We start from the raw sequence: 66,976 nt of genomic DNA, 5'->3' as shown, positions 1-66,976 counted from the left end.
ACTTTGATCACTGTCAGATTCTCTGCTGTCAATTTACTCTTTTTTCTTTCTTCCCATGCTGTGCTGTTTGGAATCAGGTCACTATATACCACCCACACTTAAGGCGTGGGGACTTATTTTCCCCGTCCTGAAGGGTGGACCATCTTACGTAAATTACTTGGAGCTCTTCAGCACAAGAGATTTATTTCTCCTGTCTTATCTGTCTGTCTGTCTACCCATACATCCATCTACTGATTTACTCAATCATTTATTTGATATATTTGATTTGATAAATATTGTATTTGAATATATCCATATTCCAGAAAGGACTCATGGATATTTATTTTATTCTTTAAGTTATAACTCAATACAACTTTATATTTTCATTCAAATTGTTCCAACTTTGGTCATTGAGCTTTTCCTGATTGGCTCCCCGGACTTTTTTCGTTTCTTTTTTTTTTTTTTTTTTAAGATTTAATTTATTTATTTGACAGAGAGAGAGAGAGATCACAAGTAGGCAGAGAGGCAGGCGGCGGGTGGGGTGGGGCAGGGAAGCAGGCTCCCCGCTGAGCAGAGAGCCCGATGTGGGACTCAATCCCAGGACCCTGAGATCATGACCTGAGCTGAAGGCAGAAGCTTAACCCACTGAGCCACCCCGGCACCCATCCCCAGACTTTTTGACATGAGAGAAAAACAAACTGAGGTGGGTCTTTTGCAGTCATGATCTCAAGTTCCTCCCATTCCTGTATGCTCACCCTTTGCAATGTGATTTTGCAGTTTTCCTCATCAAGACCGGAGTCCCTGGAATCTGGGCTGAGCTTCGTGACTTGTTTTGGTCAATGGGGAAAAGCGAAAGCTTGGAAAGAACTTGGCCTGGGGCTTGCTGCCCTAGGGGCTCTGATATCACCATGGGGGCAACCCTCCAGCCTGGGGAGATAGAGGGTGTGTGGCCCACTTACCTCCACTGCCCTTGCCCACAGCCCGCCACCAGCAATGGGAGGGAGACCTTTCACCACAGCTGATAGCAGATGGGAAATGAACTCAGACACAAGCTGTGAGCCCTGTCCAAACCGCCAGGCCGAGGAGTCAGGAACAAAGCCCAGGTTAGTTTAAGCCTGCACATGGTTGGCGGGGGGCACCCACACAAGCCACTTTCTTTCTAAGTCTATGTTGTTTGAGTTTTCTGTTATGTGATGTTGAACCTAATCCTACAGGGACACAAAATTGATTTCATGGGAGGTGGTGAAATTTGAATGAGTGAGACAGATCAGTACATAGAACTGCTTGGGTTGATTAATAATAATAAAATAACTAATTTTATAGTGTGTTATTATTTAATTTGTAGTTTTATCCCCAAATTTTAGTTTTTTAAGAACTGTGTTCAGATTTCTTCTTCCTTTTTCAAAATTTTTAAAAGATTTTATTTATTCATTTGACAGAGAGAGACACAGCAAGAGAGGGACCACAAGCGGGGGGAGCTTTGGAGGGAGCAGCACTCTTCCTGCCAAGCAGAGAGCCCGATGTGGGGCTCGATCCCAGGACCCTGGGATCATGATCTGAGCCAAAGGCAGATGCTTAACAACTGAACCATCCAAGTGCCCCTCTTCGTTTCTTTAAGTAGGCTCCATGCCCAATGTGGGGCTTGAACTCATGACCCTGAGATCAAGAGTCACGCGCTCTACTGACTGAGCCAGCCAGGCACCCCTCGTTGTTTGGGAACCTCAAGAAGCTGAGAGCCCATCTTTATGCATATACACAAACAGTGTTTTTCTGTCCATGCCTTCCAGCCTGAGACCACCAGGAGAGCTGGGAGTCGTACAAGCTGGGCTGATGACTCATTGCAGTGGGAGAGAACGCACACCCGAGGGGAACTCTGTGGCATCTCAGTGAGAGGCTGTTGGAAAAGGCTTATTATAGGATCTGGGCTTGTGTTGGATGATCTAGAGGAGAGTTTAAGGAAGTAGGTTTTCCTCTAGGTTGTGTGCTGTCAGGAAGTGGGAGTAGTTCCATGGATAGGCTCTTGATAAACCTGCTCTGCGCGGAAGGCGGACTGGAGCAGGGCTAAGGCTCCGAGTGAGTCCTGCAGTCCAGAGGCCGGGGCCCTGGACCAGCCAAGGTGGCTGCCTGTGCCATCATTTTGGTGACTTGGAAGTTGTTGAGTTTTGTCTTTGTTCAGCCAGGATTACAGAGCATCTTGCTTTTGTCTTGGCTCATCAGGCACAGAACACCTTGTCTTGGTTCGGTTCAGTAGGACATCTACTACCTGTGAGTATCGGGCTCTGCCGGTCACATCCAAGCCAGCTCCCTGATGCTGGGACTGCTCTCTCTTCCCCATTTGAAATCAATGCTGATTGATGGTAGGTCCGGGAGGATTCCTTCTCCCTAAAGATCTCCTGCGATTACTCACCTTGGAGCCACAGGCTCATTCCTGCTCAAATCGGGCAGGCATCTTTTTTTTTTTTTTTTTAAAGATTTTATTTATTTATTCGACAGAGAGAGAACACAAGTAGGTAGAGAGGCAGGCAGAGAAAGAGGAGGAAGCAGGCTCCCTGCTGGGCAGAGAGCCCAATGCGGGGCTCGATCCCAGGACCCCGGGATCATGACCTGAGCCGAAGGCAGAGGCTTTAACCCACTGAGCCACCCAGGCGCCCCCGGGCAGGCATCTTTAGGTACGTTTCTTGTGCCAAAAGTCTTTCCTTTCCCATTTACGTATTCTATTAACAACATCTTAATCTCACTTTCGGTATTAATTATACATAAATGGATTCTATTAGTAACAAGATATGGTGATACTAATATTTATCAAGCATTTGCTATGTACCAGGTGCTGTTCTAAGCATTTTATATGTCTTAACTCAAGGATTCTTAACTTGAGGTCCTTCTGGGGTCCATAAATGCCACTTATCTTCATTCACCTGTAATTAAATTCAGCATTTCCTTCAATATGAACGCAGGGCACAAGCCACAGAGTGTCAGCAGTGCCTGGAACTTGGCCACCATTAGAAACCATAGCTACTTGCGTATCCCACCACAGTAGTTAAGAGTATCTCCAAATATCGTTGGCACTCATCATTACTTTGCCATTACAGTACTTATGAATCTTAGACGATGAGAGCTTGTTATTTAAGTGTTCACCAAAAAACATGTATAATACCATATCACATATCACATACCATATCACAACTATGTTCTTTAAAACTATTTTGAGTACCATGTTTTTAATGAATATAATTTGTTTCCTTCAGAATTCAGTGTATTTTATTTCAAGCAGTTGAAAGCAGCTTTCTGAGAAGGGCTCCATGGTTTTACTTGACACCAAAGGGATCCACGGCAGGACACACAAGGAGAACCCTGTGCATTGATTCACTCCTCCAATGACCCCACAGACAGGTCTCATCATCAGCTCGTTAATGGAGGAAACATGAGGCACAGAGAAGGTGTGTAGTGTACCCAAGATCACACAGATATTGAGTGGTTGTGCTTATTAAATCTGCCGGCTCTTTTCACGGCCTATGGCCTGCTGTGGGGTTGTTCTCTGTATTATGCACGTGCATGTGATTATCCCGAGGCAGGTGTCAGGCACAAGGGCCTGTGGATCTCCATTTCTGCATGTGGGTGTGTGTAATGCGTATGTGTAGCAAAGGGAACCGTTCTGGGCCTTCTGATTCCTGGGATCACTTCGAGGAACCACATCCTCATATCATAACTTCATCCTCATATCCGGCTGAAGGGCTGGGCTGGGGAGAGCTCAGGGGCCAGGCTGGGCGTGAGGTGGGCAGCAGGTGAAGGGGGGGGTAGGAGGGCCAGCATTGCTTCAGGTTTTGGCGTCTGGCCTGAACCTACTCTTGTGACCTGGGACAGCTTGGGGACAGGGAATCTGGAGGAAAGAGGATGCAGGTCCCAGAGTGAGACCTTCTGCCCAGGGACATGTGAGTGGAGGACACCTTAGAGCATGGTTCTTGTACCAGACTGCCTGGTGGGGGTGCTGTGGGCAGCTGGAAGGGAAAGCCACCTTCAGGTAAGACCCCTGGGCTCTCAGCACTCCACTGCAGCACCCCTTCCCTTCAGAGCCCAGACGTGCGGGTTTTCCCAGGATCAAGCAGTTGTGTGACACTAGCTGGGTGTCCCACCACTTAAGTCCATTCTGACACCCTCCCTCCCTTCAGTTTCAAGTTCAAGTTGTCATCAGATTTGACAAATCGCTGAAACAGCTCCCAGAACTCAGGGAAACGGTTTACTTCCTAGATCACCTGCTGTCATAAAGGGATCCGACTTAGGAATGTGGAAGAGATGCGTGGGGCAAGGTAGGTGGGAAGGGCCCAGAGCTTCCGTGTCCCCTGGGGTGTGTTCCTCAGCCTGCTGCCCCACGTGCTCACCAAACCCGAAGCTCTCGAAGCCCAGCCTCTGGGGTTTGAGTGGAGGCTTTGTTACATAAGCACAATCGATGAAATCATTGGCCGAAGATTCTACCTTCAGTGCCTTGCTGCTGCCCACGGTCCCCGGGGTGCGGGTGGGGTGGGGCCCGAAAGTCTGAGGCTGGTTGGGTCCCCTGACAACCAGTCCCCAGCCATGGGGCTTTCCGAGAGACTCACCTCATGAACAAACACTCAGGTGAGGAAAAGGAAATTCCTTTCACCTTCAGGGCTGGGAGCGTTTTCAGGAACCAATGACAAATGACCAAACATGATGAAGGCTACTTTCCTGGATCTTATCACTCAGGGAATTCCAAGCATTTAGGAGCTGTGTGCCAGGAATGGAGATGAAGACCAAACCGGGATGTTTCTTATGACAGATCATAATGTGGCAGGAACCTAGGAAAGCCTGCTGCCCACACGGGGGCTTTGGTATCCCCAGCCTGAAGGCAATGAGTCCCCAGAAAGGTCTTTGGGTATGGGCCGTCCGAGTCACAGAGCGGAGGACTCCTCCTACCCTGTGGGCCTTGGGACGGGGGGGGGGGGGGGGGGGGGGGGGCGGTCACAAAGAAGAGTACCTTTGATCGCAACTCTGGTCGGTTGTGTTCCTCCCCAAGGTGAAGTGACAGCGGTAAACATAACACATGTATGTCCCATGGATTACTTGTGGTCATTATTTGCTAATCCTCATACCTGTGTCATGTTGGATCAATTATTACAGTTTTGTGAGATGCTTTACAAGGAGCGGGGGCAGCATGGAAAAATCACAGCGAGTCATTTTACTTCATTTTCTCGTTTAGAGAACAGGGACAGGGGTGCCTGGCTGGCTCAGTCGGTTAAGCGTCTGACTCTTGGTGTTGGCTCCAGTCATGATCTCAGAGTCCTGAGATCGAGCCCCACATTGCACTCTGTACTCAGTGAGGAATCTGCTTGTCCTTTTCCCTCTGTTCTGCCCCCCTGCCAAATACATAAATAAAATCTTTAAAGAACAGGGACAATTACGTGCTAAGCTGTGAGGACTAAATGAAATATTGCATTTTCTCAATTCTAAATGGTAGCCTCCCTGTCTGGTGGATGCTGTGTCTGAGGAACTTTGGACAGGAAGAGAAAACAGTAGCTTGCCTCTTATCTAGCGTTTAATTCAGTAACTTTTCTTGCTTTATTGAAGTAAAATTGACATGTGATAAACTGCCTGTATTTAAAGTGAATCATTTGAGAAGTTTTAACATATGTGTGCACCTGTGAAGCCACGCCCATGGTCAAGGTAATGAGCCTGTGCATCCCCCATAAATGCTTCCACATGAGTAATTTAGACGAAAGTGTCTTCTCAGAGCAGGAGCTCTGGAAGCTCTCATTTGTCTGAGTTTTTTTTTTTTTTTTAAGATTTATTTATTGGGGTGCCTGGGTGGCTCAGTCATTAAGTGTCTGCCTTTGGCTCAGGTCATGATCCCAGGGCCTTTGCATGTGCTGTCACCTCTGCCTGGAACCCTTTTTTTTTCCCTCTTCACCTAGCTCTTCTACATCCTATAAGGATGCCTTCCCCAGCTCGTTGCTGCCTTTGCTCCAATAGTACCATATGGTTCCCCTCTCACATTCATTGTACTCTAGGTGGTTTGGTTAATTTGTACTGAATTTCTGTCTCTTTCTACCCACCCCAGACTATAAGCACCTGAGGACAAGTGTCGGTCTGTCTTGTTCATGTCCATGTCCCCAGTGCCTAGCACAGCTGCAGGCACGTAGAAGTAAATACTGAATGAAGGAAGGGACCATCTTATTTGAATCTCATGACAACCCTGTGAAGCAAGCAGAGCTGGGCTGCTCACTCCCTTTTTACAGATGAGGAGAGTGGGGTCCAGAGAGAGAAGGGATTGGTCCAGTCTTCTCATTTGTGGACACAGCCAGACCTGGGCAGCTGTGGTCCTGACGCCTCTCCCAGACACCAATGGGCCGGTGGAGGCGGAGGGAAGAGACCTTGGCCAGCCAGGAAGTTTCCAGTCTCCCCAGATTAAAGTGGCCTGTCCCTCCCCTGCCCAGGCCACACGGGGCAGGTCCAGGAGGTCGACAAGGAAGAAAGCTAAGTCCTACTCGGAAAAGATTTGGGGGCAGTGAGCCTGTGGCCATGTGTTCTGAAGCCGGGACAGGGAAATCAGGAAGTCAGAAGCAGGAAGGAAGGTCCTGTCCCTGCCCCAGGGTGGGGGTGGGGTGGACGTCAGGCAGGGACAGCAGGACTTTATTTTCCTGTGTGAGCTTCAAGCACTGGCAGCTTGGCAACTGCTTATGCATTTATTTATTTTCCTTGAACCCTGGTCACTGGGAACACGAGACCCAGGTGAAGCAACCCCTATAGCCGGGGATCTGGGTCCCGACCCACCTCGGTAAATTCTTCCTGTGTGACTTTGGCAAAGTGACTTCACCTCTCTGGGTCTCAGTTTCCCCATTGGGAAAGGGAGAGATGATAACAGTACCTATCCCATAAGGTCATTAAGGGGCTTCCGTGGAGAGTCTAAGGGAAGCTCTTCCTGAGGCGGCTGGTACAGAGAAATAATTGGAGACAATTGGCAGAGCGCTTACTATGTACAGATTCTCTGCTGGGTGCCTGGCAATTTACTAAGCCCTCACGGGGGTTTTGGAGACTCTTAAGTTATCCTTGTAAAGAGCAGAAGTGGACTTGGACCCAGCTCTTGGCAGAGCCAGAGGGCTGAACCGATACATTGTGTTACCCACAGACAGTAGCCACCGCATGCCGGGCCCAGAATTCTGTGCCATGGGGACATGAAAGTCCAGTGGAAATGGACCATCCTCCAGGACAACTGATGGCCGCCTGGCACCCAGAAGGAATTCTTCAGGCCCAAAGCCTCTGAATTCCAGTGTAAGAACAGAGCAGAGGTGGAGCTGGAGAAAGACTCGAGCTGGGCAGTGAAGAGCTCTGATCGCAGGCTGAGCACTGGGTACTGGGGAGCCGCTGAAGGTTTCAGGCAGGGGAAGTGACATGACTGTAGGCCAGGAGGGAGCAAACCTGGAGAGGGAGCCCTTAGGGAGACTGCTGGGATATTCTGAGCCAAAGATGAGTCTGGAGTAAAGAGGGTAAGTGCTGGAGGGGAAGCTGTGCTGGACGGCCTGTTTCCCTTCCTGCCAGGTATGAAATGGCAACTTTGGCTGCAGCTGCCCTGGCTGGAGAGGGAAGCTCAGGTTGAGGATGGCAGAGCTGCCCACCAGCCATGGACTGCTTAGCTCCAGACTTTACAGAGAAGAAAAATACTTAACCTGCTGAGTTTTGGGGTCCTCTTGCTACAGCAGCTTAGCTTAGACCCTAAGTCACTGTGCAAGTATAGGCAAGGCACTGTATTTCTCTGAGCCTCTGTTTCCACATCTGTAAAATGGTGTAATACTAGAGCCCATTAGGATTCAGAGGTGGTGCATGTAAACTAGCACAGAGGAGGCAGACAGTGCCTCATGTTCCCACCCAAGCCCCCCAGTTGACCACGTGGAGGAGGCACTCCCAACCTCCCATTCAGTGCAAGGGTAAGTCCCTTACTTTCTTTTCCTCCTTCTGACTCCCCCACTGGCACCCAGCATGGGGCAGTGCACACAATAAGCCCTTTGACTCAGTTTTATACAATAACAGGATCTGGATGACTTTCAGACGGAGGTGCTCCCTCTCCTGTATTTTACAGAGAAACTGAGGTTTAGTGAGGGGCAGGAACTTGCTTCCAGTCCATAATGACTCAGGCAGAGTGGTGACCAGATTCAGTCCCTGGCAGGCGTTGGAATGGGGAGTGATCTCTGATATGTAGATGCTGGGCAGGCACACTGTCCCACCCCTTCCCCCTTGCTCACTGTGACTGCAGTCACACTGGCCCCCTTGTAGTTCCCCGTGATCACCTCAGGGCCTTTGCACCTGCTGTTCCTCCTAGTGAACCCACCCTTCCCTGGCTTCCTCACTATATAGTCCTCCAGTTAGGTACTACCTCTTCAGAAAGGACTTCCCCTGATCACCTGACATTGGACCTTCTGTAATCGGTCTCTACTTCCTGTTTGTTCTCTTTATTTGCAATATATTGTCAATTTAGTTTTACAAATTAAAGAAAAAATTGGATTGGGCCAGCCTCTCTCTCTAGCCTGTTAAGTTCTGTGAGTACAGGACTATCTTGTTGGTTCTGTCCCCATCACTTAGCTTGGCCTTGACCCAGACAGATCCTCAGCATATGTGAACGAATGCATGCATGCATGAATGACTGCACGAGACAATGTTCCAGGCCTGGATGTCCACCATCACCTGGAATCCACATGATTTCCCTGTGAACCAGCCCTCAGGCTCCCCAGTGTGCAGACAGGGAAAGGAAGGCTCTGAGTGTCCTCACGGGGCAGCGCAGGAATGTGTCGGGTGTTAAAGGCCATTGGACTTCCCTGAACTCAGGACACACGGGAACCTCTGTTGTGCAACCTCACGTTCATCTAACACAGGAAAGTAACACATTTATGCTGGGTGTGGCCTGGACCAGCCTCCACTCTCTGAAGCGCTGCCCTTCGGAAAATGCTGCTGCTGCTGCTGCTGCTGTTGCTAAGGCAATGTTGTTAGTTTTCAGAAGCATCTTTAAATGGAAGCCGTGAAGGCTTGCATGGACATCAAGGTGGAGGGAAATCTCGAAAATGGACTCAAATCCCCCCAGCCAGCACGACAGACCATCCTGATGCTGGCTGTTCCCCTACTCCCTGCAAAGGGCCACCTTTGACCTTGGCCACAGCTCTGGAGTGTGCACAGTGACTCTCTCCCTCAGTGTGGAAGCTGCTTTTGCTGGGGACATGCAGAGACCTTAGGAACAATGTGATCGAGTGCCAGTGGTAAAGGCAGACTGGTCTTGGAGAGCTTTCCAGAAATTTCCTTCAGTCCTTGAGATAAGGAGAGGGGGCCCTACTCCAGAACTTTTGTGGTTGGTGCCAAGATGTCCCAGAGAGGCCTGGACAAGCAAGGCAGCTCATAGATACAAGTGCACTGGAGGTGGTGATTGGCTGTGCCACCTTGGCTGAAAGCCTTTCCCTCTATGAGCTCTAATTTCTTCATCACTACAATGGGGAGACTGCTGGGCTGGTATAGGGAGAGGTGAAAAGGATTCTGCATAGGAACCTGCAGAGTCATGTATCCCAGAAGCCAGGTCCTACATGTAGGGGCCCAGAGGAGATCCAGCCAGGGCCAAGGCCACACCAGCCATGCCCCCACAGGGACATTGTGCCGCCCGGAGTTCTTCCACTGGTCTTGTCTGCAGCCGCTGTGGGTCAGCATCACTGTCAGGGGCTTACAGAGGTCAGGAGCTGCTCTGTCCTAATTGCACAGATGGGAAACATAGGCTCAGAGGGGGAGAGGGACTCCGTTTCAGGGACACAGCCAGGACAGCGAACCAGGGTCTGACATCCCTAGATAGGCCACAGCTGTGTCCTTGATAGTTTGGGGCAACCCTGGGATGAGCTGAAGCTTGGGGGTGAGGAGGATGGGAGAGGGTGCAAAGATGGAGAGAAGGGAAATGGGAGTCAGAGAGATGGAAGGAGGAAAGAGATGGAGAGAAGGGAAATGGGAGTCAGAGAGATGGAAGGAGGAAAAGTGATTGTCAGCCTGGAAATAGTGCCTGCGAACTGCTAGTCCATGTGACTTGGGTGGGATTGACCCCAGCCCTGTTCCAGGCATGATCAGGTGGCCCATGTCTGGTCAATCAGATGCCCAGTGATAAATGCAGAGATGGGCACAGGAGGACCAGTCCCAGCTGGAGAAAATCATGCCTTTGCCAGAATCACTGGGACAGGGGCACTCTCTGCCTTAGGGATGCTCACCTGGGAGGATGTGAGCCTAGGGCTGCTGGAGCCACCTGTCAGGAGAAAACCTGATTGAGAGTAAAGTCAACATGGTGGATGCAGGGCTGAGAGGTGAAGACAGGTATGAGTTGAGCCCCTGGATCTAACCGTGCCTGAACCCACCCCTGGACTTCCTGGTATGTGAGTCAATCCATTCCTTAGGACCAGTTCCTTTCTATCTCCTGTGCTGGAGAGTCCTGGCATGGAGGAGGAAGGGAGGTAAGAAGGAAGGATGAATATTTAACAACAGGCATCTGAGGATAACCCAAATCAGCTTCTCAGCCTTTTGTAGAAAATGAGCACAGACCAGGATTTGGGACTCAGCCCACCCAGAGGGGTCTGTCTCTGGGGCTCCCAGCTCTGTCTTCACCTCCTCTCCAGCACACACCTGGCCCATACACTCCACAGTGCAAACATAAATGCCACGTATTCAAAAACAAATGCTCACCTTACTTGGGTTTGGAAGAAGGGGGGCATGCACTTAGGGGTGAATTTCCTCACCCTACTTTCCTCTTTGGGCACTTAATTTTATTAGGCACCTGCTCGTGCCGAGCCCTGTTACAAAGCTGACATACGAAGTTTCATTGCCTCCTGCCACGGCCCAGCCAGGAGGGAGCGTCATTTCCATTTCACAGACAAGGCAACTGAGGCCTTGAGAGGCTGAGCCACGGGCCTCAAGTCCAGGAGCTGGAACAGGTCTGTCCAATTCCAGAGCCCCACCCACAGCACGACCGGGCACACAGTAGACGCTAAATAAAAGCCTGGCTAGCAAATGGTGTGCGAGGCCACGTGGGCCTTCTGGGCAGCACTCTGCCCCTTGGTACTTTCCCCCTCATGCCCGCAAGGCCACCATTGGCAACCACCTCTTTGTTTTTTTCAAAGAGATCAGCGTTAATCTGTGCTGCTGGCTTTGCTTGGGGGACTGTCTGAGGTGAGACTCAAGGACAGGTGGGAAAAGGTGGCCCATTTCCATCACTCCAGCCTTATCCAGGAGAAACCCTCCCGAAGACAGAGGTGTACCCTAGTGGGAGAGCAGGATGGTCTCAGCTGGTCTAGGTGTTGGCTGAAGATGGCAGGGCAGTGCTGGTCTCATCAGGTCTGAGGAGGGTGACCGTGATGGGAGTGGGTGGCAGAGTGGCTGTGGCCCTTCTCTGACCCTGTCCTCTGATGGAAGCTCATGGAGAGCCCCTGGTCTTCCAGACCCAGGCCAAGGCCGGCTCTGCCCCCCACTCCCACCTCCCTCGAACCCCCAGCTGTAGCATCACTGTTGGATCAGGTGGGAGGAGAGGGCTAGTGTCCTGGCTTGGAGGCTGGAAGGTTCTGGACCTGAAGACTGGCGTCCTGCCCAAGGCAGAGTGGATAGTCCCTAACAGTTCCTGAACGTGAGCTGAGGTGAGCTAGGATCACAGGGAGTGCTGAGAGGGTAGCCTCCAGGCAGAGATCTGGCTTCTTAGGGCCAGAAGGAACCTAGCAGGACCCCAGCCCAAAGCACAGACTGGAAACTTAGTTCTAGACCCTTCTTCAGGGGTGGCATGTGTCTTCTTTAAAACAAAGCTTCTTCCAGTTGTTTTTAGAGGCTGTTTGAGATCGTCACTGTGTCTCTTGTAGTTAGAAAGGGTGAGTGCAGATGGGGGTGGGGAGAAGGGGCTCCTTCTGGTCACACTTGACCAACTTTTTCCAAGGGCATCTTAGATGTTCTGGGATAAAGAGGACCTATTTTCAAATAAGGACACTTAGAGAAAGCTGCCCACTTTAAACAAAGGCATATGACCTCTCTAAAGTCTCTGACAAGTCCTGCAGCTAAGAATGCCTGTTCATATTGATTTAACCGGGTGTTTCCCTCCCTCACTTGAACATAGGTACTTTTTGAGGGGAGCCTGAGTTACTCTCTCCAGAACATATTCTAGGACATGCTGGGGGTAAAGCAATCCTTGTTAGATCTTCTGACGCCTCCAAGAAACCAGGTCAGAGCTCCAGATACTGGGGCCTTGGAGGAGTGGCCTGTTAGTCATGTATTTCTTCGAACACCTAAAAGAATTCTGTTTTCAGCTCATTCAGTGTGTTGTGACCCTCAAGCTGGCAGGAGACCCGTGTAGGAGACAGAAAGGAAGAGGACAGAGGGGCACTATAGAGGCAGGATCTCCCCATGACCCACCATTCTCAACTGGAGGGGAACAGGGAGGCAGTGGACCCTCTGACTTTGGGCAAGGAGGGCTGGGCTCAGGGGACCCAGGGGACCCAGGACAACGCCCAGTACTCTGTCCCATGTTTGAAGTCCAGCTTTTCCAGGAGATGCCCAGTCCCGGCTCTTCCTCTGGGTCCAACCTCCAGGCGCATCTGCTCCTCAGATGCTCACGGGACGCAGCATCATGCGAGTGGCCCGCAGCGAGTAGCTGGGGCCCTGGAAGTAGTGCCAGCGGATGCCGTTGAGCTTGCGCACGTGGTGGCGAGCTGGGTAGTAGATGCCGTTGAGATTCGAGAGGCCGCAGGCATCAAACCACCATCCTGGGGGAGGGAGAGGGACGTGCTTGGGGAGGTGGGGGCCCAGCCAGTGGGTAGAGGGCAGTCCCCCACTCCAGGGACTCATCAGGGCTGCTGCCTCCTCTGGGAAGCCAGCTCTCAGGGGATGGGGCCGAGTGTCAAGGGCAGACCCTCTGCTCAGCCTGCAGCCACCGGAGGCAGCACCTCAATAGCCCCCAGCTTGTGACAAGTATCTCTTTGGGGCTCCGTCTGATGTCTCTGTCTCTCTCTTTGGTCTGTGTTTCCTTGCCTTTCCTGGTCTGTCTCTCACATACCGTGTCCATCTGTCTTTCTCTATCTCCCCCTCTGGACTTCTATCCCCACAGAGCTCTCTGTGTCCACTGCTCCATGTCTCTATGTCCTGCTGTTCCTCTCTCTGACCTCTGTCCTTCCCAAGGAACACCGCTGGAACCAGGGTTGGTGGAGAGCTGCCCCTTGTTCCCCTGCCCAGGTCTCCCCACCCTGGTCCCGCTCGGCCTGGGGAGCAGATTCTCTGGCTTGGGGCTGGGACTGATTCAGGCATCGCACCCCACCCTCAGTGTTCCCTTAGCCCAGTCTAAGAGGAATATCCGTGGTGCCTGTGTTAGAATGAGGGGAAACCCTAAGGGAACCTCAAGGACTTGGTAGGGGAAGGGATGGAGGAGTGTGGCCAGGCCAGCATGCAGGTGGGTGAGACCCCACCTGCACACTTTTCCCGACAACACCTGGCCACCCAGGACCTGGATGGGGAGGTAATAGGGGTGTCCCGCCAGGTGAGCCTGGGGACACATGGGGCTTCAGCCCCCCGCACCCACCTCCAGATAGCATCTGGGCACACTTGCAGAGGCAGTTGTCATTGTCTGCGTCACGGGTGCTGAAGTTGGTACCCTGCAGGACCAGGCTGCTCTGGCGCCCTGCTGACCCGCTGTACCCGCTCAGAGAAAGCCTGGAGGCCACCCGGAGGTGGTGATGGGAGATGGGTCTAGAGTTAGATCAGGACTGGTTAAAGAAGGTCTCCCCCAACCCAAGAGGCTTTGCTGAGACTGGGGCTCCCCCTCCAGTTGTTCTGGGAGGGGGAGCCCCAGTCTAGGCTGCTTGGGCTGTCCGGGCCCCTGGGTTGCCCTCCCTGCCTGCTGCCTCCCAGGGACACAGCACCCGCTGTGTGCCAGGCCTCCCCCATCTCACTGAACCTGAGTCTTGGACAGGAGTGAAAAGGATCAAAATAATAATACTAATAATGAGAACAATGACCAACATTTTTTTGAACACCTTCCATGTGCTAGGCATTCTGTGGCTTAGCTCCTGCTCCTGGCATCCTCACAACACCCTCTTATTTCCATCTTACAGATGAAGAAACAGAGATCCAAGAACCAAGGGAGACTGCCCTAGACCTCGGAATGAAAGACAGTGAGAGCCAGGTCCCAGCCTAGGGTGGTCTGTCTGGAGAGCTGTGTGCATTTTGCTCCCCAGCTGACCACCCTGCGACCCCAGCCTGCCACCTCCAGGAAGCCTTCCCTGACCACACCAGCCCACATGGATCTGCAGCACCCCCAGCCCTGTGACTTGCACATCTGCAGCCAGCTGGGGGTTTCTCTTTCTCTGCCAGGCTATGAGACCCTGGTGGGCACGGCCAAGGCTGTGTGGCAATTACAACCATGAACTCTGGGGATAGAACGCCTGGATTCGAATCCCAGCTCTGCCCCTCGCCAATGGTATGACCGTGGGCAGATGGTGTTGCCTGTCAGCTTCAGTTTCTCCTTCTGTGAAATGGTAACGATAGTCCTGTTACCCGTGACGACTTCATCGCATTATTGAGATCCAAGGCCCCCGGGGTTGAGGAGGGCAGAGCTGCACATTAGTGCTTGTTAGCCATTGTCCCTGTGGTCCCACTCGGGACACACAGCCACCGTGGGCTCTTGTTCAGCCTGATGGGAGAGGGTATTGGGTGCTTGCAGCCCTGGGGGTTGAGGGTCCTAAGGGTGGAGAAAAATGGACACCAGATGCAGCCAGAGCAGCTCAGGGCAGCTCTGGTTCCCTCAGGGCAGGGCATGGGAGATGCCACTGGTGGGATCAAGAGGGAACGTTGGACCTGGGCATGAGGACTACCTCAGTCCCTGCACCTCCCACTGTGGGCTCTGCCTGTCTGTAGTGACGCAGTGGCATGGCCATTAGGGTCCAGGTGCCCCAACTGGGAAACCCTAACTGTGCCCTTAAACATGTAGCCCGGGACTTATGGGATTGGTGTCGCAACCTCCCTGTAAAGGGGCCCATCTGGCCAGGAGCTCCCATGGGTGGGGATGGCAGGTTGGCCTGGCTTCTCTCCGTGGCCATTAGAGGCTCCCCTTGATGTTTCAGTGATGTCAGTTCAAGGTCAGTCTTGGAGCTCAGGCTGAGGTTTAGGGGTCCCTTTCAGTCTGAGGTGCATGGAATCACGGCTGGACAAAGCCAATGGTCTCACGAGATCATTCCAGCAGCACTGGCCTCCCTAAATGTCTCCCAAGTCCTCAGCTTGGGCTCTGCCTCTCTTCCCTTCTCCTGTGGGAACTAGCATGGGGAATCTTGTGACCTTTGGAAAATTCTCAAGTCGGGGACCAGGAAGCCCCACGTGACCCATCGTTCAGAGGCACTTTGAACATGTTCATAGCTCAAGCCCAGGGACCTCAAATACACAAGTCTCTGGGTATTCCCAAGTTATTAGACACACAAGTTATGTTTCCACGTGTCTGTGGATCTGTGGGTGGGGTCTGTGTGTCTACTGGTGTGAGCATTTGGGTACAGTTCTTCATGCCTTCACGTGTGTGTGTGCTTGTGTGTGTGTGTGTGTGTGTGTTTGACGTTTGTGCAGCAAGAGCTATGGTGGGTCCCGGTGTGTGCCCTGGAATCAGTCTCTATGTCTGATGGTGTGTATGTCTGTTCGTGTAGCTGTGCACTTATAGCCCGGGCAGTCTGTAGGCCCAGTGCCCCCTCCCATCACCCTCCACATGGGCATGTATGTCTCTGCACGCCCCTGGGTACCTCTGTGTGGGTTTCTGTGTGGATCCTGCCTTTGTAAGCAAATCTGGCTGTGTGGGCACCTCTGGGGGGCACACACCTGGCATCTGTGTGTGCGTGCCTGTCCGTGCCTCTTCTCCCTTGCTCTGTGGGCCACTTCCTCTTGCAGGCTAATGCTTGTGCTTCAGCCAGGCTCCAGAAGGCCCCCATTATTGTGTCTGATACCTAGAGGCGCCCCTCCTGTCCCTGACCCCCAGGCCCCAGGGCTGACTCGGCTTCCCTGCGGGGGATGCTCCCCATCTCACCAGCCAGCTGACTATGGTGGGGGCATGGAGGCCGGCCTCTGTTCTGTCGCCGTCTCCTTGGCTCTTCTCTGGCAGTTTCCAGGTTTGTGTCTTCTAGGATCTCTACCCCCCACCCCCGCCCCGGCTCCCAAGCTTTTCCTGAATGAGTGGGGATTATTCCTTATGATCTTGATAAAGACTTGCTCAGGTTTGGGGTATCTGTCACCAGTTGGATGTAACTTATCCCCTCTGCCTGGGATGCCCTTCCTAGTCTCTCTCTGTCTGGAAGATACCTACCATTTATAGGCCTTTCCTCCTCCCGGGAGTCCTCCCTGTTTGCATGAGCATCTCTGTGCCCCTGCACTATCCCCATAGGCAGCTATTGTCTTCCTGGGAGTGTGGGACTGCCTGTGGACCTGCTCACCCCCAGACACACAGGACACACTGGACTGTGAACCAGGCACTGGGGATAAGAACAGCAGTGAACTCACACAGAGCAGGCCTGCTGAGTGTGTTAAGGCTGCCTCGGGGACAGCAATTACAACATTATTTGCTGAGCACTTACTAAGTGCCAGGCACTGTGTTAATGCTCTATGGGCAGTATCTCATTTGAGCTTCATAACATGTTGAAAGAAGCAGATGTATGCAGGGCACCCATTTTACAGATAAGAAGGTGGAGGTAGTCCTTTATGGTTGCTCAGGGAGGTCACTAAGGTTGCTCAGGAGTCAGAACTTAAGCCTTGGCTTTGGTGGCTTAAAGGGGAGTCAGCAGTGTGTTGTGGTGACTCACTGGTCACCTTGAGGAGTAGAGGAGCATCCAGCTTTGCCCTGCCTAGCCCGAACCCAGGGCATGGTCCATTCAGCTCTGAAGCTTGCAGTTTAAGGAGGACTATTATCAGAGTGGGGTGGGTCCCCATAAAAAAGATGTCAGGACAGCATTGCTGGAGGACCCAGGAGCATTTAAAAAGACCAGAGAAGTGCAGGGCACTCATTGAAAAGCTCCTCAAGTTGGAATTAGACATAATGTAGGAGGACAGAGAGCCTCCAGAGATTACTTTGGAGGAAGTGACCTTCCTGTCAGTGGAGGGATTCCTGGCTGGCTGATGACTATGGCTGTGGAGGAGATTCTAGCATTATGGGAAGACCGAGATGATACCGTGAGGTCCTTTGCAGACCCGTGAGTGTGAGTCTATGATTTCAATCCTGTCCTGTTCAAAGAGAACTTTGAGTTTCTCAGAGAGGCAACATCACGTAGTGGAAACACCCCGAGTTTTGGTAGCAGTGAGATCTGAGTTCAAGTCCAAGCTCTACCTAACTTGTAACTTTGGGCAGGGGACTTAAGCTCTGTGCCTGCTCCCACATCCCTAGAGCAGGTACAGTAATGCTTACCTCAGAGTATTGTAGGAAGACTAAATGGAATAATATGCTTTGGGAACACAGTAGGTGCTCAATAAATGCTCTTTTCTTTTCCTAAACAGAGCTAAGAACCAAGCCAAGGGAGGTGTGGGAGACCTTGCTGATTTTACATTATACTTCTATTTAAGCCCATCCTGCAGTTAACAAGCAGAGGTACAGAGAAGCCAGAACGTTGACTTGCCCAAGTTCACAAACTGAGTTGAAACAGAGCCAGAATGAGCTCAGGTCCCCTGATTCCCTGCCCAGGGACCTTTCCACCTCACCCCCACAGCATGGATAGCCTGGACTCCCTGCTCTGGGCCTCAGTAATAGGGCTGACTCGGGATGACTGACCTTAGAAGGCCCTTTCCTGCTCCTAGGCCGGCAACGTCAGCGACATGCTCTCCACCCTGCCCAGTGGCTAGGACGTGCTGAGTGTTAACCAGCCGCCTCCAGAACCCGTGACGTGTGCCCAAATGGGGGACAGATGGTAGGAACAGGAGACGCCCAGGGACTGACCCATAGTGCAGACTCTACAGCCACTAACCCAGGACCCTGGCCCGCCCACCAGCCTGGGCCCCAAGCCCACCTGTACAGCTGCCCCTCGCTGCCCAGCTGGAAATGCTCATACTGGGCGTAGGCCTCGTTGCCCTCCCAGTCTTGCAGCTCCACACGCAGAGAGTAGGCTGTCCTGCTGGTGAGCTGGTGCACCACCTCATTGCCCAGCCAGTGCTCCCCCGCCAGGTCACCGAAGCCCTGTGGAGAGGGAAGGGTAGGGGTGGGTTTCATGCTGTGATGGGAGGCTGCCCCACTGGCTAAGGAGCTGGGCTGGGCCAGGTTCCAGGGCCACTTAATCCAAAACCACTTTGCCTGATGATCAAGTCCATAAAGTACAGTGTGGGCAGGCCTAGGGATGGGAGTTTCCCACCTCCTGGAGCAAAAAGACTAAGATTTTTGTAAATGTAAATTTCTGTTCAAAATAATTGAAATCACATTTCTACAGAGTTTGAGAACAAACAAAATGAATCTGTGGTGATAGAAGTCAGAATAGCTTCTTGACCGGGACACACGGAGGCAGAGGGGAGCACAGGGAGGGCTTCCGTGGTGCCAGGAGTGTTGTATACCTAAATTTGAATGGTGGTCACATGGGTGAATACGTATGTAAAAATCCACTAAATATCTTACACCTAAGATCTGTGCTTTTAGCGGCAAAAAATTAAAGATTTTACTCAGCTGCATACATTGTAGAGAAAACTTTGTTCAGTGATATGGCAGCTGCTGCAAAATTTCAGCAACATAGAAATGCAAAGCTAAGCATGTTAGGAGTTACCAGTGTCCCTGGGCGAGGAGAAACCAATGCCCTGGGCAGAGACACAATTCAGCACCAAGGACAGGGACACACCTAAGCCCCACTCCCCATTTTAGTCACGCAGCACGGCTGATCAGCCTAATGATTAATAATCATTGCCCTTATGTGTTTCTGCGTCTGAGTACCTATTCCTTTTTGTCATCTCAATAATTGTTTAAAACCCAACTGGCTCAAGGACACTCTTACCTTAATTTGGTATTTCTTTTTTAAGTATTTATCAAATGAACAGTAAGCAGACACAACTAATGATACTGTTGCATTTCCATGTATCCTTTTCTATTTCTTTTGCTTGTGGAAACTTTAAGAGCTTTTAAGTCAGCTTGCCAAAGGTCCTTTATTCAAAATTTAATTAAAAAATTGGAAGACAATCTAGCACTATGTCTCATCTTGTAAAATGCATAGGGTCTTTTTGAGCCAACAATTCCATGTTAAGAATCTCTCTTGCAGATGTGATGACATTAGTGTGTGCAAAGACAAGGACGTTGACTTAAGCAATGCAGCCAGGGGTGGGTAGGGAGATTATTTTCTTCTGTTCCATTTTTTTGTATTCTTAAAAAAATTTTCTAAGCAACATGTATATATGATCTTTCCACAAATAAAGAAATAAAGTTAAACTTTTATTCTTAGGGTCTGTCTTAGAATTGCAAAAAGAAGGTTTGATTTTTCAGTGACGGAGTCCCTGACAGCGAATGTGCACTGGGAAAATCTGTTTGAGGGTAGTTGTCCTTAGGTGAGTTTCTGGTTTTTTTTTTTTTTTTTTTTCTGGGAAGGACTGAGGGTAAACCAGTGTCCTGCCTCTGATTCACCTCCACCAGGCTTCAGGGTGGAGAAAAGCCCCTTCCCAGGGCAGTAGTGTTACCTGTTTGTAATCTCTCCAGTTCCGCTGGAAATTCACGCTGCCGTTCTCACGGCGCTGGATGAGAGTCCACCCGCCTCCATTGGCCTCCATTTCACAGAACACCTGGAAGGAGTTGGGTGGTGCTTGGGGAGCGATTCAGAAGCCCCTGGGAGTGTCAGAGGCAAGTCTGGGCCAGCCTGATTTCGATTTGGCTGACATTCTCACAGAACAACAAGTGAGCCTGGTGCTTGAGGACATCAGAAATATCCAGGTTCACATTTCCCGCTTATAGTCATCATTTTTCTAAAGTCGTGGGCAAGTGACAACCCCACTCAGAGCCTTCCTTTCCTCATTCATAAAATGCAAGTATTAAGAACTTAACCTCTTTGTGCCTCGATTTCTCATCTGCAAATGGGCTTGATGTGAGAACTATGTAAGCTGAGCCATCTGAAGAACAGAGCCTGGGTGTACTGGACACTCAGTAAGTCGAGGCTTTTCCCTTGTTGGTATTGTGAGGTTGTTGTAAGGATTAAATGCCAAGAGGTGTAGAGCGCTTGGCCCACAGTGCAGATTCAGGAATTGCTCTTATGTTCGGCAGACAGATGTTTTCTGAGCACTGCTACATACCAAGCTCTATTCAGGACAAGGAGGGTTGCCAGTATGGATAAGACAGAAAAAGTCTTTCTCTCAAAGGGCTCACCATCCGTCATATCATAATTTCCTCTTTCAGCCTAATCCTTGTTCACATATCCATTTTCCAGCCAGTTCAGTATAAGTTAGGTGTTCAGTGAGAGATAAATCAACCCTCAAGGCTGGCTTGGTCTGGAGGAGGCCATGATGGGGTAGTCAGACTATGGATTATGAACATTTGGGTAGCTAGAAGGAGAGCTTCTAAGGAGTCACTGGTCAACCCTGGAAGTCTTCTCAGAGGAGATAGCACTAGAACAGGGCCTTGGCATGTGCCTGACAGGCAGACAAGGGGAATGGCCCCTCCAGGGGAGGGAGCAGCTCTGACAAGGTAGAGGCCAGCTCAGGGAGAGAAGACAGTTGCTTCTGTTGTGGAAGTAGCAGAAGGTGAAAGAAGGGAAATTGAGGTCCAGAGAGGAGAAGGGACTTGATCAAGGCAAGCGAGACAAGAAAAGCTGAGGGGCGCTGAGTGGCTCAGTGGGTTAAGCCTCTGCCTTCAGCTCAGGTCATGGTCTCAGGGTCCTGGGATTGAGCCCCACATCAGGCTCTCTGCTCAGTGGGGAGCCTGCTTCCCCCTCTCTTTCTGCCTGCCTCTCTGCCTACTTGTGATCTCTGTCTGTCAAATAAATAAGTAAAATCTTAAAAAAAAAAAAAAAAGAAAAGCTGAGGTGTGAGCCCAGAACTTGGGTCTCCCAGAATTCTACGATAGCTGAACTTACTTAGTTTCAAGTAGAATATTTACTTAAAAAGTCATGTCCCTTAAAAAAAAAAAAAACATAAATACTTAGATTAACTGCATTTTAAAAGGAAATCTTACTGTACCATAAGTTGAAAACTAGTAACACTTGTTTTTATTCAGATAATTATAAAAATAAATTAAACAAAACCATGAAATTCTAGCTAGAAATTAAGGGCTTGATCTCTGTGTCAAAAGAAGAGTTGAGCAGGTATATGTGAAGTGGTAAAGACAGTCTGGAGACAAACTGATATGAAATTCAAAGGAATTCAAACAGAATTAGGAAGAGCAAAGACTGGTTAGTTGTTCCCCATAGTCTTTCATTTCTGGGCCTGGTCCCCAAACCCTCTCTCCTGATAGCCCCCCTTTCCCTTGATCCCTCATCCACCTGCTAACTGGAGCTCAAAACCCAGGGCAAACTTGGAAACATTCACTGGGGTCTCTGTTGGTTCTGGCACCTAAATTCCCGCGTGGAGCAGAGCCCCCACACCTGCATTCAATTGGACTATATGTGAATTAGAAACAATCTTCTTTTGAGATGCCTGGGTGGTGTAGTTGCTTAGGTGTCTGGTCTGCCTTTGGCTCAGGTCTTGATCCTAGGGTCCGGGCATTGGGATCCTTCCTCAGGGGGAAGCCTGCTTCTCCCTTTGCCTGCTGCTCCCCCTGCTTGCCTTCTCTCTCTCTCTCTCTCTCTGACAAATAAATAAAATCAGGAAGAAAGAAAGAAAGAAACAAACTTCTTTGTGTTAAGCCCCTGGATTTTCAGGGTTGATTTACTGAATTAGCTAACATTACTTTAAGCAACACAGGACTATTTTCTGCCCTTCCAACTGAAAGCATTCTGGAAACTTCTCTACCCCCACATTCTGACCTCTGATTGGATGGGGGCTCCAGAAGGTAGGGTCAGCCCACCTTCTCTGACATGTCAGATGTTGTAGAAAGCCTGAAGCTGATGGGGGATGGCCTGGCAGCGACGCCCTTGACTCAACACCCTTGGATAGTCTCAGCCCCCAGGGAGTCCCCTAACCTTCCTGGGCTCCGTCATATTGGCCACATGGATGGTGTAGATGCCACTGGCATTGGCCCCGAAGCGCTGGATCTCTGCACAGTCCTGGAACACGTGCTCAGCGGCCCTCACAGAGGCTGCAATGGGACAAAGCAGAAGCAATTGGACGTAAGCTAAGGAGAGAGGGAAGGGGCCAGGTGGGCACTACTTCCTGCCAGCTTCTGGGTTGGGAGATGCTGGGCACAGGGAGAGGTATCAGACCTGGGAAAATTTCTTAGGGGAGGTGACCATGAGCTGGGATGTGGATAAAGGGCAGGAGTGACCTAGGAGAAGGAGAAAATGTTCCAAGCAGAGGGAACAGCAAGTTCAAGGGCTCTAAGGTAGGAATAGTCCTGGTGTGTGCAGTGATGGGAAGTGGTGGAGGCCAAGGAAGGAAAAGATCCACCACTCATGAGAGCAGAGCTGAGGCCAGAGAGAACTCTGGCTGTCCGATGAACTTGATAGGAGTAGGGCAAACCCGGCACAGGCATGGTCACCAAAGAAGGAGAGATGAGGCTGAGTTTCAGCAAGGGGCCAAGTCAGCCTTGTGAGCCAGGATGAGGAGCCTGAGCTGTGCCAAGGAGGAGTGCTCTGGCTAGAGTGTGGAACAGGGACCGAAGGGGATGAGACTCAAAGCAGGGTGGCCACGGACCAGGCTTCTAGAGTCTTCCAGGACTTACAGGAGAGGTAACTGGGGTCTGAACTCCAAGGAGATCCTTCCCCCTTTCATAGACCAGGAATCCAAGGCCCAAGAGTAAGGTCACTGACTCAACGGCACATAGCTAGGGGCACAGGCAAAGCCTCCCCTCTCTCTAGGTCATACGAAGGAGTCCTTAGAGCCTTGGACTGGAGGCACAAATCAACAATGCCCTTCTTTGGTGACAGTAGGGCAGGGGGACAGGGTGTTTGGGCAAAGTGTGCCTGAGGCGAGGTGCCCAAAGCAACCTGCTCTCCAGACTGGGGAGCAGACACTGGGTCACAGCTGGAGACTGGGCTAGCTGTGGGGAGAGGCCTTGGGGAGAGGTCTTGGGCCGGGGCCTGCATCGGGGGCTGAGCTATGATACCTCACACAAGGGACTCATTTAGGCGGCTTCCCTGCCAGGGTTACCCACAAGCCAGTGATGGGTTCGGGTCACTCCATATCGCATGGTTTGGAAGGCATCCACTTCTCCTGCCTGTGGCTTCCTTGGGGCCTCAAATCCCTTAACCCAGCAGGGCCTGCCTGACTTAGACAAGCCCCTGGTGCCATCCTCTGGCCCCAAATCCTGCCAACCATCATACCTGGAACCCATCACTATTGCTTGATTCCTTGTAACTTAAAGGCTTCCCAGGCTCCGCTATGGCAATCCTAGAAACCCCTTCCTATGTCTTTCTCTCACCCAGCCATTCTCCCCTGCCCAGTTCCAATTAGGCTTCCCCAAATATAGTCCCACTTGATGCAAAACCCTCATGTGGCTTTTGGCTGTCCTCAAGTTCATGTTCTCTCTCCTCAGCACAGCCTTTTAGGCCTTCAGTGGCTTGGAAATTTCAAACACACAGCTAGCACATAGTGGCACATACTAGGTACTGAAAAAAATTCATTTCCTGCTTCTTCACTTAGAGACCCAGAGATGGGCAGGTGGGTATTTTTGCAAGACTAGGCTGTTCACTGCTGTGTTCCCAGCACCCAGCATTGGGCCTGGCACACAGTGGGTGCTCAGTAAGGGCTTTGCTGACTGAGGGAAGCTGAAGCCAGAAATGCCTTGGCCACCCTAAATGGACCCCATTAAAAGGAGTCAGTGAGAGTTGGTGGGGGCGGGGGCACCAGGCATTGTTCTCCCTTCTCAGAAGCTAGGGCCAGAGTCACCTCCTCACTTCTGTTTGGCTCTCCTGGGCTTAGGGACAAGGTCAACAGGGTGACAGGAGTCTTTGGGGGAACAGTGAGTCTAACCTCTCCATTCTTCAGAGAGGGAAACTGAGGACAGGGGAGGGGTGGGGCAAGTCTGAGCAAGGGAGGATGGAGCGTGTGGATCCTGGAACCCAAACTTGTCAGTCTGGGCTGGTGGTATCCTTATTAGCTTCACTTCCTTTAAACAGATGGGGAAACTGAGGCCAAGAGAGGGACGGGGGCCTGCCCAAGGTCACTCACGGAGTCAAGAGGTAGAGTCTGGATTGGTTCCTCCTGGCACTCTCGTCCTCACCACTATCATTACTGGTGGTTATTTCTGTTTTACAGGTGCTGGGAGAGGGGCCGGGCCCTTCCCCGCCCCACAGTGGCTTCTGGGCGACCCCTACCCCCACCTCGAAAGCGAGCCGGCAGTGTAAGCAGGGTCTCCCTCTCCTCTCCTGCCCTCCTCCCACACCGCGGAGGCACCCCGCTCGCTCACCCGGGCCCTGGGCCACGACGCGCACCAGGCGCTGCACGGACTCCAGCAGCTGGCGCTGCTGCCGCTGCAGGAGACTGGAGTTGCCGCTGGCGGCGCGCAGGCTGCGCTCCAGGCCCGCGAGGGCGCCGCTCTGGCGGCCCAGCAGACGCCGCAGCCGCTCCTTCTCGCCACGGAGGGAAGCCAGCTCCGCCTGCTGCTGCGTCTCCAGGGCCTGCACCCGCGTCTCCAGCGCGCTGCGGGGCGGGGGTGCACGCGGGTCATCCCGCGGGTCCCCACACACGGCCACATTCGCGCGCTTGCCTCTGGGGCTTGGGGGGCATTCCGCGGAACAGATCCGCACGGAGGCCCAGAGAGGCAGAGCGTGCTGTCCTGGGTTACAAGGCGGAGGGGATGGCGGGGAAGAAGTGCACCGGTGGCAGAGAGTGAGGAGGGGAGGAAAGACGGACCCCGCCCTGGAAGAAGATAGATTGGGGTCCATAGAAGAAAGAGGTGCGGGTGGGGGGACATGCCAGTAATCTGGGCAGTGGTTACCAGATCCCCAGTATGCCTGCCCTTGGAGCCAGCAGTCCGCTCTCAGGAGATAAGCTCCTGGGAGCAGGCGCGAGAGTGCCCCTTGGGGATTAGTTGTACTAGAGAAAAACGAAACAGCCACGATGTCCAACAGCCAGAGCTGGCTGAGTCTGTTTGCTTTCCGTGTCCCTGGAAATGTTCTGGAACCGCGAAGAGGAAGGAGGCAGAGCGCATCTGCACGAAACTGGAAAGACGCCCAAGGCTCGGAGGGAACTGCGCCCGGCACATCAGTGCCTCTAGTGCAGCCCCACGTGTGAGAAGACAAAACAAGAGAAAGAAAAAAGGTCTACATGGAAATGGAGAGGGAAACCGGGGAACTGATAGGAAAAGGCATGGAAAGACACGTGGAAGAACACAGCGGTGCCTGAGCGCCATCTTCCTGATGAGGTGGTTCTGGAGGAGAGCGATGGAGAGGGAGGAGGATGGAGGCAGTTGGAGGGAACCCACCTTCCCTTTCGTTTTCTAGGTCCTTATGGTCTGGTGATATAGTAAACATGGAGCATATTTGTCATGAATTTCTAAAAAAAGTTTTAGAAAAAGCAAAAAAAAAAATCTTTTGACTCAACAATTCCACTTTTGGCATTTTATCTTGGTTTGTTCCTGCGTGTGTGCGAGGAGGTATGGGGACATAATTAGGGGCTTGATGTTGAACAGGAGTAAGAGACAGGAAACAACCTTAATCCCCAAAATTGGGGACTGGGGATATAAGCGTGGGCGCAGCCATAGGGTGCAACATGATACAATTAGAGAGAAGAATGGACAAGTGTGTCGTGCAATTATGGAACAGTTTTCAGGATACTTGGAAAAAAGAGGTGCAGAGTGGTACGCTCCATTTGGGTTCAAGAAGGGCAACAAAAGAACTATGCGCACGTATTTATTTACATATTCATAGGAAACCCTCAAACGACAGCTTGTAGAATGTCTGCTGTGGGATAGGGATTTTTGTCTATGTGTTCACTTTGTCTAGAACAATGTCTCACATGTGGTAAAGCTCAAACAATGATTGTTGGTTGAATGCATGGAAGAGGACAAGACACTAGGAAGAGGGGTTACCTCTGCTGTGGACAGGTCTGTGGCCGAGGGATAGGATGGGAGGGAGACATCCTCCTATTTATGAGGTTATGCTGACCCATTCTCCAGACAAGAACAACGAGTCTAGCCAGGGCACAAGGAATTTCCCCTGAGCCCTGAATTCTGTGGCAGGAAGAGAAAAAGTTGGGGGCACACTCGGGTTCTAGAATTTTAGCTGTCTCCATGGGCCAAGTGCTTATTGATGACATCGTCTGTCTTCTGTGACTTCTAGGCACCTGGTGACAATTCAGACTGTCCCAGTCCCTGCTCTCCTCCACCTCAGGGTGAGGGCACAAGATAAGGAAGTGGACAAGCTATCATTAGCTGCACACAGATCAGAGGGAGCTGGGTCGGCCTGATGACCTGATCGTGACCCAGCACGTGAGCGACAATGACATCTCCCCTTGCACCCGGGCCGGTGGCTGCTTCAGAGCGTGGATTTTGCCTCCCCTAACACCTTGACCTTGACAGTTTTTCTCCACTCAGCTCGAAACCAAGATAAAATCAGCCTCAGAAGTCCATTTCTCTGCCTTATCTGTACCCCATGACTTTTTTATTCTTTGTAATTTGCAGGGTGTTCCCCTCAAGTGTATTTGCTTACAAATGCTGAGACACTCTCTTCTCTGCCTGTGTAGGCGAGAGGCCGGCCATGTGGTTGCTTCTGGGAAAGGCAACCAGTGGATAAGATCAGATTTACTTATTTACAAGCAAGTAAATCAAATAAAAATTTACAGGGTGAATTGCACAGCATATAAACTAAACTGTAGCTCAATAGAACTGTTAAAAATTTATAAAATAAAGGAACAAAGAAGGAAAGGAGAAAAAAAAAAAGAATGGAGAAGGAATCAGGGTGTCGTGAACTCCCGGGGGAAATGTCTGTCTCCTGTCTCCACCCAGGGGTGCCTGTCTGACCCCCAGCCCCACCCCAGGGCCCACCTTCACTCCCAGCTTGAGTCTGGACTCTAGCTCTGGTTTCAGTCCTTACCCCAGCTCTGGCTCCAGCCTGAGACCCCCCCCTGTAAATGGTCCTTCACTTCAGTCCTAACCCAGGCCCCCCAGCTCTGACCCCAGCCCTGGGCCCAGGCACTAGCCCCCAGTCCAATTTCCAACCCTGGCCCCGGCCTCAGCCCAGCCCTGGCTCTGGTGCCTCCCCAGCCCCACCCCATCCTGAGTCCCAGCCAACCTGGATCCCAGGCTGGCCCTCGCCCCCAGGCCTGGCCTGGTGCCAGGGCACTAGCACCCACCTGTTGCGGCCGTGCAGCCTGTGGAGCTCGTGGCTCTGCAAGAGTAGCTGTTTCTCCAGCTTGTTGGTGGACAGTGAGGTCTCCAGTAGCTGGATCTCCATTCGGGATGTCTGGTTCAGGACCTGTCCCAGCAAACAGGAAGGGGAAGGGGGCGACGACACAGACTCTGCAGGAGCCCTGATTGGCAGCCGCCCCCCTCTCTGGGGGCTCTGTCATTCTAGAAAGGTGCTGTTCTATTTCCCTCCTCCTAGCAGTTAGATCCTATAGTCGTTCATTCATTTATCCCTTCCTTTCTTCACTCACTCACAGGCCCTTGCTGACTTTATGGTCTGTTTCTTGACAGCAGTTCCATTTTTCCTGATGCTCAGGCTCCAGGAGGAGTCCCCCTTGACCACCCCCCTCCTACCCCATCTGATCTTGTCAGATCCAGCTTCCACTCCCCTCCCATGGCCCATACCCTGCTCTTGGCCTCTGTCATCTCTTGCCCTGTGTCCTGTGCCACCCTCCTCAAGGGCTCCCTCTCCCCGCCCTTGTCCCCTACACTCCTTCCTCTGCTGAGCAGCCCCAGGCATCCTTTTAAAATATGGCGCATCTGCTCAGAATCTTCTTGTGGCTCCCACAGCTCGTAGTGGAAAAATCCCAGTCCTCACCATGGCCTGCAACGTCCTGCGACGTCCTCTGCCCCAGTGGCTCTGTGAACCCTTGCCCACCCCCTCCCCTGGTTGCTTCAGCTACACTGACCTCCTCGATGTTCCTGGAGCTTGCCAGCACGGTCCTGCTGCTGGACCTTTGCACATGCTGTTCTCCCTGTTTCTGGAAGGCCCTCCTGGTGAGCCTGGCTCTGATCCTGCCTCCTTGGAGGTGCCTTCCCTGCCAAAACTTGCAGGCCCTCCCTTTACCACTCCTAGCACATACTCTCTCCCTCTGTCCATGCCGGTTTTTCCTGAGACTCTCACCCTCTCCCATATACAGGGGGTTTATCATGTTCATTCTCCTGGAGGTCATTAGAAAGGAGATGCTTGAGGGTAGGGGTGCATACCTGTTTCATTTACTGCTCTAAACTAGAACCAGGCACCTCCCGCCGTGCCTGGCACACAGTAGGGTTTCAACAGACATGTGCCTATTTGTCATTCAGTCCTTTTGTCCATTCCTTTACTCGCCTTCCTCTTTATACGTTTGTTCCCTCCCTCCCCTTCTGTCGCTCCCACTGCCTCCAATCTCAGAGCTGCTGGCCCCATGAGGTTGAATGAATTCTTCACGATCCATCTTTCCCTGGAGCTCTCAAAGCCCCCTGAGTGCTGCTATCCTCTCTCATGCCAGTGCCCAGCACAGATGCCGAGTCACTGGAGTCACAGAAGCAGAAGACCCAAGCCCAGGGCCCGCCCCCAGGGGCACTGCCTGGTGGTCAGAGTAATTCATGATGGGGGTCATCGGGGAAGGGCCCCAGGGTGCTACAGGCCCAGAGGAGGTCCAGACTTTATCCAGGGACAGAGGTCAAGGCCAGATGGTCCAGGCTGTAAGTCAGCCAGGCTGGCCTCAGCCCTCCCCCGCCACCCCCCAATGCCACAGACTTGGCCTCCATACCTGAGCCTCCACGTCAGTCAGCTTGCGGGTCTGGGCGGTGGTCTGGTTCAAGAGGCTGGTGCCTAGCTCCAGCATGGTGGCCGTCTGGTTCTGGACCATGTGCTGTTGGACCTGGGCCAGCTCTGACCTCAAGTTCATCTGGATGTACCTTTCTAGCTGTGGGGAGACCGTGGGCTGGGGTCATGTGTAGGGGCTGGAGGAAGGCTCCCGTCCCTTCCTGTGCCTTCATGAAGGACATAGAGCAATGAGCACAGCCCTTCCTGTCAGGCCAGGCCACAATTACCTCTCTCCTGGACTATCCCAGTAGCTTCCTCCCTGGCTTCTCTGCCTCCATCCTTGTCCCATGTACAATCCATCCTCAACTTAGCAGTCAGAGGGAACTTACTAAACTTAAGTCAAATAAAATTCCTCCTCAGCTAGAAAGAAACCCTCCCAGGATTCCTATCTTAGAGGAATAGCCAGATTCTTCCCTCCATGATTTCTTCTGCTCCCACTCTGATTTCTTCTCCCAGTCCTCTCCCACACTCTGCTCCAGATGCACTGGCATCTGCCATATCCCTCCAACACGGCAAGCAGACACCTACCTCAGGGCCTTTGCACATACTGTTCCCTCTGCCTGGAAACTCCCTCCTTCTCACCTCCATCTAAATGGCTCACTCCCTCATGTCATTTCAGGTCTCTTCTTACCACTTTTCACTCCTCGAGTTTATATTACATATTTATTGTCTGTTTTACCACTGGAATGTCAATTCCATGAAGACAGAGACTGGGTCTTACCCCTTTATCTCTGTATCTAGCACAATGCTTAGTGCTCAGTGGATACTCAATACATACATATTCAATGAATCGATGGAAAAGGGGGAGCAGCAAGGGTCAGAGGATATTCCCCAGTGTCATGCCCATTATAAGAGTTTGAAGGTCTGTCCACCCAGCTGGACTTTCTATTTTCCGGCCCCCTCCAACTGCCAAACAGACTGAACCAGACAGTCTCCAATGGTTCTCTCAGCTTGGATGTTCTGGGATCCCACGAACTAACATTCATATCTTTGACAGGGCTGCTCTCTTTCCCAAGGGCAGTTGAAACTTGTCTGGCATGAGACCAGGATCAAGTTGCAAAGGTGAACAGAGTGTTCTCAGGGATCTGCGCCTACAGGCAGAGAGCTGGTGCCCCTCCTCCACTCCCTCTCCATTCTGCACACACACTGGCCTCCAGCCATCACCACCACCACCCCCCGCCAGCCCTGGCTCCTTCCCTTGCCCTCTTGCTCAGTCTTCCAGGAGGTCTGACAGACAAGGCAGCTCCCAGGGTCCCTGGGAAGACCGGCGCTCCCCAGGGAGAGGTGGTGACCTTGGCGGGGCAGGGGAACGGCGATGGGGTAGACTCTGGCTGTTTCCTCCTTGGTCTCTTCTCCCCTTTGCCATCCTTTTTTTTTTTTTTTTCCTTTTTAAAAGATTTATTTATTTTAGAGAGAGAGAGAACACGAGCGAGTGGGGCAGAGGCAGAGGGAGGGAGCATCTCAAGTGGACATTCTGTGCTCACTGCGGAGCCTGACATGGGGCTTAAAGTGGGGTTCCATCTCAGGACCTTGACATCACGATCTGAGCCAAAACCGATAGAGTTTAATGGATTGCGCTACCTGGGCACCCCTCCCTTCTTCTGTCTTAACAGTCTGTTCCTGTCCCTTCCTCCCACCCCTGTTTTGAAGGAGGGCAACGAGCAACGTCAGATCCTGGAGGGGGCGCATGTGGGTCGTGCCATATTGACTACAGCGGTGGTTCTCGAAGTGGGTACCCTGCCGCAGTGTCCTGGGAGCTTGTTAAAAATGCAGATTTCTACCTCCCGCCGTAGACCTCCTGAAACAGAAATTCTGGGGTGGTGCCCAGCCATGCAGGTGAATCTGATGCTCACTCAAGGGTGAGAACTCCCAGGGAGGCAGTCACAAAAGGGACCAAGGACTAGGGAGACTGGCCCATTGGAGCTTCTCAAGTCTTTGTCATGTGGGCCCCTCAGTCCTCCCTTGCACCATCAGCTCCCCGCCCCGCTGTCCCAGCCATTCCCATCTAAGAACAAATTCTTGACCCTGCAGTCCCTCCAGCTGTGCTGCAATTTCCTTGGTCCCCTCAAAGGCAAAACTTCTTCAACTTGCCTCCAGTTTCTCACCTGTATCCCTACCTTTGCCTCTAAAAACATTAACAGTTATTATTTGGTGTATGGCACGCATACAAAGAAGCATAAGGAACGATATAATGAGGTCTGTGTATTTACCCCGTTCAAGAAAATATAACCCATACTGGAGTGCTTGGGCGGCTCAGTGGGCTGAGCAGCTGACCTGACTTTTGGTTTCAGCTCAGGGTGTGGTCTTGGGTCGTGAGACACCCCCAACCCCTGCATCAAGCTCTGCACTCAGCAGGAAGTCTGCTTCTCTCCCTCTCCCTGCTCACTCTCTCAAATCAATCAGTCTATCTCTATATCTATATCTATATCTATATCTATATCTAATCTATAACCCATCCTGTTGAATCCTGTGTCCAGCCCGCCTCCCCAGCCCTGGGAGCCCCTTCTCTCCTTAACTTGCCTCGTCGTCATCTTCTCCTGAACAAGGGAGGCCCAGGGACCCTTCCATGTCCTCTTACTCGTCCCCTCAGCAGCACTCAGGGCAGATGGCCACTCCCGAGTTCTGGAAGCACTTCCCAGATGCTCCTTCTCCTATTTGTCCTCCTACCCATGGTCACCCCCTCTCTGCCTCCTCCTTTACCAGGTTCCTACATATCAGGGGGCTCTTGGCCCAGTTCTGTGCCCTTGTCTCTCTGTATGTTCTCTCCCTAGGTCAGAGGTCCTCAGTGGGGACCACAGGGTCTGCAGAGAGAATTCAGGGGGCCCATGACCTTGGGTGAGAAAAAACTCTTTTTTTTGCTAACCTGTAAGGAAAGTTTGGCATTGCCTTCCATTATGAGTGTAGGCCACACATGGCACTATTAGCGGATCCAGCAACTTCATTACCAATAGAAATCACCAATATTTCCACACCATAGTGCAAGTGTTATAGAACTTTTTTTGAAAAAAATCTTTCATTTATTTATTTGAGAGAGAGAGTGTGAGCGAGCAAGAGTGGTGGCAGGGGAAGCCAGAGGGAGAGGAAGAAGCAGGCTCTCCGCTAAGCAGGGAGCCTGATGCAGGACTCCATCCAAGATCATGACCTGAGCTGAAGGCAGATGCTTAACCGACAGAGCCACCCAGGTGCCTCCGTTACAGCATCTTAAATACTGGTTTTACTCATCGTGACCTGAGAACGATGGACCTTCTCAAACCCACCCCTGGACAGCTTTCCCACTAGAGCACAGGCTTGCTATTTGCTGTTTTGATGACAGTGACAACATCGCTGGGTGGTCTTGGGTTTTTATTTTACGCATTTAAAAGCGTTGCTCTGAAAACTGATCTACTAGCTTCACCCAGGACCAGATGACAAAGTGTTTGGGGCCCCAAATGCATTAGGCCCCGCACTGCAGGTGTTCCTGTTGGTCCTACGATTGTCAAGTGCTGACAGTGCCGCCTCTGCCTCCTACCGCCCTTCTCCCCTCCACAGCCGCCAACCTGACATCCTCACGTGGGCTTCCAACAAGCGTCTCAGGCAAAAATACCCAACATGGACCCCTTGGTTCCTCAGCGCTCACTGCCCTGTCTCTGCATCCCCACTGACTCTCCCTCACTCCCCCCATCTTTCCCATCTCTGCAACTGGCCCCAAACGAGACCTTATCCTTGATGCTTTTCTTTTTCTCATCTGCTGCGCTCCATCCCCTAGGGAGTCCCGACCACTACGATCCCAGTGCCAGTTTCAAATCTGCTCTCTTCCCTGGGCCCTGGGCCAGGCTACTGCCATCCCCCGGGGTTGGCTTCAGGTGCGCTTGCCACCATGCCTCTGTCAGCTCCCTGGGATTGCTAATGTGTGGCTGCCAGGGTGCCCAGGGGGGATAGGGGAGGCAGAGCTATAAGGAGGCTGCTCTCGCGTACTCCCAGGAGTCACAGACCTCCTGGAGCCTGGCTTAAAATGCAGAAAATGCACACTCCCAGACCCTAAGCAGACAAATAGCAAGTGTGTTCAGGAGATGAGACTCTCACACATCTCCCCCAAGCCTCTCATTTGCAGATGGACAAACTGAGGCCCAGAAGACTTGCCCAAGGTCACTGCCTGGTGGGCTAGGTTCCCCAACTCCTTGCCCAGGGTTTTTTTCAGGTCTGCAGAGCTGGGTTGGGGACTCAGTGTAGCTTAGGGGTCATCTCAAGTGATAGGAGTTCCCTAAGTACCCTCATTGGTCCCCCACTTGTCCTGTGGCTGTGAGTGGCTGGGTGGGACCCAGGCCACCCGCAGCTGGGGCCCATCACCCAATTTGCCACACCCGCCCACCAGCATGGGTCCTGGGATGGGTAATTTGGGCCAGATGGGCCCATTTTGGCCATGCTGGGCTCTGGTGAGTAATGCTGGCCTGCATGGTGGGGATTGGGTCTGGTCCAGGGTTCAGGCACAGGCTGGAAGGATGGGGGAAGGGTCCTAATGAAGGAGCCAGCCCAGGATGAGATCTGCCAAAGTCCCCTCCCCACCCCCACCCCCAACCTTAGGATTGGACCTGCCTCTTCCCTGTCACCGTCATGCTGGCAGATTCTCAGGGTTGAGATGGAGGACAGGGGCCTTGACCTGTGATGATGATAGGTCCCTGTCCTCCATCTCTCCAGCCTACAAAGAGGCTGATCTCTGGTCTTGGGGCTACCAACCCTCCCCCTTCGCCACAGGTTTTAGTTTGGCTCTATGACATTCCAACTGTGGACCTCTAGTAATTGAGGGCTACAATTCTCTGAGCCTTACTTTATTGATCTGTGACACGGGGACAGGAGCCCTTGCTCCTTGTTGGGTAGGGGGCAGCTGAAAAGGGCCTTGAAGGAAAGGAAAGGAGTTTAGACTCCAGGGGCTGGGTAAAGAAGGAAGATATTCTGGACAGATCACAGATAGGCATCCCCTCAAGCCTGCTTTTCTCCCCGTTATTTGTACAAAAAAAGTCTACAACTAGAGAATGGAGAAGCAACCGTCTACAGATAAGTAACCATCCTTGACTCCATTCAGGGAGCTAGCAATGTGCGCAAACAAAAAGGATGAACTACACAGAGTGAAGTAAGCCAGACGCAAAAGCCTACATACTGTAGGACTCCATTGAGGTGACTTCTGGAAAAGTCGGAATCCATGGTGTTGCCAGGAACGGGAGTCTGGGGTTGGGAATTGACTGCAAAAGGTCATAGAAATTTCTGAGGTGTTGGCAGTGTTCTGTGTCATGACTGTGGTTGTGGTTGCATGTCTGTAAACATTCCTCATACTCATGAAACCATATGTTAGACAGGTGTGCCTCACCTTGTGACTACACCTCGGTAAAAAACAAACCCACTGAAACAAGATTCTAGAAAATGTCCCATATGGAAGTTCGTATTACAACAATAAATACAGTTTTTCAAACGAATCCCTCTGAGTGCCATTTATGTATTCAGTCAGGAATTTCTTGAGTACCTATTGTGTGCTTGGCCCTGTGCTAGGGACTAGGAAATCAGGAATGAACAAAATTGGCAACAAGATTCTGATTCCAGCCCACAGTCCCTAAGTCATCGGTTAAATTCCAACAGTGACCAGTGCGCTGAAGGAGATGAGACAGGGCAGTGAGTGAGGTCAGGGTAGAGCTTGGCTGGAATGGCAGGAAACCCCTCACCAGAGCTGAGAGGCTTGCCCACTGTGCCAGATTCAGGAGGAAGGGGGTTCTAGACAGAGGGAAAGGCAAAGGCACAAGCCCTGAGGTGTGAGTGCATCTCGTGTGTTCGAGAATCAGAAAGAAGGTCAATGACGGTGACCTGCCCTGCCTGTCTCTTCCTTGGAAAACGGTGCCTGAGGTTCATATTTGGGGAAAGCATTTTGTCAATGACAGATAAAATCCAATGAGGATAGAGTAGTTAGTTCTTTGTATCTGCTGACCCTGGGTTCGAATCAAAGCTCTCAACTTAGAGGTGGTGTGACCTTGGGCAGGTGCCTCTACCTGGCTGGACCTCTTCTTTAGAATGAGGGTAATCATGGCTCCTATCACTGGGTTGTGGGGAGGAGGAGGATTCCTGACACGACCTACCTAAAGGGCCTGGTGTGGTTATATAGCCAGCACAGGACAAACTCCATTATGGCTATGCCATGGATGACCAGCCAGCTGTTAAAAAGGAGGCTGACCTTCATCGGAGGCTGGTCTAAAAAGAAGTCCCAGTTATACTTTTGAGTGAAAAGAGCAAGATGCAGAACATTTCCCACAGTGGGCCTGCTAATCTCTAACTGAACGGAGCTCTGCCCATGGTGAGGACTATGGGCCACAGATTGCTACCGTGGTGGTACCGATGCCCATGACTTTGTCACCAGGAGACATCCCAGACGTCCCTGTGTCTCACCACAGTGACTGCGGGCATACAGGACATCCTGTTTACACACATCATGACGGCAAAATGATGGAAAGTACTAGATTGTCAGATTTTGTTATTTACTGTATTAACACAGGAGCCATAGGGGTCAGTATTGCAAATCTGTTTAAAAAGTATTGGGATACCTATCTCTCAAGGCAATGTGTTTCCTCTGTCAATCTATGCATTTAATTTTACATTTGAAAAAAATCTGCTTCGGAGAGAGGGTCCAGAGCTTTGCCAGATGCCAGAGAGGCCCAGGGCACAGGGAAGACGAACACAGATGTCCTCATTGGTCCCCCCTCAGTGAAGCACGCGCCCCAGAGTGCGGGTGGAGCTCGGCCCCCCTTGGCTTCTGGAGCCTCAGAGGGTGTCTAGCAATTCGTAGCTCCATGGATGTTCGTTTATTTGAATGAATGAATGGATTGAATACCTCCCCTCCTGGAGGAAATGGCTTTGAAAGAAATACCACTGCATGGCTCTGTGAGGCAGTCTCTGGGAAACAGAACAATGGGTAAGGACAGAATCGCACTTAAAAAAAAATTAAAAATTAAAATTAAATTAAATCCCTGCCTGAGCTGCCTCATGGCTTGTTCCTTCTGTCCTTTGTGCCAGGAAGCCAGTAAGGGAGAGCCCACCATCATGATCCCCACTGGCCAGAGCTGCTCTGGAATGGGTGGCTGGGGTCCCCCACAACCTTTGTGGGACCCTTTGGAAGTCAAGGCCATCTCTGTACGGTGTCTAGCTCTGAGTCGCTGAGGGTGGGATCTCGTAGGAGGGTGTATGACTGGCCCCCTGGGGTGGGAAGGACACTGGAGGAGAATGAAGCCTTGTAGCTGCCCCTCCAGAGGCTGGCGAGGCTTCTAGCATCAGAACTCTAGGCTCTGGGTGTGAATCCCAACTGCTCCACACACTGGCGATAGGAACTGAGTGGAATGTCTTCCCTCTGAGTCTCGATTTCCTTATCTGTCAGATGGGAAATGGGGGAACCAAGAAACCCCCTTTTGGGATTAGCATGAAGGCTAAATGAGACCCCTGGACAAAGAACCTGAAGGTGTCTGGCCTGTAGCAGATGCTCCCTGCATCTCCCCTTAGGAGACTCTGGAACCTTCAACTTCCATTAACCGACTTCTTTTCCACAGACCTGGAGAAAGCCTCTGTTTATATCTAGCTTTGAGGTCTCCTGGCTGTGTGGTCTCTCAGAGTCTCAGTTTCCTCAGCTGTAAAATGGACACAGTAGCGGGGCCTATCACATGAGATTGGAGGGGAGGGGTTCAGCAAGCCCGTGCCTGGTGCGTGCCGGGTGCACAGTGACTTTAGCTGTTACTGTTGTTGTCATCGTGGGGGCTTGGCACCCCTCCACCTGCAGCACCCCAGGAAGGCTGGAGCCTCTGTCCTTATGAAGAACATATGTCTCAGCCTCTGGTCCTTCTGTCCTTTGCTGGTGGGACTTTGCCAGGAGTGAGAGTGGGGACAGGAGTTGGGGGCCCTGGGGGGTTGGTAGTTGTCCTGGTAACTCATTATGGCACCCCATGATTGCCAGTTGTACTTGGGCACCTTAAAAATAGCCTCTCGTCGCCCTGCGTGGGGCCTCTGCTATTGACCCCATTTTATGGATGAGCAAATGAAGGCTCACTTCCCTGAGGTCACCTGTCAAGCTAGCAGATCTTGGATCCAGCAGATCCAGATCTGCTGATTCTGGAAGCCAGGAGGTCAGGTCTGGTGGGCACAGGATGTTTGGGGCAGGAGCTAAGCAGGTAGAAGCCGTGTCCCCCTTACCTGATGCAGGAGTGGGGTGTAGCCCCTTTGTGTAGGGAGCACAAAGGACAAGTGAGCCAGGCGAGCCCTGATGTTAGCTTCTGCATGTCGCCTGAGTTTCTGGGTCCTCTGCTCAGGCTTATGCCTGAATCAGATCAAAAGAGAACCAGGGGCTTCCAAGAGCTGGGGTGTCTGTTAAGGTACAGAAAGGCCAGGAATTCACCCCAAAACAACCCCTGTGAAACTTCAGGGAGGCAGCGGGGAGCATGGTTTCTTGTCTCAGCTCCCCAGCTCTGAGCTACGTGACTTTGGTCAAATGATTTCATCTCTGAGCAAATGCCATCCTTTCCCTGGCTCAAGCCCAAACACTTTGAGCCCTTCTTCACTCCTCCTCCCCCAAGCCTACATCCGATCTGTGGTCCCTACTCCACAATCATGTGCAGAAACTGACCACTTTCCCCAGCCCCAGCACCTCTACCCACACCCGGCCTCCACCACCTCCTGTGCGGCTTCCCAGCCTCGCCACTCCAAACTGCTGTTCGTGCCCCCCAGTCCCCAGTCTATGCCCCAACCAGCAGCCAGAGAGAGTGCAGCACACCTAAGCCAGGTCATAGCACCTTCTGCTCAAAAGCCTGCCAGGGGAGTTCCATGTTAATAGAGGAAACCATGCTTCTTTGCAAATTCCTTTCCAGGAGGAAAAAAAAAAAAAAGTCTGTGCTTTGGAAGTGGGCAAAACTACCCCAAAGAGCAGGATCTGAACTGGGCTGCATTGAAGGTGAGGGTGGGGGGAATTAGGGTCAAGCCAGCCAGGCTGAACCCAGGCCCAAGGTACAGGGTAGGGGAGATGAGAGTCTGGCCTGATGATAAAGAGGAAAGCAGCACCACCCCCACCCCCTCCCCCACCCCCACCAACCAGAGATCTGAGCCCAGGCAGGAGGGATATGGGATTTTGAAAGACCTGCAGGGACCACACAGACAGCTCTATTTCCCATGTGGGGAAACCGAAGCCCTGATCAGGAAAGTACTTTATAGGAGGCTGCACACAGGAGCTAATGGCCCAAGGTAGCCAGACCCATGAAAATCTGGAAGGAAGAACAGAACTTTGGTATCTCTGTGTGTGTGTTTCAATTTAAATGTGTATTTTTATAATTTTAATTTTTTTTTCTTTTTTGGGGGCGGGAATGGGTGATATGAGCACATTGTCAGAATTCCAAGGACTCAAAGGACGTGGAAGGCTAACGCCTCTTGCAGCCCTGGCCTGGTTCCCCTCCCACAGGCCACTGAAGGACGTGCGGGGCTCACTTCCAGGGAGACTCCATGTCCATGCTGGTGCCCCCAGCGAGCGCGCTCACATCTGCACTTCGGGCTCGTAAAGCTTCTGCACCCACTTCTGCACCTGCCACTTCTCTCTGAGAACACGGTGTGAAGCCTGCATCCAGAGCTATCCAGACAGCCCTGCCTCATGGCTTTAACAGCTTCACGGCCCTCCGTCCACGGCCACCGCTATTTGTGCAACCGGTCCCCAACAGCTGCGGTCATCTCAGGCTTTTGCCATCACTCCGGGGCTGCTGGGAGCATCCTTACCCACAGGTCACCTAGCTCTCCTGCACCGTTGTGTCAGGCATGAGGTCTTTGATGCAGAACTGCCAAGTTCAAGGGCATGGACACTTGTGATGTGAACAAACGGCCCTTGGCAGAGGTCCTGCCTGCGGTTTCCACACTCGTATCAGAGGAGGAGGGCCCCTGGGGCTGTGGCAGGGGCCACGGGAGCTAGAGTGTTGCCCGACCGAGTCCTCCGGACACACATCCACAGTCCCGAGCTCAGGAGCACCCTGTCAGCCTCCTTCTGACTCTCGGGTCTCCCCCCAAATGTCACCACTCCGGAGACAGGTTCCCTGGCTACCCCATCAAAGGTAAACACGGAGCCCCCTCTCCCTCCTCCTCCCACTGCAGCCGCCTGGTTTCTTCACGGCACTCCACACATCTGAGATCATGGCCGGGATCTCTTCGCTATCCATTTTCTCCCTGGGAATACCAGCCCCAGGCACGCAGGACAGCCATGGTCATGGCCACATCCTCTGGGCTCAACCTGTCCCAGGCCCCCGAGAGGCACTTAGTAAATATTTGTTGAAAGGATGAATAGTTGGTGTTATGTCAGGAGTGGCAGATTTCCACGGAATAATTGGCTGCTGGAAATCAGTTTGGAGACACCTGGAGAGAGGCGGACCGACAGGGGCAGAAACGCTGGCGAGGCAGCTGTGGGCTCCTCAACAGCTGGAGCTCGGGGAGGTCCCCAGCAAGGCAGGGAGCCAGCCGGGGTTGCCTTTAGGAGGCACGTTCTAGAAATGACGTGACACTCATTCATCTGTTCAACAGATTTGCTCAGATGTGCCGGGACCGGTGCATGGACGCTGGGGAGAGCGCAGAGACCGGAGCAGGCCTTGTTCCCGCTTGAGGGGTGGGCCAGGCTCTGCCCTGCGGCTAGGCACCTCGGAAGGCCATCAGGTCTCCAAATCACTAGGTGTGTGCGGGCCTGGCCTCGAGGGCCTGACACATAGAGCCTCTCTCGTCCTTGGCTCTCTCATCATCCCCATTTTATAGGTGAGGAAAAGAAGCTCGAGAAGATGAGCCCATCGCCCGTGTCACACAGCCTCTGAGCGGCAGAGGTGACTCAGAACGCGGGCCTGCAGCTGTGGAGAGCACAACCTTCACCGCTCAGGGGGCACCTGGAGGCAGCCAGACTCCAAGACTCCAGGCTCCAAGGGTCCCACATCCTGGTACGTGCGCCAGGCGCCATGGGTCCCTCACTGGGCCAGGACTGGCCGCGATGACCATGGCACCTTGTAGAAATGTCTGAGTGAGGCTTTCTGCTTTGCACCCTTTTGGGCCTTTGGTTTGGGGGGCTACTGGCCGCCTTGTCCTGAGGACCCGCCAGCAGCCCGTCTACAGGCTCACCCCCACCCCGCGGGCCGGCACCCACCTACAAGCCCTGGGAGGGAGCCACCCAGAGCCTGGTCCTCCAGCTCCAGGGGTGCCTCCAGAGGACCCCAGCCCTGGCAAGAGTACAGTACATGAAGAAAACCTGTGTCAGAGCTACCTTGTCAAGCTGCGCCTGAATTCCGGACTCTCAGAAACCGAGGGATGGTAACTGTGTGCGGTTCTTTTAAGCTGTGACATGTTTGAGGGGAATGTGTTGTGCCACAGTAGTGAAGGAACGCGCTACTTTTGCCGTGGTTGCCAGAGTCAGACCCTCTTGTTCCCAGGTGCTGCCCCTACCAGGCTGGTTGCGTCACACCCCTGCCCCGTTGTCTCTATGACTCAGTTTCCTCATTTTTGCAACAAGGCTGACTTTGTGGCTCTGAGCCTGATGGCCAAGGGTTGGCCCTTCCTCCTCTGCCTTGCTCCAGCCCCCTCCCTTTCCCCTTGGGGCTTACACAGGCCCTGACCCTGCGGTTCTGAGCCGCCAGGACCAGCCCTCCTGGCTGCTTTCCCCTCCGTTGCTCTTCTTCTGGGCCAGGGCTCAGAGAGTGCGGAGCAAGTGGGCAGGGGGCCAGAGGTGGAGTATGTCAGTGACCAGTGGGCTGTTGTGGAGGGAGGCGCTGTTCAGCCCAGCCCACGATTCCCGGCACAGGCCGGCCTTCTCCAAACTTCGCGCCGCAGCCCTGAGTCTAGCGGGGACCCGGAGCACCAAGTCGGGCACTGGTCCAGTCACAGTTTTGCCATTTCATTTCTGTGCCAGTGACGGAGCTTCTCTGGGCCTCAGTGGCCTTGTCAGAAAATGAGGCTCATTGTTTCCACTTGGCAGACAGGCCAGTGGAATAAAGGCGGCCAGTGCTGGAATCTGCACCCAACAGGGGCTGGGTTTCTTTCATCTTGTTCACTGGTGTAGCCCGGGACATAGTGCGGAGCCTGGCACGTGGAGGGGTTTACCAATATCTGTCGAATATTTGTGGCTGTCCCGCTCTCGGAGCCTCACATCGAATGAGGTGCGTGTCTGTGTCTCTGTGTGTATGTGTCTTTAGGCTGCCCAGTGTCTGTTCAAGTCAAAGAAGCCACAGGGAGAAGAGAAGGGGAGTGCGGAAGGGAGAGCAGGGGGAGGGGAAGCTAGGCCTACATTTGCTGTCTGAAGTTGAGGTGCTTCTCAGAAAATGGAAACAGGCTGCTGGGGCCATTGGCCTTCCAAGGCTCCACTCTCCTTTTGAAGTTGTCTGAGTCTCAACCTTGATCTTGGAAGGTTTGTCTAAAAGGGGGCCCATTAGATGAGTCCTCCTTATTCTCTCTTGTGCAGAGATTGAGAATTTAATGGGGAGAAAGTGAAGAAGCACATTTCTCCTAATTGCTCACCTCGCTGCCACCTGGGGACCAGCCTCTACATAGGACGGGGTAGTGTGTCCATTTTGCTTGGCAAATGTGTGCTCAGCACATAGTATGTGCTGGGCACTGTTCTAGCCACTGTGCTTATTAGATCTTTGTCCCCACTCTCTGTGCTATCAGCCCATTTTACGGATGAGCCCCAGCGTGGTTAAGCAACTTGTCCAAGGTCAGGCAGCTTGTCATGGGCAAACCTGGGCTGTCTGGGAGCAGATCGACCAGGTCACACTTCTGCAAAGTCTCCTTGACTGAAGTGATCATTTGGCAGCACCCCTCCCCCCCACCTGCCCCCCAACCCAGCTCTACCTTGGGGAATCAAGCCAAGCAGGTTCTAGAAAGAGGGAGGCCTTGCTGGGGTGCCTCGTCATGTGGCCCCAGGCTTTCCTGCAGCAAAACTCTGGTGTGTGACTGTTCTTGTCTGATTCCTAGCAGCCTGGAGGAAAAGAGGGATTGCTCTCCACTCGACAAAGGAATGAGCAGAGGCCTGGAGAGGCCGAGCAGTACCCACAGCTGGTAGGTTCAGATCTGAATCCAGTGGCTGAGCTCTTGCCACTCACCCGTCTTGCATCTTTGGTGTCTGAGGCTGACCCTGAAAACAGGGTGATGGAGGAGGGATCAGGGAGGAGCAGGTCCAGAAGTCCGTAGCTCATTACAAAGCAACTTTGCAGAGCAACCCTCACTAGGCACAGGGCAGAAAAGTGCCCAGCACCCAAGATCCCTGAGAGCAGGATCGGGCCCAGGGAGGTGTGGTCTGGCCCCTGATGAGCACTCCAGTCTCAGCTTGACCACACGTCTCCTGGCTCTCTATGCTTTAGCCACAAGGAATTCTTTTCCCTTCCTCTAAATCACTTGTTCATTCCACCCCAGGGCCTTTGCACTGGGTATTCCCTGTGCCTGGAATGCTTTTCCTTTCTCTTCCTCTTTCCTTTCCCTTCCTTTCTCTTCCTTTCTTCAGTTCTGTCCTTCCTCCTGGAGCCCTTCCTCCATCAAGGTCGGGTCCCCCATTATCTACTCCTAGAACAGGCGAGGTCTTCCTCACAGCGTGTATCAAGGTTGATCATTACACATGAGAAATTACTAGGTTGGTGTCTCTCCTGCTGCCGCAGAGGGGAGGGATTGAGTCTCTCTTACTTACTGGGGGATCTGCATCCCTGGCACAGTGCCTAACAATGCAAGCTCTTAATAAACCTCTGTGGAAGGGGTTTCTATCTGTGGATTGAGTGGATGGAGAAAGAACATCTTCACCTGTGTGAAAGCATGCCTGCACACAAGCCCAGAACTTAGTAACTGTAAAGATGCATTAATTTTTCATGAGATTTGTGACATGCAGTGTGTCATGTTGCTATAGGGAAGGAGGGACAAGGTGCCCTCAGCTGGGTGTCAGGAGCCCTGAGTTCTGATCTAACCCCTGTCACTGACCTCAGGGTGAGGATAGTTGAGTCACTCCCCATGCCCAGGGGCAGTGTCCTCATTTGTAAAATGGGGGGCCTAGAGAGGCCATCCATGGTGTTTGCGTGGGAGGTCTGAACCCCGCTTGGTTTCAAATCCACCTCTTTCCCTTCCTAGCTATGTGAACTCCCTGGGCCTCAGTGTCCCCTTAATTAAAGTGGATCATGGGCGCCTGGGTGGCTCAGTCATTAAGCGTCTGCCTTCGGCTCAGGTCATGATCCTAGGGTCCCAAGATCAAGCCATAAGTCGGGCTCCCTGCTCAGCAGGAAGCCTGCTCTTCCTTTCCCAATCCCCCTGCTTGTGTTCCCTCTTTCACTGTGTCTCTCTCTGTCAAATAAATAAAATCTTAAATATATATATATATATATATATATATATATATATATATATATAAATCAAAGGGGATTGTAAGCATCCTCAGCATTGAGGATGTTGTGATGTTTAATGGATCAATCTTTGTGTCACACGATAGGCAGCCAGTGCCTGGCACAGAGGAAGTCTGTGGCCATCACGTACCCCGGAAAGGAGGAGAAACTTCCCTGACAGCTGAAGCTGCATCAGGTTCACCCCCGGACCTTGGCATGCGCTGGGCATCCGGGCCTTGTGGTAAACCCAGACAGGAACGTACCACCGCTCCCAGTTTACAGCTGGAAAGACTGAAGCTCAGGCCTTTCCCACATTTGCAGAGTTACACATCTCACAGCTGCGAGGTTGAGTGGGCAAAAGTGAGTTGTAGAAAGACCTAGATCGTGCGACACCATTTATAGAGGAAAAAATATTATACATTGGTTAGGGAGAGCAAGCCATGGGGTAAGAGGTGACTGACACCGAATTCACGGTGGCTCTCTCTGATCCGGAAGAAAGAGGGACAGGGGCAGGAGCTGAGAGTCATCGGGAAGATTTTACTTCTTAAGCTGGGTTGTGGGAACGAGAGCTTTATCTGATTTTTCTATCTTTTGTACTTCTAAAACATTCTGTGGATATTTAACAAGTAGAGAATACACTGAAAGGGAATTAACTGGGAGGTGACCAGGGAATTGGGGTGACAGGTGATTTCTTTCCTTCTGTGTCTTACCCGGCCCTGCACATGTGTTAACTCATGTAATCACGATACCCTGCAAAGTGGCTTCTATTAGTTCCCCCAATTCACAGATCAGGAAACTGAGGCACAGAAGAGGCAAAGTGATTGTGAACACACAGCCAACAAGCAGTGGAGCAGCTGGGGTTCAAACTGTGTGGGTGGGAGGGGAGGAGGCTCCAAGGTCCACACTCTGTCTGCCTCTGTGGGATTTAGTGTGGGCTCTGGCCAAGGATGGGGGATACCATGGTGTTCTGGGTCCCCTTGGCTTTCAAGAGCTGCTGAACCTTGCTGAGATGCTTACCAAATCTTCTCTGGCGCAGAGCCTTCCAGAAGCCCTCCGTGGTTGAGGGGCTCGTGGGGAAGGGAAAAATCTAGCATCGGTGAGTTTCTCTCGGGTGGCCAGGGTTCTCTCTGTTCTGCAGACCCCAGCTGGGTATCTGGGGACCGGACCGCAATGGACATGTCTGATTTATTAGCCAGGAAACTGGTCTTAGTGCCCAGAGTGTGGGTTCAGGCAGCAGACAGCTCGAGGGTTAAATCTGACCTCCTCCTTTCTGGCCATGTGACCTGGGGCAAGCCCCCGAACCTCTGGGTGCCTCAGTTTCCTCATCTGTGAAGAGGCAAAAAGTCTTGTTTCAGAGGCTCGCTGTGAGACTCCAACGCAGGAACTCTCACGAGGCACGTAGGACGGTGTGTGGCACACGGTAAATTCTCAGTGAACCCTGGGCTTGAATTCTGTTCTCTTTCTTTTGTCCTGTGCGCTCTCCAGGAGGCAGTGAGTGTTTTGATTTCCACTTTACAGGGACCAAGTGATGCTGGTGGCTTCCCCAGGGTCCCACAGCTGGTCAGTGGCCCCACTGGGACATGACCACCCCCACCCCCGCCCCTGGCTCTGGGTCCATTCCAGGCATTTCAGAGCTGACTCTGAGGTTAAGCAAGCGCTCCAAGCCAGAGGTGCAGACATAGGGGCTGACCTGGGGCCTATCTTCTCACATTTCCTGCTCTAGTTGACAATGGGGGAGAGGGTCTGTGTGCATCCCAGCCCAGCTGAGAGGTTGAGCCCCAGAGGAGAGAGCCAGAAACGCACAGCCCTGCCCCCATGGGATGGCCTGGCCCAGGAGCTTGAACAAATGGCCTGGCCCTGTCCCTCACTGGGGGGAAGCTGCTTGGGGGGGCCGCTGCCCCTGTGGCGCCCTCAGTCATCCCTAGGCCAAGGGCATCTGTGCCAGCCATTTCTAGGTTCCCTTCTTGGAAAAATAACGCCATTTCTCCAAGAAGCAGATGCTGTTCTCCCTACCCCTCATCCCCAAACTGCTTAGAAAGCAGCCAGCGGTGAGGTTAGGAAACCAAACCTCAAGACATTCTGTTCGGCAACTGAGATTCATTTCTTGTTTGGATAACCGAAGGCCGAAAATGCCAAGAATTTACAGGCAGCCTGGGGAGGCTGGGGCAGCTGGGAGTCCTGGGCCAGTTTGGGAGGGTCTTGGGCTGGGCCAGGAACCCACGCTGCGCTCTGTTGGATTTGCTTTTGACCCACATCCAGCCGGGCAGGGCCTTGTAAGCACTGAGCTGAGGTCTGGAGCTCTTCTGAGGTTTGGCGTCAGGGATCTGGAGTGAGTAGCAGAGGCTGGGGGCAGTGCCAGGTTGGGAGGCTGCTGTCCAGCCCCTCTTCCCTCCCCACTTGGCTTTGGTGTGCAGAGAGGGAAGAGAAAGAGGCCCCAGATGAGCACCCTGGCTGAGGGGTGGGCACTGGTCATTGCCTTGTGGGTCCTGGGTGTTCTGGGGTGGACAGAGCCTGTGGACACCCAGGAAGGTAGAGATGGGAGGGCTGGCTCATCTAGTGGGGGAGGGAAGGAGGGTCTGAGAGAGAGACAAGGAGAGACCAGTGGCAGAGACACACACAGAGATAGAGGCAATGTCAGGGCCAAGGTGAAGGTCTCAGGAGAGAGACCCACGAGAGGCAAAGAGAAACAGAGATAAAAAGGAAGATGCAGAGACACGCGAAGAGGTGAGCAGAGAGGGCCCACTGTCACTGGGACCGGGGAGAGAGCAGAAGGCCCCATGGTTTTGGGGTCTGACGTCTGCCCTGCCCCGGGACTCCCGCAGCTCAGAGGAAGTTGGGCTGCCTTTGTGTCTGGCCTGGGATTCCCTGCTCTCCTCATCTGTAGAATGGATCCTGCAACGGGAGAAGGCAGAGTGGGGCACTTTCTGGCAGACTCGGGTCAACTCAGGGAATGACAGTAACAGGAGGGACCCTTCCCTGAGCACCTGTTGTAGGCAGATGCTTCTCTTTGGCCCACATCAAACTCTCTTATCACATGGACGAGGCACTGAACGCAGGGCTAGCACGAGGTTGCCCAGGCAGTGGACCCAGGAGGCCCCACCATGCTGCACAGCCTGCTGGGGAAGCCTGCCCATCCCCGCCCCCTCTGGCTCTGTCCGCTCACCCCCTCAACATTCCTGGCTGCAGCTTTCCACCCAGATGAGAGGGTGGAGCAGAGCCAGGGGCTGATGCGCAACCGACCCAGACCACCGAGAGAAGACTCCAGACGTGAGTCATTAGGGCAGAGACAGTCCAGGGGGAGTGGGGAGGAGGAGGAGAAGAGTAGAGGTGGAGGAAGGGGAGAAGAGTAGAAGGAAGAAGCGGAGGGGAGTGAGGAAAAGGGAGAGGGAGTAGCCCCCCACCCCATGCACCCCGAGCATAGGCAGGAGGACACCAGCCAGCTGGTTGGCTCCACGCTGGGACAAGGGAGTGAGTGTCAGGGATTCGGGAATTCTGAGGCACTAGGGACCCCCACCCCCAATACCATCTTTTGGATCTTGCCTCACCCACCTCCCTGGCACCCTCCAGAGTCAGGAGGAAGGACCTGGAGTTTGGCGTGAGACTCCAGGCTTGCTGTCACTGCATAGGCAGGAGGACACCAGCCAGCTGGTCGGCTCCACGCTGGGACAAGGGAGTGAGTGTCAGGGATTCGGGAATTCTGAGGCACTAGGGACCCCCCCCCCAATACCATCTTTTGGATCTTGCCTCACCCACCTCCCTGGCACCCTCCAGAGTCAGGAGAAAGGACCTGGAGTTTGGCGTGAGACTCCAGGCTTGCTGTCACTGCAGGTGACTCCCGAAAGTCCCCTTCCCCTGTTTCCTCACCTGTGTACTGGGTGGGGGGGTGGAGGTGGGCAGGGGACAGGGGCTGGAGTCAGGGGCATGGGCCGAGCAGGTGCTGGCCGCTGGCAGCTGGCAGCAGGGAGGGTCTCTTCTATGTCCACCCTGCTGATTGGAATCTTTATTTTTTTTTTTTTTTAAGATTTTATTTAAGAGAGGCAGGCAGAGAGAGAGAGAGAGGAGGAAGCAGGCTTCCCCTAAGCAGAGAGCCCGATGCAGGACTCGATCTGAGGACCCTGAGATCATGACCTGAGCCGAAGGCAGAGGCTTAACCCACTGAGCCACCCAGGCGCCCTGATGATTGGAATCTTGCCAAGAGCTTGATCTGGGGAGGCCAGCCCTCTCCGCTCATCCCCAGTAATCCCTAATGGCGATGGTGATGATGATGATGCTTCTACATCAGCATATTCTGAATCTCATTTTTTTTTTCTCTCCTGGGATGTTACTGCAGAAACCAAGCAGAGGCCTTTGGGTTTCAAAGACTCTGAGATAGACCCAGCCCAAAGGGCACGAAGGGGCCATTCAACCAAGAGCAAACACCTGCTTGGACCCCAGCAGAGATCAGGTGGGACCTGGAAGCCCTAGAGGACACCAGCAGGGATGAGCGACATTGCCAGCCCCCAGGTGATTGGGCTGGGGCCCTTGGACTGACTTGTCCCGGGCTGAGCTGCCCTCACCCAGCAGTGCTGGGCTCGAACTAGTGATGCAGCTGAATGAAGTAAGAGCCCATTGATCCTTCCCATCTGGCTGGGTCTTCATGGAGCACACGCTCTGCCCAGGGCAGCAAGCTGAGAGCCGCGTGGGAGCCATCTCAGTGGTCCTCCCGGCCATCCCCCAGCATTTGCTCCATTTTGCAGACGGGGAAACTGAGACTTGCTCATCCACAACCACGTGGAAAGTGTCAGACCAGGATGTGAACTCAGGTCGGCCTGACTCCAACACTGGCATTCTCTGCTCCATGGACATCTAGAGAGGACATTGTACTTCAGGCTGAAGAGGTGGCCCAGGGGGACCTGACCTGAGAGCCTCTGGTCTAAATTCATCCTTCGGCTCAGGCCATGTTGCCTGAGCACCAGGCACCCAGGGGAATCAAAGAGGGATGAGTGGGTGATGGTCGGAGTAGAGAAAGCCAGTGGGGAGGTGACAAGGCCTGAGTGGGGTGGCAGCTGGGGAGACAAGACAATGAGCCACAAGGAGAGAGGCCAAGGCCATAAGGCGGGTAGGACCTGCTGCCTGGGGACAGGTGGGCATGGAGAATAGCCCAGAGCTGCAGAAGGCCTTAACAGAGACAGGTAGGCAGGGAGGGAAGAGCTGAGAGTCAGGCAGCTTTGGGGTGAGGCACCATGACCTCTCAGAAGGGAGACACCTGTGGGTCACGGTCATGGATTTAGGGCTCAGGAGACTGTCAGATGCCGATTCGGTGTCCTCAGGGGCAGGTGGGAGACAGTGTCACAGGAGCACTGGGGCAGCCCTGGGAACGGTGTCATGAAGTGTGAGAGGAAAGGAAGAGCGGGGACAGAGTCCTGAGCAACACTAGCATTTCGGGGGGTGGGGCCCGGAGCGACTAGAGGGACTCAGGGATGTTCACACATCCATGTGTTCGTTCACTCCGCAGACATGTAAGGAGCACCTGCTCTGGGCACTCAGTCATGAACAAAGCAGCTATGATCCTATGATCTCCTGGAGCACAAAGACCCACAGAAGTGCTTTAAGAATGGGTAGTGGGACGTGCAAAGACAGAAAACCAAAGTCAGTTTGAGGGGATGCAGAAACGGAGGGAGGGTGGTTGTTTTAAATGGAGCGGACAGGGAGAGCCTCCCTATGGAGGTGACATTTAAGCAGAGACCTGAGGGGGGCTGGGTGAGCCATGGGGGCATCTGGGAGAAGGGGTGTTCTAGGGACTAAGGATTTTTACTTTTATTCCAAAGAGATGGGAGCCCCAGGAGAGTTTTATGCAGAGGACGGACAGGATCTAACTGAGGATCCCTCTGTCTGCTAAGAGAATGGACTCTGGGGGCCAGGGTGGAAATAGGGAGCCCACTGCGGCTGCAGAGGGAGGGAAAGCAGTTGGGAGGTAGGTCAGGGGAGGCGTGTTTTGTGGCTAAGGACTTGCTGATGGAGACTGTTTCTGGAAGGATAGTACTGGCCAGCAACATTATATTTGTCATGAGATCAAGTATGATGAAGACTGAGTCGTGGCCTTGGGATGTGGGAGGTGGCATGTGGGAGGTGACTTTTTGGGGAAGGAGTACATGGGAGGTGAGGAAATGGAGGCAGGTCGTGTGGGCTTCTGAGAACCAGGCCAGAAGTCCGAGAGGGTGTGGGCTGGAGAGGAAGCTCGTTTCCTCTACTCCTCCTTCTTCTACTTCTACTTCTTTTTTTTCCCTTCCTTTTTTTTTTTTAATTATTATTTTTTTTAATGGAAGATACTTAGATGGGATCAAACCCTGAGGGGAAGAATCAGCAGAGAGGGTGCACAGGAGGGGATAGTCGGCTTGGGGAAGTTCAGTGGCTGTAGGAGTTGGGATGGGATCTGTATCCTAGGAAGGAACAGTGGCCTTGGTCGCTGAAGGAACCTTTTCCTTCTGAGCTGAAGAAAACTCCTGGGAACTAGTGGATTGTGTGGTGAACCTGCAGGTGTGGGAGAGGCAGCTGAAGGTTGGCTTTCCCTTTGTCCCCATTTTCACTGAAGCAGGGGGTCATTGTTCTGGTGAGAGGATGGGGGACAGTAAAGACGGAGCCTTGAGGAGGAGGCGAGGTTTGGAATGACCCTCATGGAACAGGAAACACACAGACTTCAAGGCTGCATGGAGCCCCCACTCCAGCATGGGAGGGCAAGAACCTTCTTGAGGGGACCTTGGGTGGGATTGTGGCAGGCTGGCAGTGTGGCAGAGCAGGGGGGTGGGAGGGCAGGAAGGCAAGGGCCTATGGGGAGATGGTGAATGGGGGGGCTGAGATCAGGGCAGGAGTAAGAGGTTAAGTGTGCGTACCCGCAAGTGATATGCAAGTGTGTGCAAAGCGTGTTGGTTAGTCTCACGTAGGGCAGTCTCCCCACCTTGGGGACAGATAAACCCAGGTGTGCTCAAGGCAATTCTTTGGAAAACAGAGGAAACCATCAGAACTTCAATTGACATGATGATTTCGTAGGTCACCTTTTCATTTCATTCATTCATTTATTTATTTATTATTTATTATTTCTATTATTTATTTATTTATATTTAATTTATTTATTATTTATTTATTAATTATTTATTCCTTTTCATTTTGTTCCCAGTACTTGCATTAATATGGGTACATGTGCAAAAAATATTAAATAAATGTGCATGGACGCTGTTTGGTGATTGGGTGCATGATCTGAACAGTTCGGAAAGCAAGGAGTGAGAAGGCACTGCTCCTTGGAGAAGCTCCCTGTCGGTTGCTCTGTGCTGTTTAATACACCCGAAGGCTCTAGGAGTCGGGCCACTTCCCTCCATCATATGTCGCTGCTCAGGCCATCCTCTGCACCTGTGGCCTGGGTCTCACTCTCTCCCTCCATTGCTCCTACTTAGGGCCTCCTGGCAACCCCATCTGGGAACCCACAGGACACCCTTCCTGCCCGCAGGCCTGTGCGGGGCCATGCTGGCTTTGTTCATCTCTGTGCTCAGTGCCTTTTCCCGGGCTGGCACACAGCGGGGGCTCACTGTTTGCTGAAGGAATGAGGACAGAGGACTCTGGAGTGTTCTGGCCTTGGGCCAGAGCAGCCAGGAGTGTCCTCAGCTCCTCATCAACAGGGCTGAGCAGCCCCCCTGCAGAATAAAGCAGGATCTCCCAGCCCCGTCCCGCTCCATCCAGGCCTCCATCTCTGCTTGCCTGACAGCTGAGCAGCCCCCTCCTCGGGCTCCCAGAATGCACCCTGCTCCCTGCTGGGTATTTTGTTCAGAACAAATCAGCTGTGTCTCCCCTGTTCCAAGGTCTGCACTGGCTCCTATGAAGTTCAGATCAAGAGCCAGAGCCCTCCCAGTGGCTCCCCCAAGGCACGACATGGCCTGCCTCCCCTCACCTCTCCGATCAGCTTGAGCAACCCTCTCTTCCCTCCTTTGTTCCACCGTGGTCCCCGCGGTTCCCCAGGCACCCTGACTGCATTCCCACCTCACAGCCTTTGCACTTGCTGGCCCTTTTGTAGCAAACGCCTTCCCATCAGGTATCTGCATGGGCTGCTACATTACCTTACTTGTTCTCTGGGTTTAAACATCACCTCCTCCGAGAAGTCCTCTCAGATTATCTGACCTCAAACAGCCACCATGTCACCACTCTCCCTCTTCCCGCCTTTATCTTGCTTCACCATCTGACATAGCGTATATTTGTTGCTCATCTCTTTATGGCCCCCACCAGGCCAGCAGGGGTCATATTGTTCTGTGTACGGTTATATCCCTGGTACCTAGGATGGGCCAGGCCCCGGATCAGAGCTCAGTGGATTTTGCTCAGATAAGGGAATGAATGGCTGTGAGGGAGCCAGGTTTCCAGCTCTGAGCCTGCCTCATTTTGCTGTGTAGCATCAGGGCCATCCCTGTCCCTCTCTGTTCCCCATTAGCCCAGTCTGTACAAATCAGAGACATGGGTTCGATCAGCCTGGCCTTTGCACTGGGGAAGGCTTCTGGGGAGGAGCCCCCACCTATCCACCAGACAGGCCCCTGTGCCTCCCCACACCATGCCCCTGCAGGCCCAGCCCTTACCTTCTGCAGCCACTGAGTGTTGTTCTCTAGCACCTTCTCCAGCTGTCGCACTCGCTGGGCAGGCCAGTCCCCTAGGTTCAGGGCGGCAGCTGGCGAGTCCCTCTGGAGGCTGTTGGAGCCCCCGAAGGGCTCCTGCTCCGGCGGGCAGGGCTCCGGCTCGGGCAGCACGAAGGTGTAGCTGCACTGGCCGTGCTGGACGCGGTGTGCCCGGCGGCGCCCGCCCGCCTCCTGCCCCCTCCGCTGGGCCACGGTCACGGCAGCCACGACGAGGAGGAGGCCGCCCAGCAGCATGGCCAGTCGGGAGAGCATCGGGAGAAGTGACGAGGGCGAGGGCTGCGGGCTCAGAGCCCCCCCAGCGCTCCGCCTGCCCCCCCGCCGGGCTCTGCACCCGGGATGTGCCGCCGTGGCCAGCCGGGGGGCGGACAGGCCTACCCCCTGAGCCCTGCAGCGGCAAACCCCTGCTTGGCGGATCTCTGTCCGAGCGGCTATTTATACTTGCTCCAAATACCACAGCCGCTCGGCTTCCTCCCCCACGCCCGTGCTCCCCCCCGCAGTCACCCCCTCACCTCCAATCTTCCCCCTCTCCCTTCCTTCCTCCTCGCGCTCCTGCCCACGGCTGCTCTGTCCCGGCACCGGCCCTGCTCCCCCGGCTTGGCCTGGCCCCTGAGTTCTTATATTATCCAGTGGAGGCTTGGCCTCCCTGTGAGAAAGAAAACAACACACACACACACACACACACACACACACACACACACACTCACATGCACCAAACCCCCAAAGCTGTCTGCTTCAGAAAACCAAGCCCAACTGAACCCTCTCTTCCTGTCTCTGTCTCTCTCTCTCTCTCTCCAAACTCCCCCCACCAAGGCTGGGATCTCAAATTTCAGCTCCCCTTCCCCTTCCCGCTCCCCCGCTACCTTCCCCCCTCTGATTCCATGTTAGCGCTTGGAACATGAGTGAAGTGACCCCAGAGAGAGCAAGGGGTGGCAGAGGGTTGAGGCTGGGGAGGAGGCGGTGAGTCCAAACTGTTCCTAGAGACCGAGAAGATCCTTTCGAGGCCAGGGAAGTGGGTGCTTTAGCCGGGAACTGGCTCCGGCCCTCCCTTCTCCCTCAGGCTTGGGGAGATGTCGTGACCTGGGTGGCTCTGGTCAGCGGCTGGGACACTAATGAGAGGCTGTCCTGTCCTGGGGCAGATTGTTCTAGAACTGCCTTTGGCCGGAGAGGGGAAATGGATTGCAAAGAGAATAGCTTGGGGTAAAGAAGTGTCTCTGCCAACCCTGGAGCCAGAGGGGGCTGCCTCTAAATCCTTCTCCCCAGCCCCTGGCCCTTGGGTAGGCAGCTGAATTTCTCTGTGTCCCATATCCTGCTTTGTCAGCAGGGTAACTCCCGTCTCTTACAGGATGAATGTATGTGAGTCCTCTGCCTGGAAACTGAGGAATGTTTGATTTACTCGCTTACCTGTTTATTGGTCTAAATCCTGGCGATGCCAGCTGTGTGACTTTGGACAAGTCACTTAACCTCTCTGTGCCACTGTTTCCTTTTGGCGAACTGAGGAAAATAATACCACCCACTTCATAGAGTGTGAAAATTAAGTAAATTGGAGCAGGGATGGCAGCGGGGTGAGCACCAAATAAATACTTGTACCAAATAAATACTTTGTACTGCTGTGATCAGCGTCAGTTACTGTGTATCTGTTCCCCGAGCTCTTGGGAATGTAAACCCACAAGGGCAGGACTTATTTTGGGGGCACACGGTCACTGGGCAGGAGGTGCCCAGGAGTGCTGGTCTCCTCTCCTGGGTGTGCTGCCTTCCGTCTTCTTCTGCGCTTTTCCCGGGGCTGGGGTCGGGGAGGGGGGGGGCACATCCAGCTGTTTGGTATTGTTTTCTTTTCCCCTTTGTTTTCCCAAATCCTATGGAGTTTTGAATGGGGCAGCCTGCTTGGGGGCAGCAGGAACCAGGGGGCTCATCCGGCTAATTGAGAACTTTAAACCAGGTGTGTGGGGCTTTGGCAGGAAAAGGAAAGACAGCTGGTTATCAGCCACCGGCATCGCTGAACTTCCTGTGTGCTCAGGACCCTGCTTGCCCACCTCTGCCTCAATTGTCTCAACTGTAAATGGGGTCATACCATCCCTGACCTTGTGAAGAAGAAGCGTGCTAACGCAAGTCATGTGTCTGTCCTGGTGCCTGGCACAGATGAGCCCAGAGTAAGGGGCAACTGTCATGAGGATGTAACGATTAAGCCACACGGTATGAGCCCAAGGCTGGTGTCATTATCATCCCCATTAACAGAGGAGAAACCTAAACCCAGAGCAGGAGGGTGATTCGCCCGAAGCCTGGAGACGCTTGACCTAGAACTGGGGCAGGAAGGCAAGCTCTGCTCCAGGTGGGTCTGGAGCCCATCTCACTTCCTCCCACTATCCCTCTGGGCAGTGCAGGAGCCTGGCCTCCCCCTGTTCCCCGCCCACCCCCAGCCCCAGTCCCCTCCTCTGTGCACAGCAGGGAGCATCTATACCACCTCTGGGAGCACTCGAGCTCTCCCCTCCTCCCCACCCACAGACACCCAGGCCATGCATTTAATCTTACTGACCTAAAGAATGAATGTAATTTTCTTCCCAAGGTCCCATTATTGTGTGAATGGCTCTCTGCACAGAAGAGGAACGAGATTACCTGTTCATGGGAGAAATGTGGGTAGGACCAAAAGAAGAGCTCTGGAAAGCTTGGGAGATGATGACCCTGGCAGCCTCGGCACCTTCATTTCAGCACCTCTTTCTCACCTCAGGGCCTTTGCACATGCTGCTTGCTCTATCCCGAGCACTGATGTCTGCCCATCCCACCTTTCAGAAGTGTTCCTGTTACTGTGGCTGTCAACCAATTACCCCAACACTTGGTGGCTTAAAACAAAAATAACCTTTTCTTATCTCTCAGGATTTCTGTGGGTCAGGAATTCAAGAGTAGCGCGGCCGGGCCATTAAGAGGTTGTAGTTGGATGGTGGCTGAGTGACAGTCATCCTGAAGGCTTCTTCCATCACCTGCAGCACCTCAGCCTTCCACCCCCTGCCCTGGCTCCCTTATGGTCTCCTCAGATGTTGTCTCCAGCACGCCAGCTTCAGGTTTTACAAGGTTTCTGAGGGCTACAAAGGTGCTTGTCCCCAGAGAGCCAGGTGGAAGTGGTATAGTACTTCATGATCTAGGCTTGGAACTTCTGCCTCTGTCTGTTCATCAGGGTCTGCCCAGTTCAAGGCTGGGAACCCAGCCTTTTGATGGAGGACTCCACCTTTTGATGGAGGTCATTGTCCCAAGAAGAGCACACAGGACGGGAGTTACAGTGACGTAGCCATTTCTGGGAAATGCTACAGCAAGGGAACTGACTCATGCTCAGCCCGGGCCTTGAGCCCTGTTCTTGTGGTAGATCAGAATCCCCGCTCATAGTCCACCCTTATTGTAACCCTCCTCAAGGTGTTAAGAGATGAATTACTTGTGTAATTACTCAGCTTTCTCTATTTGGCCCCCGCATTTGATATGTAGTATGTTCTCAATATCTGCCAATGAATGAATGAATGAGTGAATGAGTGAGTGAATGAATGAGTGAATGAGCGAATGAGTGAATGAATGAATGAGTCTGTGAATGAATGAGTGATTGAGTGAATGAATGAATGAGGAAATGAGTGAGTGGATGAGTGGATGAATGAGTGAGTGAATGCAGTGCTTGAGCTAGGCTCTCCCAGTTGGGCTGCTGTGGAGCAGGAGGCAGGGGTGGCACCAACAGAGCAAGACCTGCTGACACAGACATGACAGTGGCCTTGGGCAGATGGCTGACATCTTTGGCCTGCAGATTCCTCCTCCTCAGTCAAAGGGAGTGTCAAACAGACTCTTCGAACGCCTCCAGGAGATCTCTCAGAGGTGAGCTCTAGGCAGAGTTTACAAACTCTCAGGCTGGGTGAGGATCTTCAAATATGGGTCCTTAAGGCCAGTGTCCAAGGTAGTTGGGGGGCAAAATCTAGCCCAGAGGCAGAGGGTTTGCAAAAAACCTCCCTGCCCTCAGGGAAATGGGAACCAGCCAGTCCCGGGAGGAGCAGCTGGAACCCAGGTGGTAGCAGGGACAGGCTGGTGGCAGGACCCAGAGAAGGAACCTGAGAAGCATCATTGGGGGTCAGTTGGCAATGTCAGGGAGCATGTGTGCTGGTGTTGAACTTGACACTGAACTTGGTAACCTGGTGCTCTGTGTGGACTTGTGGCCCCGACCTCACTTCTGAGCGCCAAACCCAGAGCCATCCTCCCAGACACAAACCTCAGGGTCTCAAACAGAACTCCCCACTTTCTATTCCCCCACTCAGCCCTAAGCAAACTTCTGGATTCTTCCATCACTAGTAACTGCCCAACCTTCTCCAGGCACCTGGGACGGAAACCAGGGAGCAGGGCTGACTTCAAGGGTGTGCAAACCCTTGCATTCATACAGAGACCACGCTTCCAAGGGCTACATACAGGTGTAAGTCACTGTCTGGAGAATCTTAGTCAATTCTGAACAAAGGGTCCCACACTTTCTTTCTGCACCGGTCCCCACGAGTTATGTAGCCGCTCCTGCCAGGGAGTGTGGAGGCTTCCCCACCCCCATCCCACCCCATCCCGAACCCCAATCAGACCTGTTCTTCCAGCAAGCTCCTGTAATTCTTTCTCTCCCTGCCCCCATCTTCGATATTCTGGATAGGCCAAAGCCGGCCTGTCACAGGGGCAGGTTTTGGATTTCTCGCTTCCAGACGTCATGCTTCATCTGCTTGGAGCTGAGTTTCCACTTCCGTCAAACGGGGTTGATGTTGGTGATGACCTGATAGGGTTGTTCAAAGGATGAAAAAGCCGATTACTGTAAAAGGCTTAACATAGAGCCTGGCACATACTAAGGGCTCAATAAATGACAGCCCAATAATGTCATCATTCCTCCCTGTTGTCACTCTCCGAGGCCAGGCTGATTCATCTCTTGCCGAGGGGAGAACAAGAGCCTCAGAACTGAACTCTTGTTAATCCATCTTTGCTGCTGTAGCCAGAGTGATTTTTCCAAGACACAGATCCAGCCCCTGACCTCTTTGCTTAAACCCTTCAGTTTTAAATGCCAAACTTTTTAGTGCTTTACAGATCCCTGCAGAATCTGGCCTCCAGCCTCATCGCTCTTTCCCTAAGTCTTTGCCTAAGTCTTTGCACCTCATGACGAGGAACTGGTTTTCCTTTCCAGCACCCTCTCTGCTCTCTCCAGCTTCTGGGACTTTGCTCTTATAGTTACCTCTATGTGGATAAATCCTTTCCACCAGTATTCCTTGGCTTCCTACTACTTGTCCTTTGGGTCTTATTTTGGACATCACCTCCTCCGGGAAGCCTTCCTTCATTGCCTCCCCACTGTAGTGGGAATAGACCCTCTACCTCTGGGATCCCAATGCTCTTGCCTGTATTTCTCCCCCAAAGCCTCATCCTGCATTATAAAGGCTTGTTTGCAGACCTTTGTCCCCCTCTAATCTGAAAACCCTTTCCGGCGTGACCATCTTTCCATTTCTGTGTCTGTGGTCTATCCAAGGGTCAGGTTCATACTAGATTCTCACCAGTGTTTGTTGAATAAATAGTCACCACTCTGGGGTGGGAGCTGGAGTGGTAGTCCCAAAATGGAGACTAAGGAAGCCTTCTAAGGCAGAGGCAGCAGGACGTTTCTGTCCAGGGTATTTCTATTTGGGTCCTGCCCAAACATGTAAAACAACCCCCCGCCCCCCAGTTTATTCTCCCTCTGCTAGCCTCTTGTTACCACGGCGCCAGAACATGGAGAAAATACTTATATCCACCTGGAGGAATTTGGCTTTTGCTCAAATGGCTTAGGTAAAAAGAGAACTTGTTGGCCGATGTAACTGAAGAGTGTAGGGGTTTCTAGCTTCAGGCATAGCTGGATCCAGATGCTTAAATGATATCAGGAATCTTCTGGGCCCCTGTTTTCCTTTTGGCTTAAATCTCTGAGAGTTCCCACCACCGTTCCCTCCACCACTGGTGGCAACAGTTCCAATCTATCCACTTAGCAACCCCTCCAAAACAGAGTGCTCCTTTCCTGAAAGTTCTTGGGAAAGTTCTGGCTCGGTCACAAGGACATTCCTGAACCAAACACTGTAGCCAGAGGGATGGGGTACTCTGGTCGGTCAGGCTGGGCCATTTGCCCAGCCCTGGAGCGCTGGAGTAGGGTCAACCTCATGGGACCAAGAGGGATTGAGGGAAGGGTAGGAAACCTGGGATAGAATGACCAGAGGGAGATGGATGTTGAGGGTGCAAAGCATCCGCCCACTTGCCTCCCCATCCTGGCCACTCACCAGGTGAACTGGCTCCCCCCGCTGCCACTGCCACCTCCAGCCAGTGGAGCCCGGGCATCACCAGGGATGTCGTGGGTCCTTACCTCCCATTTAGCTTGTGAGAAAACACACCCACAGGGGTAGGCAACTTGCCCAAATTCGCACCCTGGAATCTATTTTCTTGGAAGCACTGATCTTCCTGCTCTTGGGAACAGAGGCAGGGGAATCGAGATCATTCCTGGAGAACCATGTGCTGCTTTGGGGCTCCTTGAGTATTTGGATCTGAAGAAGGAGATGAAGCCACAAGCCTGAGTCTCCCACCCCGGACCTCATCTCCACAACCCAGCACTTCTCCCAGCTCCCTTCCTTTTCAGCTCCCCGCATTTCAGCACCCAGGATGATAACCGAGGCTCGCAAGCGGAGCAGCATGGTGCGCCCCCAAAGCTTCTTGTATGCGCTGGGCGCGGCCCGGAGGACATCACCCAGGGCATCTCAGGGGGCCGCTGGCATGAGGCTGAGGGGCTGCCGACCACCTTGGGGAGGGCCTGTCAGTGTCCCCAGGAGGCTGAGGGGCAGCTCTCATGCAGCAAGAATCACCATGTCTTGGTGGACTTTCTGCTCAGGACCACCGCCTGTCTGTCCATTGCTCTCTGCATCCCCTTTCCGCCACCCCAAACCCAGAACCACCACACAGTTCACGGATCAGAAGGCACCCAAGGCTGGGTTTTGAGGTCACTCCTATGACCCAGGCCTATCAGTTAAGAGTCCTTCACTCCGGGAACTGAAACTTGATTCCTTGATACCCCTTTAGTCAGTGAGACACTGCTTCCTCATCTCTGAGAAAGGATAACAGCCCCTCGTTTAGTAACTTCCAGTCTAGTAAGTCTAGTAACTTCCAGTTACCAGTGCTGGGGAGCAAAGCACTCCAATACTTAATGGTTTTCAACAATGGCAACGTGATGTTACTCATATATGCACAGTTTTGGCCCGATTCATTGGGGATGGCTTGACTCAACTCCATCAGACAGCACCTGGAGCAGCTTGAAGGCCTGGAATCATCTGGAAGCTCATGTATTCACATATCTGTGACTCAGCTGGGGCCATCAGCGAGAATAGCTACACGGGGGGCTTCCTTGTGGCCTAGGGAGCTGGGTTGCCAGGGCCCAGGTCTTATGGCCTAGCCTCACAAGTCATTCAGGGTCAGTCTTCTCCATGCTATTCATAAAGGCAGTAACAAAGTCCCACCCAAGTTCAAGGGGAGTGGGAAGAGATTCCCTCTAGGTGGGGAGAGGTAAGGTTTCACAAAATCACATAGGTTGGGAGAGATTGCTTGTTTTAGAAAACACAGCTGGCCACAAGAGGCTAGGATGAGAAGATGTCATTTAAGAATTTAGCATGTAGGTGCTCAAGAGTCAGTAGTGTTGCTATCCTTGCTATTATTGGAAAGATCCAGCATCTCTTGGCATGAAAATATCCTTTAGACCCCCTGATAGTGAAAGGTGTCGTAGGAAGTGGCTTATTTCCATTGGGGCTGCCAGAGAAATTGACCTAGAGGTGTTCTGGGATTTGTCCAAAGTCACCGAGCGTATCCACACCCAGCAAGATGGGCTCCCTTACAGCTGTCTCTGTGGTTAGCATCACTTGTCTCTCTGGGGGCAACCACCCTGGCCTCAGTTTCCCATCTGAACAGGGGGAGAGTCCGGGCTCTGCCACCCCAGAAGTTGAGGGGTCCAGTGTGGAGGATACTCTTGGCTGTGCCTCTCAGCCTGGGTCACCAGCCCACCATCCTTTCCCAGGCCAGGGGAGCTCAACTGCCTCTGAGCCCGCCTCTGAGCCTGCGTCTGGCACTCACTCCAGGATGTGAAGAATGAGCCTGCCAGGTCGGAGGGCAGATCTATTTTTGAACCTGGGACCCCGAGGAGCTCGAGAAGAGCCTGTGACCCAGGGAACCAGCATACCCCTATATATTTTGTTTGTTTTTCTTAGAGAAGCACAGCATGTCCTTCAGAGAAAAGTCAGAAAATGCATGTTAGCATGAGGGAAAAATAAACGGAGCTTGAATTGTCACCAGCCAGAGGCAAAGACAGTTGCTCACATTTTTGGAGTATGACCTCCCCTCCTCCCAATCATTCATTTCCCTCTATGTATAGATGCATGTATTTTGAGGGTGGGTTTTCTAACACACAGACACAGACACACACACACACACACAGGAAAATTCTCTAAATGGTGTTTTATTGTATTTTACTTATTTTTGGATTTACCTTTTGAAAAAAGAAATCAGAGATGTGCACAGGATCGTATGATTTGATCCTATATATCCATCACTGTAAATGGGCACATGCTAGCATTTTGCGTATCTGTTCTGGAGTTTTTAAAGAAATAAAATATTATTACACATTAGGTTGGCCTCTCTCCCATCCTGCTTCCCAGTCTCATTTTTCTCTCCCTTCCCACACACAGGTCCCTAAACATGTATCCATAAACAATGTATACTGTTTTTGTGCTTTCAAAATTCAAATATATGCTATGAAGATGTAAACAATGTTCTGTGTGCACGTTGTTTTCCAGCTCTACCTAAATGACACATACAGATCGAGAGCCTAGGTCACTTTCTCGTCACTGCTGTGCAGCTTTGCACCGTGTAATTACACGACTCTTGATTTATCCAGCCCCGGGCTGACGGGCAGTGGGGTTGATCTCGTTCTTCTCTCACTCCTAACGAGGCTCCTGTGGCTATCTTATCCACGAGCCCTTGTGCCCGCGAAGAGATTGCCAAATTGTGGTTCCAGCAGCTGCTGCGCCTGGTTACCTTCCGCCTGTGGGCACCAGGGTTTCTTTGCTCCATGTTCTTTGCTGTCCTTTGGTATCACAGGCTTTACTCTGTGGAATCCGATGGCTATGAAATGGTACACGTATCTCATGGCCTGCTTTTTCTACTTTTTTTTTTTTTTTTGAAGATTTTATTTATTTATTTGACAGAGATCACAAGCAGCAGAGAGGCAGGCGGGGGAGGGAGGGGGAACCAGGCTCCCTGCCGAGCAGAGAGCCGGATGATGCCAGGCTCCATCCCAGGATCCTGGGATCATGACCTGAGCCCAAGGCAGAGGATTTAACCCACTGAGCCACCCAGGCGCCCCTGCTTTTCCTGCTTAACAATATGCTATGAACTCCTGTCCTCTGCAGACATTTCTTCTATAAGCGCATGTTTAATGGCGGCAAAAATCTCCACTGGGGCCCTGCCAGGATTTTCTGAACTGATTCCCTGTTGTTGGACACTGAGCTTGTTTTCTCTGTAGATCACAAAACTGACCACAGCTGCCTCCCATCCCTGTGAGTACTCGCCTTTGCGAGGTGACTTCCCAGCTCCTCCCACCAAGAGGCGGAGTCTATTTCTCCATCCCAGTGAATGAGGGTTGCCCATGTGACTTGCTTTGGCCAATGAAACAGTTTCACATGTGAGGCTCTGGAAGCTCCAGACAGGCTCTGCACTGGGGCTTTCTCTCTCGCTCCCCCGGGACACGGGGACCAGGGTGGGAACAAGCCTTGCTCCTCTGCTTGATGAAGAAACACCTGTGGTCGTGTCATCCTGTCACCCCAGCTGACATTGGACCAACCCTAGATCGGCAGTGAGGCCATCCTAGACCACCCGGCCCAGACGAGAAGAATCGTCCAATTGACCCACCGAAACGTGGGGGAATAATACATGTTTGCTGTTGGAAGCTACCGAAGTTCGAGAACCGTTTGTCAGGCAAACCCCATGGTGATACAGCTCTGTCAGCTCTTTACCTCGCCCAGCTAATTGCTGTGAACATTGGGCTATCTATCCCTCAAAGCCAGTGCAAAGATAGAATGAGATGACATTTGTCAGTATCATAAGACAGGATTCAATATCCAAGGGGATCCTCTTTCACATCCTGGTGGGCTGAGATGGGACTTGTGGCCCACCTTATTTCCCCTTGGTTCTCCCTCTGCTCCTCCTTATCTCAAGTGGACTCATTCCTCCAGGTTTTCTGGATGGTACCAATACATAAATGGAAATGTGACCATGCAGACTAAAGTGTTTAATGACTTTGTAGGAACATCTCTAGTACTGGATTTCCAGGTGTCCTGTCCTTCTAGACACTCTCCCTTAAAGTCAGGCATGGCCACATGACTTGTTTTGCCCACTGAATGTGCAAGGTAACATTTAAGAAACATTGAGTGATGCTCTGTGCTTCCCTCCCTGACTGCAGAGAACCAGGAGCCTTGTGTTAAGAGAGCTGCAGCACCAAATGGCCGAAATCTTGGTCCCTGTGAGGTTTCGATGAGCTCACCTGATGATCTCCATTGGACAAGAAGCATGAGAAAGAAATAACATTCTTTCCTGTGTTGTGCTGTTTGTCATGGCAGCATTGCCTATTTTGGGTTGAACTCTGTTCCCCCCCAAATATATGTTGAAATCCTAACCCCCCAGACTGTGACCTTGTTTGGGGAAAAGGATAATTGGTTAAGATGAGGTCATACTGGAGTAGGTTTGCCCTTAATCCAATAGGCCTGTTGTCCATATAAGAAGATGGTGTGGAGATGTGAGGGCAGGACACCATGTGAGGACAGAAGCAGAGATCGGAGCGATGCAGCCACAAGCCAACGAACTGCAAGGATCTGGGGCGATCACCAGAAGCCAGGGAGAGGCAAGGGAACATTCTATCCAGAGTCTCAGAGGGAACATGGCCCCACCTCCGGAGCTCTGAGACAATCCATTTCCGTGGTTTTCAGCCACCCAGTCTGCTGGACTTGGTTACAGTGGGCCCCAGGAAGTGAATACCCTGACACTCCCCGGCTGATAAAACTGTCAGGGAAGGCAGCCTCTTTCAGTCCAGGCATCCCCCTGTCTGCTTAGTGACACTTTCCGTGCACCAGGCGCATGCTGAGGGCTCAGCATGAGTACCCATTCATTCATTGTGTTATTTATGGTTTACCTGTTTATGTTACTTACTGTGTGCCTACCGTGTGCCTGGCTCTTCTCTCTAGGCACTGGGGAAGCCCAGGGAACCAAATGGCCCTCGCTGTCACAGAGCTGGCCGACTAGAGGGGTAGACACTGAACAGGATGACTAACTGGGTATGTGTTTGGCTTTACTGAGGAGGTGGCCCTTGGACAGGGACCAGAAGGAGACCCCATAGGTCGAGCCTTGAAGATTTAGTGGCTCTCTGCCTGGCTCCTCTTCCAGAAGGGGAATGGGAAACTTTAGTAAGTTCATGGGATAGAAAACCAAGGTGCTATTAAAAATGAAGTTGTAGGAGAAAGATTTATGATGCGCTGTTAAACACTTCAGCCAAGATTTCTTAGATAGGGCACAAAACCAGAAATTGTAAAAGAAAAAGACAGGTGAATCAAACTTCATTGAAATGGATGGCTTTTATCCTCCCAAAGCCATGATTGATTAAGAACGAGAAGGCAAGTCACAGACTAGGAGGGAATATCTGCGAAACATATCTAGGTGTACCTGACTGGCTCAGTGGGTGAAGTTTGTGACTCTTGATCTCAGGGTTGTGAGTTTGAGCCCCATGTTGGGTGTAGAGATTACTTAAAAATAATAAAAATCTTAAAAAAACCCCCACTTATATCTAATAAAGGACTTCTATCCAGGATACATAAAGAAGTCCCAAAGTTCACTAACAAGAAAACAAACAACCCAAGAAAAACATGGGCAAAATTTTTGAATAAATTTCTCACCGAAAGACGGAAATGGCACATAAGCACATGAAAAGGTATTCGGGATCACCCACCATTCTGGAAACGCAAAAGCCACAGTGAGACACCAATACACGTTCATAGAAATGACTATCATCAAAAAGATTGACGATGAGTCTTGGTAAGAATTCGAAGCAAGTAGATCTCTGATTCATTGCGAGTAGGAATGCAGAATGCTACAGCCATTTTGGAAAAGAGCTTGGTGGTTTCTTTTAAAATTAAACATATATTTAACCTAACTCATTAATTCCCTTCCTAGGCATTTTTCCAAAAGAGATGAAAATGTATGTCCATTTGTATGTATGCTGAAATTCTTATGAACAACATTATTCATAATTGCACCAAACAGGAAACAACCCAAATGTCCATTAACAGGTGAATGGGTAAACCATTTGATATACCCACACAATGGGGTCCTACTCAACAATGAAAAGGAATGAACCACAGATACACAGAACAACACAGATGGATCTCAAAAGCCTTATATTCAGGGACGCCTGGGTGGCTCAGTTGGTTAAGCAGCTGCCTTCGGCGCAGGTCATGATCCCAGCATCCTGGGATCGAGTCCCACATCGGGCTCCTTGCTTGGCAGGGAGCCTGCTTCTCCCTCTGCCTCTGCCTGCCACTCTGTCTGCCTGTGCTCACTCTCGCTTCTCTCTCTATGACAAATAAATAAATAAAATCTTAAAAAAAAAAAAAGCCTTATATTCAGCAAAGGAAGCAAAACTATGAAAGAGTTCTTACTGAGTGATTCCCTAGAAAAGGAAGATCTAATCTATGGTGACAGAAAGCAGATCACTGGTTACGGGGGCCAGGGCGGGGGGCTGAAGGGCAGGGATTGACTGGGAAGAGACACCCAGGAAGTTTCTGGGGTTATAGAAGCGTTCTTTACTGGATCACAGTAGCAGCACAGGTGTACAAATTTGTTAAAGTGCAACAAACTATAAATATAAAATGGGTAAAGTTTACCGTACGCAAATGATACCTTAACTCATTAAAGTAGTAACAGGTCTTAGGGAAATGGTCGACTTGGTGATCACCAAAGTGTTTGACCACTGCTGGCTTGTAAAGACTGGGTCCAGGGTGCCTGGGTGGCTCAGTTGGCTAAGCGGGTGCCTTCAGCTCAGGTCATGATCCTGGAGTCCTGGAATCGAGTCCTGCATTGGGCTCCCTGCTTGGTGGGGAGTCTGCTTCTCCCTCTGACCTTCCCCTCTCATGCTCTCTCTCTCTCTCAAATAAATAAATAAAATCTTAAAAAAAAAAAAAAAGACTAGCTCCAAGTCACTGTGCCTCATCAGCAAATAAGAAATACCACCCATCTCATCGTGCCATCCCTTGTGAGCATTAGAAGTGATTCAGGGGAAGACCCCAAAAGACTGTAGTACATGATAGTTAATGATTGTTACCTTTCATAATCATAGGAGGGGTAAGGTTCTGTAAGGGGTCTTAGCATCCTCTCTCTCGGTCTACTGAGAATCATGAATCCAGCCACACACCCATCGATGCCCCCAGCACCTGTTTATTGAGCATTTGCTATGTAACAAGCACTGTGATCCATCCTATGGGTTCAGCAACAAAGAAGAAATGCTGTCCCCTCCATTTGTATTTTATGGCAAGAAAATGATACCAAGCAGGGGCACCTGGGTGACTCAGTCAGTTAAGCATCTGACTCTTGATTTCTGTTCAGGTCATGATCTTGGGATTGTGAGATTGAGCCCCATGTCGGGCTCCTCTGTGCCCAGCAGGAAGATTCTTTCCCTCTCCCCCCTTCTCTGCTCCTCCTAGAACAGATTCTTTCTCTCTAAAAATAAATAAAATCTTAAAAAAAAAAAAAAGAAAGAAATAGAGAAGGATACCAAGCAAAGAATGGACAGAAGATGAATTCCAGTGTGACAAATGCTGGGAAGGAGGCTCCAAGGACCCCTGTCTTACCTAATCAGGATCAGAAGATGCTTCCTTGATAAAGGGAGCTTTTAGACTCAGGGTGGTGTAGAGTTACTCCAGGAACTGGCTCAGGGGGCAGCTTCTAGCAAAGAGCATAGCACAGCCCTGAGTAGGGAAGGAGCCTAAGAAGGAGCACTATTGTCTCTCGCCTTTCGTGAATTGAGTTGCTTATCCGCCCATGGCCCTCGCCCTGGAGGTGGGGATGAGAGCAGGGCAAGCCCAGCCTCAACTGAAAGTTCCAGGTGTTTGGTCATCTTGGCCATTGGGGACCCCTACCTTACAGCTCTTAGTCACTAGACCCTGACCTCCCCCACCGCCCTGCATTGTAACCTGACACTCTGACACTCTGGTCGACAATCTGTACAGGCCTGGGAACAGCCCAGTTGGAATCCCTTTTGTTTGAGGCCCTCCTCAAGCTCAAAGCATTGTTGTACTGCCGGACACAGAGCTTCCTGCAATCCCGCTCAAGGTGAACTTGGCAAGCTGTCCTTGGCGTGGAAACCTGCTTTTCACAAGTCATTGTCCCTGTGGTGCTTGCAACCCTGGAGGACCAGCTGCGGGCAGCTGGTGGTGGAGGGGCCGGAGGGCCAGGGGCCCGCAGGCTGTCCAGGAGGTGTGCAAGCAGGGGGACTTTCCCATCCTTCCAGCCCCCATCCTCCTCTGGGAGGGCCATTCCTGACCCCATCCTTGCCCTCCTGCAGCAAGCTCCCACCCCTCTCTCCTCCCCACGCTGTTTCCTACATTGCCATCAGGCAAACCTGTCCACTGAAGGCGGGGGTGATGTTGCGGCTGATAAGAAGTAGTGTCAGTATTGACAAGAATTACAGCAGCAGCCGGGAGCTAGAGAGCTAAGAGAACAACTCTGGGGTTGGCTGGATCTGGTCATGCTGAGTCTCAGTGTCCTCACCTGGAAAATGGGTTCAATATGGCATCTGCCTACTTCACGTAGTTGCTGGGGATGACACCGTTCCCTCCACACGAGAGCAAGGGCTCAATCCAGCCATGGATTGCTGCTGTTCTTATGGTTGTGGCTCCAAGGACCGTTCAGCAAGGACTTCCCTAGGTCC

At 52.3% G+C, this 66,976-nt stretch overlaps 1 protein-coding gene across 3 annotated transcripts; it reads right to left on the bottom strand.

The window, feature by feature from the left end:
* Window positions 1-10,688: 10,688 nt before the first annotated feature.
* Window positions 10,689-52,774, bottom strand: ANGPT4 (angiopoietin 4). Of its 3 annotated transcripts, XM_047744899.1 has the most exons (9): window positions 51,919-52,768; window positions 28,915-29,070; window positions 27,331-27,452; window positions 24,446-24,678; window positions 22,062-22,177; window positions 19,633-19,734; window positions 17,994-18,160; window positions 13,550-13,680; window positions 10,689-12,740 (listed from the first exon to the last, which is right to left on the bottom strand). In XM_047744899.1, exons 1-9 carry the CDS (start codon window positions 52,225-52,227, stop codon window positions 12,580-12,582), a joined length of 1,497 nt encoding a protein of 498 aa, XP_047600855.1. In that variant the 5' UTR covers window positions 52,228-52,768; the 3' UTR covers window positions 10,689-12,579. The 3 variants fall into 3 exon arrangements, with proteins under 3 accessions (XP_047600855.1, XP_047600856.1, XP_047600857.1); XM_047744900.1 differs by lacking the exons at window positions 28,915-29,070; window positions 51,919-52,768 and adding an exon at window positions 28,072-28,880; XM_047744901.1 differs by lacking the exon at window positions 13,550-13,680 and having other exon boundaries at window positions 12,595-12,740; window positions 51,919-52,774.
* Between the last annotated feature and the right edge of the window lie 14,202 nt (window positions 52,775-66,976).

Source organism: Lutra lutra, chromosome 9, assembly GCF_902655055.1.
Source record: "Lutra lutra chromosome 9, mLutLut1.2, whole genome shotgun sequence".
Classification (NCBI taxonomy): Eukaryota; Metazoa; Chordata; class Mammalia; order Carnivora; family Mustelidae; genus Lutra; species Lutra lutra.
This window is presented reverse-complemented; position numbering and strand designations above follow the sequence as displayed.

Bases quoted from the DNA above. Each gene is read 5' to 3' on its own strand.
- ANGPT4 (XM_047744899.1), bottom strand. From the start codon at position 52,227: ATGCTCTCCCGACTGGCCATGCTGCTGGGCGGCCTCCTCCTCGTCGTG. The intron at 29,071-51,918 runs GTAAGGGCTGGG...GTCTCCCCACAG, and splicing joins ACACTCAGTGGCTGCAGAAG to CTAGAAAGGTACATCCAGAT. The intron at 27,453-28,914 runs GTATGGAGGCCA...TTGCTGGGACAG, and splicing joins TGACTGACGTGGAGGCTCAG to GTCCTGAACCAGACATCCCG.